The 72,089-nt window shown below is 31.5% G+C and overlaps 3 protein-coding genes across 5 annotated transcripts in view; 1 reads left to right on the forward strand and 2 right to left on the reverse strand.

The window, feature by feature from the left end:
• Nucleotides 1–14,149: 14,149 nt before the first annotated feature.
• On the reverse strand, nucleotides 14,150–17,298 carry LOC148308460 (uncharacterized). The gene is made up of 2 exons (XM_088261671.1): nucleotides 16,684–17,298; nucleotides 14,150–14,467 (listed from the first exon to the last, which is right to left on the reverse strand). The coding sequence occupies exons 1-2, from the start codon at nucleotides 16,960–16,962 to the stop codon at nucleotides 14,432–14,434; spliced, it is 315 nt and encodes a 104-aa protein (XP_088117797.1). The 5' UTR covers nucleotides 16,963–17,298; the 3' UTR covers nucleotides 14,150–14,431.
• A 15,265-nt stretch (nucleotides 17,299–32,563) lies between these two features.
• LOC148308461 (aly/REF export factor 2-like) lies at nucleotides 32,564–42,915 on the forward strand. The gene is made up of 4 exons (XM_088261673.1): nucleotides 32,564–32,858; nucleotides 35,651–35,864; nucleotides 37,604–37,828; nucleotides 39,499–42,915. The coding sequence occupies exons 1-4, from the start codon at nucleotides 32,634–32,636 to the stop codon at nucleotides 39,648–39,650; spliced, it is 816 nt and encodes a 271-aa protein (XP_088117799.1). The 5' UTR covers nucleotides 32,564–32,633; the 3' UTR covers nucleotides 39,651–42,915.
• Nucleotides 42,916–46,372: 3,457 nt separating this feature from the next.
• LOC148308462 (5-hydroxytryptamine receptor-like) overlaps nucleotides 46,373–72,089 on the reverse strand; it is a 196,449-nt gene continuing 170,732 nt past the window's right edge. For all 3 annotated transcript variants that reach the window (XM_088261675.1, XM_088261674.1, XM_088261676.1), the window contains exons 4-5: nucleotides 55,951–56,060; nucleotides 46,373–47,595 (exon numbers count right to left, since the gene is read on the reverse strand). In XM_088261675.1, coding sequence (XP_088117801.1) covers nucleotides 46,497–47,595; nucleotides 55,951–56,060 — 1,209 coding nt within the window. In that variant the 3' untranslated portion in view covers nucleotides 46,373–46,496. The remainder of the gene's footprint in view (nucleotides 47,596–55,950; nucleotides 56,061–72,089) is intronic.

Below are 72,089 nucleotides of genomic sequence, written 5' to 3' on the forward strand. Positions count from 1 at the left end.
TGTTTACTATGCAGAGCATTTAAAATAGACGCTTTGCGGGTTATTCCTATTAAAAAATCTACATGTGGCAATGCTTTCCTCATTCGCCCCTGGCTAGGAATCCGAATAGTGCCTTTGTGGACAGAATATTGACAAATGGGGAGGATACGGAAACCAATTACATATATCATATTGTAATGCTGTACATCTAGCTGTATGTATGTACGCAGAGATGCATTACCCATTGCGAGTTCAAACGGTCAAGGGGAAACAATTATTATTACAAATTCGAATGTACACACTACGTATTCATATGTACAGGGCAGTTATTTTCTTTAATAAAACGGGGAAAAGTGATTATGTATTGATTAAAGCAGATTATCCGGATGTTATTGTAAATTCAGCGATGCTGCGAAGATAATAACATAAAATAATTATTTAAAAAAAAAATTATATAAGCATTGTTGACTTTGTGTTATAGTAATATACCATTCTCCTTATTATTCATCGTTCACTTTGCGTAATACCGCTTGAAAACATTACTATATGTCTAACGGTTTCGGTATAACCATTCCATACTCTGGTGAAATGTAGTCTACATTTGATCTGATGATGCAATGATTTTTCCGAAACCGTCATGAAGTTGTTTTTTAGTGGTATTACATAAAGTGAACGATGAATGAGAAGATGAGTGTTTCAATATAATTTTACTTTTAGAATGTAAAATTATATTGCAAATTCCAGCACATTCATAATTTTTATTATTATTTTAAGAGCCGATCCAAGATAATTGAAATATATAATATCAAGAGTTTATTTATTTTCTAAATATAATGCTTTAAAAGTGTGTAATATAAATACATTTAAGATTTTGAAGAGAATAATCATGCTGTATGTGATTTACTCATTGCATACCAATAATAGATAATTATACAGTGGGCGGTGATTTAGATACAATTCTTATGGGAGAAGAAAACAAATAACATATTTAGAAATACTACCTCTGATTTACGACCGTTTTAAAATTAATTTATAGAAATATAACCACACTCACTACAAGCTCGGGAAATGAGTAGTATAACTCTCAATAATCCATGTGTTTTCACAATATTTTATGTATATTATGAATTTAAAAATAAAAACTGGTCAAAAAAATAAGATAAATAAAATTGAAAATTATATTTTAAGGCGTGTCCAAGTATGTTAATGTAAGAATTTTAAATGTTTTGTGAAGATTTCTGCTGCTAAAAATCTTATTAATTTCAATCACAATAGATGTCACTAATGAAGTAACATGCAGTTCATCTTTTCAATTGAAGCATAAATACAACTTTCTGAAATTTGAATAATATGGTTGTCGAATAAATGCAGATTGATAAATTTTATCCAGTGTATAAAGTATTCACTTAAACAAGCTAATGAATGACAGTTCGTAAGCCGTGTAAATGACCAGACTTTCATATTAACTGGTCAAATTAAATTTTAATCTACCTACGTTAAGAAATCAATGAAAAAACTTGATAATCCAGATTTAATTTAATTCACAGCTCTAAACAACAACTTACTGATAGTACTTACTGAATATGTTTTAATAAACATAATACAGTGAGTTAGATTTCAAATATTTTCATAATTTTTACTTACAAAACTCTTTATCTGTAAATATCAATAATTTTCTAAATAAAAAAGCAAGCTTTGAAAAGAAGTCAATCAATTTCGTATGGTGGTAGAAATTTAATTTATCGTACATTAAAAAAAAAAGTATTATAAATATGTTATTCGTAAATAAAAGTATTATGTATGCGAATACTACATCGCGGATCCTCGTAAGATGAATATTTTAAAACACTATAGGAGGTTTGTTTCTAATCTTAACCATCACATGTGTGTGTTTATAGAATAAATTATAAGGGTATAAAGCCTGGCGCAGGAATTTACATGAAAACGTCTCTAGACATGACCCGATGTCACACGTAGGTTTTCTAGCGACATGACCTTTAACATAGCAAGGAACTTATATCTTCCGCTATCTTAAGGATTGCACATTAAAGTGAAAATGTATTCTACATACAATATATAATGTATCAATGTTACATCTAACAGAGGTGAATTGTTTGCTATAAACTTGGACGAATAACAACAGATTAACTACAGAGCTTTTCAAGTCTAGCTGTGCCAGTAACAGGATCGATAAATTACCTTTAAAATTGGTTTCAAATTTAAGTATAACGTTTGTTTGTTTTTAACGCTGATTTTTGTGTATTCTGCACCACGTTACTTCCATGATAGAAACATATAAAATATGTTATTATTAAACATGACCATTACGAAAAAATCCAAATAGAAATCAAACACAAAAATTTAATTGATTCTTGAAAGAGAATATTCTGACTTCAACTGAATTTTATTGAATCGTATATTGAATCGCATCGCTAAATAAAAAAAATATTGATATTTAAAGAGGTCGATTATATAGGTAAAGAAATATTGAAAAATAAAATGGATACGAATAGTCCAACAAGATATTTTAATAAAATAAATTTTGAAAGAGATTATTCAGACTGTAAAATGTCTTCGATGTAGAAATTAAGCGCTTCATAAAAGATATTGGGATATAAAATTGCCTATTTCATAGGTAAAGATCTACCGGAAAAACAGATTCTCTAATATGATAATTAAACAAAAATCTTAACAAAAATTATTTACAAATAAATAATTGATTTTTTAAAGAATACATTCTAATTTAAAAATTAAATTCATTTGAAATTCAGTGCTGAACAAAAAAATAAAGAATAGTTGCAGATATACTAACAATATTTAAATAAATGTTTGATGATTTTTTTTTATTATATATTAAATAAAGGTAAGAGTTTTGTCATCAATAATTTAATTAATTTGCAAGACATTTCTATTTTACAATGTTGAATTAAGATAATAAGTCTTTAATAAAGTGACTAAGCTCTTATGCTGGGAAAGGGACTAACACTTATTATTTATGTTTGTAGATGATATAATTTATTTTTATTAGTATAATTTTTTTTCGATTAACGTGTATGTATTATATTATTACATTAAATGATATATATTTTTTATATTACATATATTTTTATATTACATTTGGCAATTAAATGTCTTAAATTTTTTTATATCTGTAGGAAGATTATTGAAGTACTTGTTTCCCAAATATTTAAATAATCCAACACGTATAAAAAAAATAAAGATAATATTCCGGATTGCTAACTAAAATTGATATGACGATCAAGTCCAGCTCTAAATAAAAGATATTGCAATGTAAAGTGGAAGGTTTTTAAGAACAAATCTATTAAAACATCCAATAGATGCTAGCAAGATACTAAGCATAGTTTAACAAGATTTTTTTTAAAATACGAACTAATACATATATGTTTAAAAAATAAGATTTTTGAAAGAGAATATTCCGGATTACAACTAAAATTGATATGACGTTCAAGTTCAGCTCTAAATAAAAAATACTGCAATGTAAAGTGATTAATGTCCATTACATTTAAATCTTGAAAAAATATACTACTACTACTACTACTACCATCACGCCGTTTCACCGCAGGGGTAGGCAGAGAGGATGGAACGCCACACTCTTCTGTCCTGACATACACTCCTCGCCTACTTCACATCCATACATCTAGTCATACATGCCCTCCGATTACGCAGACTTTTGACACCGCCAGATTTCATTTTTTTTTTTCAAAAAATATATAAAAAAAGACTATTATACCATTAATTATATAAAACATTAAACCATGAGTGTAAGTCCCAGTACAAGAGCTTAGTCTGTTTTTTTGAGAGGCACAGTGAGTCTAAAAGTTTAGAAAATGTATTATATTGTACTTAAAAATATAACTAAATAAAACAAATAAAAAAACTGGGCGATTTCATGGGTAAAGATCTCTCTTAGCACATAATAGATGCAGATGGCCCAACAAAGAGGCACTAGACAAATTGCTTTGCATTCTACCCTGGATCGTCCGCATCAGTCGGCCTCCGCCGTCCGCCATGTTTACTCGATATGCGCATGCGCCGCCAGATTTATAATCGCAAGGGATATTTATGGGCCCGATTACTAGCCAGGGCAGGGGTCGCCAACCTCTTGGACCAAGAGCCCAACGTGTGTTTGGATTGAATCAGGAGCGTCGAGGCGCTGTTTAGAGCTGTCCAAGATCCCGTTAGTTACCTAAGACAGCGTCGGCATAGATTGTTACACATTCCTATATACAGGACCAACCTGCCGCCCTTCGCCCTTCAAGGAATCCCTGAAGGACGCAGACTCCCAGGCAGACCTCCAAAAAGGTGGAAAGACAGCTGGGAGTCGACATCCCAAGAGCTACAAGTGGAGGCACAAATAGATCCTTAGGATCTAGAAAAAGAAGAAAAAGGACCAATCTGCCGATGGTTATGCCTGTAGGAAGAGTTACTGCTATGCTGAACAATATCACGCTGGATATTGATCTCTTCTATGTGACTGAAGGGGTATTCCGAAGCGGTATCCTCTACATATTTAACAAGAGTATTCTTGCTTATTTTAGATATTTTGTTAATTTTAACTTGTATACAAATCTGAATTATCTCCAATTAGGGAGTTATTTTTAATATTATTTTTGACATCTCAACATAGATGAAGAAAAATATAACTGACCATTACACTAGAGAGGCGGACAAAAATTATTATTTTGAATTTGACAAAGAATGAGCTACACAAATGGGTTAAAGAGCCATATGTGGCTCGCGAGTCACACGTTGCCCAACCCTGGGCTAGGGAATGGCAATACCAGGGTATTATGACGGAGTGCCCGTAATGCGTAGTCGTCACTCATTCCCGGCCCTTTATTTATTGTCGTGATTTATTTTCGGGATCAAACGATGTGAACGCAGAATGGCAATTTTTGCACGCGTAAATAATGACGTGCAATCTTGGTCCGCGTCAAATGCAGGCGAATAAATTATCTGCCGGCTAGTGAAATGGAAATTTTGTAACGCGGTTTGCCTTGGATGAGAAATTCTAGTTGCCTTACATGACCTTTTTGTGAGGCATAGACTATTATAAACCGTAAAAATATCGGATTTTACATTTTTATAGAAATCATTAAAGCCTCGAATGAAACGAATAAACTCGATGAATCGCAACTTAATTTTCTTTAAATCCAGGTTACATTTTTGTCGCCTGCTTTCAAAATTCGCCAGATCCATGTAAGACGATTTTACAGAAAATGCAAAATTCTCCGAGCAACATTTATGTTTAAAAGATATGTCTATCTTTAGATAAAATATTATGAAATATAGAATTTTCCCATTTATTTTAGATTTTTTTAAAAGTATTTAATAAAAAAACACGAGACACAAACCGATAATGACGTCATCTTAATTTTTGACCTAACCCCGCTCTCTGATTGGCCGATATGGGTCAGAGGGCAAGTTCCATGAATATGGCGGAATTTGAAATACATCGTTGATTTTAAGTATTTTTAGCAGGGTTTTCAAGTTTGTAAAAATTTTAAACAATAAAACCCACAATTGGCATTCCGCTAGAGTATTTATTTTAAAATCTTTTAAAATTGGATCTGGCAGATTTTTAGAGTAGGTGACACATTAGTTGATTTTTTTGCTTAAAACACAGTTTTTCTATTGAAAAAATTAGTCGTTATTAGAAATAAATATGTTTATGGATTTGAAAGGAAAAGGCTTGGCGTGATCAAGTTTTCGATTGGTCGAATGTGGAAGAGGCGAATATTGTTTGTGAGGACAATTTCTCTGCCTATCCCTGCGGAGGATTGGCGTGATGGTTAATTAGTTGATTAGTTAGTTTGTTCGGCGGGTATGTACGAGAAGATGCATGCATGTGGAAGGGGCGAAGATTGTTTGCAAAGACAGTGGCGTGGCGTTCTATCTTCTCTGCCTACCCCTGCGGCGAAACGGCTTGATAGTTAGTTTGTTCGGAATACTTGGCATTATCGATTATTTCAAATACCGTAGAACGGGGCTACTTGAACTTTGAGTGTTACTTGAGCCCAGTACAAAAAAAAATGTAGATCGTGGTATCGATCGAAGTGTGATAATAAGTGTCACCTGTCAGGGAAACAATGAATCATGTCGATACGTTCATTATTGTAGACCAAGTACAGATATTTTTTTTATACTGGGCTCAAGTAACACATCAAAGTTCAAGTAACCCCGTTCTACGGTACATACTTTAAAGTGGTCATGACAGGAGTCGGAATAATTAGCGGGTATGTATGAATGTGCAAGAGGCGAAGATTGTGTGCAGAGGGATAGTGGTGTGGCGTTCTATTCTCTGTGCTTCTCTGTTTTTTATTATTATTTATTTTTAAATAATTAGTATATTATAAGTATATCAGAAGAATGTGCACGAAGAAGCCGAGAGCGGAAACAGCGCATGACAGCACGGGATGAACTAAAGGCAACAAGCATCTCGCCAGAAGTCTGATAATGGACGCGTGTCGCGAGGTGCATGCAAGTGTAAAAAGCGAGAGCGTCAGTAAATCTCTTGTGTGTACAATTACCAATTACCGATTACAAGCCTTAGTCTACACCCGACAGCCCTAGAACCCAGAACGACATGCCACATCTCCATTCGTTCGTCAACTAGACGTTTTCGTTTCACCATGTTGTAAAAAGTAACTAATTATTCGAATCAGTATTTCGAATCCGGGCGCTAAACTACATAACACTTTTATTTACAACATTTTGAGTGTGTCCAAATACTTGTTCACAAAATCTGGATTATCTCCAATTACAGAAGTTATTTTCATATTAATTTCATATTTATTTCCTGTCTCTAGTGAAGTTCTAGTGATTCAAGAACAAGGTTTCTAAATTGGTTCATATATATAGAACTTCCGAGAATTTGAGTAGTGTGGTTGTCAATAATGGGTAGAATTGGTGAATGTTACACGTGTGTAAAGTGATCACTTAAACCAGCCTATGACGGTCGTCAGCCCCGTAAATGCCCAGACTTCCATATTCTTCTTCATCTTTGATGAGATGTCAAAAAATAACACTTTCATTTGCTTCAGATTTGCATTTTTTCCTTATTTCACCATAAGAAAATCTATCCAACATCGTTTTGTAGCACATTTGTCTGAATTCAGCAACTATTTTAGTATCAGAGTAGAGTACGGAAATTGAGATTTTTTAATGTTTAAATTTAAAATATAGCCAGCAAATATATTTCAAATAATAAATATCGAAAACAAGTTAAATCGTACATGCTAAGACTCCTGTACATGGAGCAAGTCAAAAACAAGATTTTCATGGTGCTTCGACATCTAATCCTATTACAGTCCAATAAACTATCGACGACTCACCAATTTATGAATAATCATTACAACTTTATTTATTACGTGATAATTAAACTACCTACATATATTTTGAGAAAATGTTATTCGGAGTGCATATAATCGTTACAAACATGGTATAAATTAAAACAAACACGTATTAGAAATCCATATAAATAAAAATGTAAATGTTCGTTCGTTCAAAATCTTATATCTCCTAAAGTTATTCACCGATTGTTTGGAAACTTTTACACAACGTTGCATTCGCATAAGCATGTGATGTTGTATACACCGTCGATAGGTAAAACACACCTATTTTGAAGAACACGTTTTTAGACCGCAATGGCAGCGCCATCTCTTGAATGTAACATCAACACACGAATTGCTTAAATTTGTTTACTGTCGCTAAGCATTTTCAATGTTTACTTTTGCATTGTTGTAAAATACATTTTTAACATTTTCATTGCTTTACAAACGTTGTGAAACATATTAGGAATATGTGATTTCTATTTATTTCTTTTCCATTTCACCATTTTGAGCCACTGCAATACGTTGGCGGGTACAGCTAGTCCGTAGTATAAAATGAAAGAATAACTGAAAGCCTAATTTTATTTAGCATACAAATTGTTTGTTTTTGTATTTGTTTTTTAGAAAATGTAAAAGAAAAATATTTTCGTATCTTTTTTCAACTCCTTACCTTACAATAACTATTTTCTTTTCAAAACCATATAATTATTTCTAAGAAAAATCTTTTTTTTTCAGTGCAAGAACAGTGTTACACATATGCTACATACATACACACACTGTTTAAAATTTCATCACAGAAAATAATACCTCATAATAGTTAAAATCACGTTTTCGATATATCTGAGAAACGCAGTAAAATCCACTTACTGGTAAACGTTTTGTTGTCTTTAACGACAGATAAAACGGAGAACAATCAGTTCTCGGAGATTATTAAAGCTTCACGTGGGAAATGCGTTCAAAGGTGTAACAAAATCCCGAGAGTTATAGACCACTCAGTACACATGTATGTCGAAACACACCTATGAGGTATTATCTGATCGTAAATTGTACAAAGGCAAGGTGATCGGTCCTGCGGTCCATATCTGTATTTTTAATATGTATAAATTGATTATGGAATTATGGAATCATGGAATCCATAGAGCACTACAAATTCCATTAAATAAGAGTCAATTGAACGGAGAAATTGAAATAATTAATTAAATTGGATGCAACAGCGGTTGTAAACCAAGTTTGATAGAGGCAATATTGGTGCGTAAAAATAAGAATAATTTAACTAAAACTTTTCTCTAAGCCCATACGTGTTATGAAAATGTAAAAATCTAGTGGAAAAGAACCATTTACATAAATAAAACATCTCATAAAATCACCATAAAAATACCTGATAGTATAAAACCAGCAATTTACGCAAAAAATAATTTATAAGACAGCTCCTACCCCCTCTTCAATCTTCAACGTCCCAAGGACTCAACATTAGCAAGTGTTTTTGTTTAGAAAATTCGCTCATGAATTACATAAAATTATAGTAACTTTGAACATAAATAGTTTATCTACTCACGATATAGGCTAAAAACTTAAAAAGTTGAAGCCTAAATAGGGTCACGATAAGCGGTGCTGAATAGTAGCTAGATTTCAGAGTCACTTGGACGTTAGGTAAAAAAAAAACGCAACTTTAAAATTTAGACCTAGCTTCACATACGGTGTTTGAAAATGATGCGGAATGCATCGAAAAATGTGTCACAATAGATTTAAAGAAATACTGGTATTTACTAAGTATAACTTAAATTAAAAATGATGTTATAAAATATAAACCCATAATTAACAATATGACAATGACTAAAGCCTTCTCCCTATTGTCTTTGTTCCCACTGATAAGAAATAATAATAAAAAAATTATGATAAATAAAAATAAGAAACAGCTACTACCCCTTCTTCAACCTTCAACGTCCCAAGGACCCAGGTCTAAAATTTAGAATTAGCTTCACATACGGTGTTTGAAAATGATGCGGAATGCATCGAAACACGTGTCACAGTAGATTTTAAGAAATAGTGGTATTTACTAGGTAAAACATTTATTAAAAATGGATAGATTTTACCACAAAGTGACTGCCGAATCAATTGATGAAATTAAAAATTTAAGTTTACTTGCCGACTGTTGACTTTTGAACCTTAAGGGGTAAGTCCTTACGTAACATAAGTACTTTTTACAATATTCCATAATATCTCTGTCTCTGAAGACACGTCTCTTTTGAATTCATTCCCGAGTCTTTACTGGTGGGTGTTTTAATAATGCAAATGACAGTCTTTTGTGCGGTAAGGGTCAAAACACGCACTAGGGTCGTATTACAAGACGGGCATTGCCAGAATACGAAATCGTATCGATAGGAACCTCGAGTCGGCATTTTTCGGAATTTGCAAATCATACCATGGAAACTAACCACTCATTTGACTCTCATGCACTTAAATTATTACACTCTGTTACAAATAAAGGTCAAGTCATGAATAATTTAGAAAAATTAGAAATATATAAACATTTAAATTCAGATAAAACGTTAATTAATAATATAGTGATTCAAAATACGTCACCATTATTATCAATGTTTCCTTTTACAAAAAATCTTGTTCCTTAACCCCCCCCTTCCCTATATTTATTTACCTATATACACCCCTAAATATATTTTTTGTTTGTTAGTTTTAATTTTTACCAGAAGATGAAAACATCTGTAAGTTTTCGAAACTAGTATTTATAAATAAAACTCATTAAAGTGGTATATTCAAGTGTTTAATTAAAAAAAAACAATTTGGAAACAATACTTATCACTGGTTATCAACTTTAAATTCAATCTTTGCGTACTCAACGAAGGGTTTTTAATAAGTTCCAGGAAAAATCGAGAAAATAATTAATTATATTTATTTATTTATTCAAACTTCATGTACAGAGAAGAAAATAAGTACATTGGCGGTGTTATTGCTAAAAAGCAATATCTTCCAACCAACCAAAAACAGACCAGTGATATTCGTCAAAACGTTTGATACCATATATAGGTGTTTGCAAACATACGATAAATCACAATATTATATTCTTTAAACCTAGTATACATTTGACGTAATTGTTTTTTTGCTTAAAAAACCGTTTTTGTATTAAAAAATAAGTTTTCCTTCGTAATAAATATACGGTTTTGAAAAAAAAAAGTTATTGAAAGGTAAGTTATTAAAAAAATACACAAAAAATATTTTTCTTAATATATTCTAAAAAAAACAAAATCCAGGATATATTCTAAGAGAAAAAAAGTGGGGTCTCGGGCAGCCAGCCGCTTACTGAATTCTTCATTTGCGAGTAGCATAGAAATATCAAATAGCGCTTAAGCGTTTTTAAAATTAATTAATCCTCAACAGCTACATCGAAAAAATGGTCCATCTGGTTCATTTAATTTCAAAAAATATTTTCTTAGAAAAAGTACTTTCTACAGAACAATTGATGATTTCTTTGTTATGCTAGTTCTTGGCACCATATATGTTTGAGCTCTATAAGTTTTTAAATTAGCAGTTTTTTAGTTATCGACATTTGAAAAGTGTGGTTGTTATTCATGGGTAGAATTGTAAATGTAACACGTGTGTAAAATAATCTTTTGACTATCCCATAACACATCATAAGCCCTGTAATAATATCCAGTATTCCATATTTTTCTTAATCTAAGTTAATATATCAATAAATAACTCCTTAGTGGACAAACCCAGATTTCTTTTGACATCTCGACATACCATAGATGAAGACGAATATGGAGACTGGGAATTTACATGACTTACGACTGTCTTCGTCATCTATGTTGAGATGTTAAAAAATAATGTTAAAAATAACTACAAATTGGAGATAATCCCGATTCATGAACAAGTATTTAGACACACTCAAAATATTGTAACTTTCACAAGCTTAAAAGAGAACTAATATCGGGTATGCAATTCCAAGCGCCTCTTTATCGACCATATTGTACCTCCATTCCTATCCCTTGTATAAATGTTGACGTGAATTTCTTTCATTTTGTAGTTTGACCCAAAGCAACAAGGATGACAATGACGCAAACATTATCACAAACAAATCGTCTGGTCTTTTCATATGTTTATCGTTCCATTCAAAAGATGTCGCACAAGGCAGTAATTTAAATATGAAATGTGAAACGTCCTGTCTATATGGATGCGGCCATTGCCATCGGTTGAATGGTATTGTGGATATATGTATATACATATTATAATATCGTAGGGATTTATTAATTATTTTCAATAGGGTACTGCACATTTATGGTTTTCTGAACATTTAAATTCTCGACTAAACCGCATAACAAAAGGAGCATCTACGTACGTATCTTCGCGACCCGTCAACAGGGTCATGCCAAAATAGCCCGCTCACAAAATAGCGCTCGTCATAATAGCTCCGTTACAATAGCTTTACAGAAATGTAAGAAATTTATTTAAAAAATCAATTGTACATATATAAAAAGTGTAAGTACGTAGATGGATTTCTACGAAGTCATCGAAAAAATTACAGACAAATCAAAATACTTTATTTGACGTTTTCAACGTTATAACATTATTTACAAAGTGCATAAATCTCTCAAAAAAATATGTACACTTACGAAAAAAAAATTCAAAATTGATGATATAATTGCATTTATTTCGATGTTTTAGAATTTAGTACATGAACCCTTATGATGACAAGGTTCTTGTCGAAACCGGTTGGATAAAGTGTACCAATAAAAAGTGGTTAAAATATAGTTGTTTTATTTTATAAAGTTTATAAAATGTGCCACAAAGCATATGCGAAAAATATTTGAGAAATGCATTTATTTTGTTTTTATTATTGTTTAATGTAGTAAAAAGTTAAACATATAATAAATTTCACTGATGTACCCATATAAAAATATAAGCATTATACATATAATATATGTACAATGTTTGAAATATTATTTTATATGCATAATAATATATTTTTATACAGGATCATTCATACTGTGATTGTAATGTATGTTTTTTCTATTAGATTTAAGATTTGTTCAGACATTTCTTGGTGGAACTAAATTTTAAATAATAAAACATCCTGTATAAAGTTTTTTTCCGTGTGTATTTTATTTGACTAGTGACCGAATTTCGTCGTTAACCACAAAGAGGATAAAAAATAATACAGTTGTTGTTTTATTATGTTTATATTCGTTTATTCTTATACACAAGCACCATCTACCCTGTTATGTCAAAGGACTGTATAAGGTTCAAAGTTAAATCGTTATTATTTTAACCATATTATTTTTATTATTTTAACCATATATTAACCATTATTTTGCTTTTGGTTGATTAGAACGTTGTTCCGCTAAGTGTTGTGCCGCGGCACACTTTTATTGTCCAAGTGACTCTGATATCTAGCAACGGCTTATGCAACACCGCTTATCATGACCCTACTCAGGCTTCAACTTTTTGAGTTTCATAGCCTATGCCTACTGGCTTTTTGAGAGTCAATTTACTCTTTATGTTTAAAGTTACTATAATTTCATGTAATTCATGAGTGAAAATTCTAGGAAAAAACACACACTAGTTTTGTGAAAATAACACAATCTCTCCAAATTTTGATTACCTGTGCTCAGTTACGTAGGCTCACATTTCGCATTAAAAATAATATATTGAATATGTTACCATAATTGGTAAATATGCACCTCTAAAATTTCTTAATTTGGTAGGTGTACCTCGAATAGAAAAAGTTTGCGGAACACTGGATTAGAAGATATTGCTTCTTTTCAATAAAACCGCCAACGTAAAAGTATTCTGGGCAAAAAGTTCAATAAAAAAAATAGTAAAAAAAAAAATCAGTATCCAATTTACATAACGATTGGGCTATTCTTATGTTTAATGTTTTGACAGTGTTGCATATACGGCTTTAGTTTTTTAAAAATAAAAATGCAGACTGCAAGATAGATGCAAAACCCTCTAGACTTTTATCACGCTGTAAATTATCAAATGAACTTGATTTAAATAAATAAATAATAAAGATTTTATGAATAAACATGGATAACATGCTATGAGTACTCCATTTCATTACCCAGCGAAAGAAAATAATATAAATTTGAATAAGTTTTTATTCGAAAATTAGCCATTTCGCACATTCAACATTATTCGTTAGAGGTGTTATTCAATATTCAGGCTCTGTGAGATATTTATTACATTTACAATATATTATATTTATATTATAAAATAAAATTTCAGAATATTCATGGATCTATGAAGTACGTTCAAAGCAGCGGAGATTTAAAAGGATTTTTTATTAACCTTAAGAGTACATCTAAACACAATCACAAAGCCGCACTTTTTTTTATTTATTTGGTACATCCATATATTGTTTGATCTATAGCGCTTGTTAGAAACACTTTGATTAATGAGATCCAATTCGGCAGGAATATCTGTCAAAATGGAGAAACACTTAACCCCCTTAAGCCGAAATAATTGTTGATGCATGATTTTATTATCAGTCTGTATCACTTATGGTGTTTTGATATTGAAAATACTTATTTTCTTACCAAAATAAATTACGAAAATGGTAATGTAATAATTTTTATTACATAACAATTTTTAATAGGAAAATTTCTAGATTTTACAAGATTTTATGAATACATCGTATTAAAGGCATTTTGATTTCTTGACAAAGTAAATCCTTCGAAACCAGAAAACTATCACGTAATACGTGAACGTTTGACGAAACTTTTTAATAATTAATTTATTATTAGATTAAAACCAATATTTTTAGCTTTTCCACTTTTTTATTTGACCAGCGACCGGGTTTCGTCGTTACCGACATCATCAGACTGGTGAGAGGCTTTACAAATTTGTATGTTATATATAAAAGAAGGCAGGAGTTGATAACCATGATTTGATATAATTTTATGAGAAATTAATTTAATTTTAGTGAATTTAAGTATTGTATGATATTTTAAATATTTTTTTATAAAGGTTTTTTGTATTGAAAGCACGATTTTATATAAAGTTAAAATAGATTTGTATTTTTTGTAAATGAATTTAAATTATGTAACGAGGTATCAGGAAATGCTGGTTGACGGCTCCTTCCACTAAGCTGTGGTTGTCCGGGGGGAGTCCGAAGTTCTCTGAAATGTAAATTTCCCGGCAGTCATTTCTTATCGACAAGACATTAAGGCATCTATTGTTTCTTTTCTAATGGGTAAAGTAAGGGAGAATGAATGTGTGTTACTTGATCATTTAATATGTCTTTATTATGACAATTTTTTAATCTATTTATTTCCAAAATTTCGAGCCTATCTAATTTTTTACCTTTACTACATTTGTGTAAGATTTTTACATTAAAATTTTTATCGAAATCATGATTTGACTCTATCAAGTGGTTTGCAAAAGTGGAGTTTTCTTTTTTATTTCTCCAACTTTGGACATGTTCGTTTATTCTTATTTTAAACGATCGTCCTGTTTGCCCCACGTATTCAGCACTGCATGATCCACAACTTAATAAATATGAGCCTGAATTTGTTTCTTTTTCCCTTTTATCTTTATTATTAATTAGTATCTTCCCCAGATTTGAATTATTATAAAAGGCTATGGAACATTCATCTTTGTTCGCTAGTTTTCCGATTCTGTTGCTACTATCCCCTATAAAAGATAATTTAGCCCATTTTTTAACTACTTTTGAAGTCTCTGTAATGAGAGCTTTATTTAATTGAGATGTTGCAAGTCTCTTTTGTTTTTTTCTAATTAATTGATCAATTAAACCACATTCATAACCGTTATTGGAGGCTATCGTCTTTATGATATTAAGTTCAGAGTTGTAATTATCATTATTTAATGGGACATACAACAGCCTATGAATTAAACTATGAAATACAGCGAGTTTATGGGAAATATGATGCTTAGATTTGTTATGAATGATGTTATCGCTGTATGTGGGTTTTCTGTAAATCGCAAATTCTAATTTATTGTTTTCGATGCTAATTTTTAAATCAAGGAAATTTATTACTTTACCGCCCAGTTCCATAGTGAATTGAATTGATTTATTAATTTTATTTATTTCTGTTAGGAAAATGTCTAATTGTCTTTGGCTTCCTGACCATACAATTAGTATATCATCGACGTAGCGGCGATAAAATTTAACGTTTTTGAAAGATTTTAATTTTGTAATGGATTTTTCCATATGATCCATGAATATTTCAGCAAGGATCGGTGAAATGGGGCTTCCCATAGCTAAACCTGATTTTTGTACATAATATTTATTATCGAATTGAAAGTAGTTTTGATCTATACAGGTTTTAATTAAGTTACTAATATCTTTTTTCATTATTGGATTTGTTCCTTTTACATCCATAATATCATTAATTACTACTTTAAGTTCATCTGTTGGAACATTAGTGAATAAACTAACAACATCAAAAGACACGAGGGTAAGATTTTCTGAAATTGCTACGTTTTTAAGGTTATCTATTAATTCTAATGAATTTTGGATTCCATAACTAGGTTTAAATTTCAAAATATTTTTGATGACGTGGTTTCCAAATTTGGCTAATTTATAAGCAGGTGCTGAAGTATATGACACTACAGGTCTTACCGGCATATCTTTTTTGTGAACTTTCGGTTGTCCATAAAGGCGTGGACATTGAGGGTTCATGGCCGTGAGTCTACGGGCATGAAAATCGTCTTTTATGAGCGTTATACAAGTTTTTAAGATAAATTTAACATCAGAGTTAAATTTTGGGGTTGGATCTTTACTACAAGGTATAGAATTGCTGGAATTTATAATTAATTGTACTTTTTGTAAGTAATCTTGTTTATTTAAGATTACTGTTGAATTGCCTTTATCAGCTTTGGAAATAATAAGGTTATGTTCAGAAATTTTGGATTTTAACGACTTTATTGTATAAGAATCTAACGTATTAAAATTAGTTTTTTCTTTTTCGTGGTATTTTTTAATAATTTTTGAACATTCATATTTTACCGCCATGTTTTTCGATATTGCTATGTCCGCATCAATAGCTAAGTTTTCAAAGTCTTTTGTTTTTAAAGGTACATTTGGACAGTATTTTAACCCCTTTTCTAAGAGTTCAATCTCTTGATTGTTAAATTTCACTTTAGTCGTATTAATAACTTTATCATAAAAAGTTTTTTGCGGTATTGGGCATGAGTTTAATGTTTTTGTTTTTTGTTGTTGGGACCAAATTAAAAGTTTTTTACTCTGTTTTTTGTACGTTGCGTGGATTTTATTTTTAACTATATCCTGTGTATCTCGATGTAAAATATCAAATTCGATTTTATGTAACTGGTTGGTAAGTAACGTGTGAATGTGAAATAAGTATGTACTCACGTTATCTCGTATCGCGTACCATTTCTTCATTTCCATAGTGACCCACGTTTTGCAGGCCACTATGATGGCTCTCCTCGCTGCTGCAGAGTCCGCCTTTGTCCGGATGCTGACGTATCTCGGCACCAGGTTCCTCTTCTTACACTCCTTGTTGAACCACAAATGTTGGGTTGCCATTTGCCGTTTACAACATAACTTTATGTAAAGCTTTGTCAGTTGCACTACGCTAGCACTTTTTAATAGATTTATATTATCCACTGACACTTCGTGATGGAATTGCATTTTTAATTTATTATTAGATTAAAACCAATATTTTTAGCTTTTCCACTTTTTTATTTGACCAGCGACCGGGTTTCGTCGTTACCGACATCATCAGACTGGTGAGAGGCTTTACAAATTTGTATGTTATATATAAAAGAAGGCAGGAGTTGATAACCATGATTTGATATAATTTTATGAGAAATTAATTTAATTTTAGTGAATTTAAGTATTGTATGATATTTTAAATATTTTTTTATAAAGGTTTTTTGTATTGAAAGCACGATTTTATATAAAGTTAAAATAGATTTGTATTTTTTGTAAATGAATTTAAATTATGTAACGAGGTATCAGGAAATGCTGGTTGACGGCTCCTTCCACTAAGCTGTGGTTGTCCGGGGGGAGTCCGAAGTTCTCTGAAATGTAAATTTCCCGGCAGTCATTTCTTATCGACAAGACATTAAGGCATCTATTGTTTCTTTTCTAATGGGTAAAGTAAGGGAGAATGAATGTGTGTTACTTGATCATTTAATATGTCTTTATTATGACAATTTTTTAATCTATTTATTTCCAAAATTTCGAGCCTATCTAATTTTTTACCTTTACTACATTTGTGTAAGATTTTTACATTAAAATTTTTATCGATTCAATTGCAATTCTATACCTTGTAGTAAAGATCCAACCCCAAAATTTAACTCTGATGTTAAATTTATCTTAAAAACTTGTATAACGCTCATAAAAGACGATTTTCATGCCCGTAGACTCACGGCCATGAACCCTCAATGTCCACGCCTTTATGGACAACCGAAAGTTCACAAAAAAGATATGCCGGTAAGACCTGTAGTGTCATATACTTCAGCACCTGCTTATAAATTAGCCAAATTTGGAAACCACGTCATCAAAAATATTTTGAAATTTAAACCTAGTTATGGAATCCAAAATTCATTAGAATTAATAGATAACCTTAAAAACGTAGCAATTTCAGAAAATCTTACCCTCGTGTCTTTTGATGTTGTTAGTTTATTCACTAATGTTCCAACAGATGAACTTAAAGTAGTAATTAATGATATTATGGATGTAAAAGGAACAAATCCAATAATGAAAAAAGATATTAGTAACTTAATTAAAACCTGTATAGATCAAAACTACTTTCAATTCGATAATAAATATTATGTACAAAAATCAGGTTTAGCTATGGGAAGCCCCATTTCACCGATCCTTGCTGAAATATTCATGGATCATATGGAAAAATCCATTACAAAATTAAAATCTTTCAAAAACGTTAAATTTTATCGCCGCTACGTCGATGATATACTAATTGTATGGTCAGGAAGCCAAAGACAATTAGACATTTTCCTAACAGAAATAAATAAAATTAATAAATCAATTCAATTCACTATGGAACTGGGCGGTAAAGTAATAAATTTCCTTGATTTAAAAATTAGCATCGAAAACAATAAATTAGAATTTGCGATTTACAGAAAACCCACATACAGCGATAACATCATTCATAACAAATCTAAGCATCATATTTCCCATAAACTCGCTGTATTTCATAGTTTAATTCATAGGCTGTTGTATGTCCCATTAAATAATGATAATTACAACTCTGAACTTAATATCATAAAGACGATAGCCTCCAATAACGGTTATGAATGTGGTTTAATTGATCAATTAATTAGAAAAAAACAAAAGAGACTTGCAACATCTCAATTAAATAAAGCTCTCATTACAGAGACTTCAAAAGTAGTTAAAAAATGGGCTAAATTATCTTTTATAGGGGATAGTAGCAACAGAATCGGAAAACTAGCGAACAAAGATGAATGTTCCATAGCCTTTTATAATAATTCAAATCTGGGGAAGATACTAATTAATAATAAAGATAAAAGGGAAAAAGAAACAAATTCAGGCTCATATTTATTAAGTTGTGGATCATGCAGTGCTGAATACGTGGGGCAAACAGGACGATCGTTTAAAATAAGAATAAACGAACATGTCCAAAGTTGGAGAAATAAAAAAGAAAACTCCACTTTTGCAAACCACTTGATAGAGTCAAATCATGATTTCGATAAAAATTTTAATGTAAAAATCTTACACAAATGTAGTAAAGGTAAAAAATTAGATAGGCTCGAAATTTTGGAAATAAATAGATTAAAAAATTGTCATAATAAAGACATATTAAATGATCAAGTAACACACATTCATTCTCCCTTACTTTACCCATTAGAAAAGAAACAATAGATGCCTTAATGTCTTGTCGATAAGAAATGACTGCCGGGAAATTTACATTTCAGAGAACTTCGGACTCCCCCCGGACAACCACAGCTTAGTGGAAGGAGCCGTCAACCAGCATTTCCTGATACCTCGTTACATAATTTAAATTCATTTACAAAAAATACAAATCTATTTTAACTTTATATAAAATCGTGCTTTCAATACAAAAAACCTTTATAAAAAAATATTTAAAATATCATACAATACTTAAATTCACTAAAATTAAATTAATTTCTCATAAAATTATATCAAATCATGGTTATCAACTCCTGCCTTCTTTTATATATAACATACAAATTTGTAAAGCCTCTCACCAGTCTGATGATGTCGGTAACGACGAAACCCGGTCGCTGGTCAAATAAAAAAGTGGAAAAGCTAAAAATATTGGTTTTAATCTAATAATAAATTAAAAATGCAATTCCATCACGAAGTGTCAGTGGATAATATAAATCTATTTTTAATAATTCTTCCTTAACAATAACAAAGCGACACTGTTCATGTATTAGATTTGGTTTATTAATTTTTTTTATATGAGATAAAGCAGTTAGGGGTTAAAATTTTTTAACCGAAGTAAGACAAAGGCGGTACAAAATTTTATTCTTAAAAAAAATTCAAGGATTTTATTTTTTTTTATTATTCATATTTATGAGAATTGATAACATTTTGATGAGTCGTATATCTGTTCAAAAATCTTGGTTTTCGCCATTAAGAAGTTATTTTACATTTTTATTTGACATCTTAACATGGGTGAAGAAGAATATAGAAATCTGGGTATTTACAGCGCTTATGGCCTGTCATAGATTGGTTAAGTGATCACTTTACACAAGTGTAACATTCACCATTCTATCCATGATTGACAACCACACTACTCAAATTTTCGGAACTCCTAGGTATATTAATCAATCTCATGACACAGAACATCGGTAGTGTAAAGGCAAAGGGATATATGGTATCTGTCTCAGACCAAATTTTACAGAAGAGCAAAAACAAACTGGTGAAATTAAATAACTCGTTTGTTTTTTGTATTTTTATATGTACATATCTTAATAAAACTAAATAAATATTGCTATTACAGCTATATCCTTTTGCCAGATTATGGAATACACTATTTTAGACATTTTTTAAACAAACTTAGAAAATAAAAAATTTGACAGATATACCCCTTTGCCATTACACTACCGACATATGAGTTCATACAGCCATCTGCGTTGTATTGAAAAAGCTTTTAATAAGCAGAGACCCTTCTATTTGTATGCAAGATCGGCAGTATAACAAATTTTTGTTTAACTTCTTTGTGTCCTTATTTACTTAAAATTAATTATTTTTTTAGTTTTCCATTTTTTTTCTTCATATTTATATATAACTTAGGTATCCATGGGTTAACAATTGTATCTCTATCATTGAATCATACGTAGATAGGTACATTAATGAAAATGAAACATATAATTTGATTGAAGACATTGAATTGTTATATCATAAATCAAGGTTAAGGACGTGACATCCCATTGACGTAATAATATTATAGAATAATATATCAAAACAGAAGGTAGTTCAAATACTTATCTAACTACATTATAACGTTTTTATTATTGATGATGTCTAAATATTATACAATCGTTACAACTGTTTTTTTTGTTGTTATTTGTTAAATACCCTTTTTTAAATCGTGATATCAATCATTCTGACTTAAAGTATCTTTAAAAAAATGATAGCATTGTATTTCCATTTCAGTATTTATTTATATGAAATTACATAACATGTTGGTAGGTACTTTATCCATGTTAGTTTTTTTTTGCATAAAGCCAACCTAAGTAGCTCTTTTTATTAGAGTTCAGTTTTGTACTGACATTTCTTGGTGGAACTGCATTTTTATAATAAAATAACAACTACTTTATACAATACATACATAGTTTTTTTCAGAAATACTTTTTACGAAAATATGAATTGTTTTTTTTTTCTAGTGCATGTTCTATTGATATCAAATTATTCATATTTTAAAACAATAACTATGTTTTGTATATTAAAAGCATTGTTTACTCTGTGGTATAATAATATAACACCCTCCTTATTATTCATAGTTCACTTTGTGTAATACCACTTTTAGGTGATGATCAACAACTATGTTCATATTTTTTTTTCATTTTTATTTTATTTGACCAGAGACCGGGTTTCGTCATCACCGACAACATCAGACTGGTGGGAGGCTAGACAAAATTCCATGTCGTATACACGGCAAGGTAGGGGTTAAACATTATGATATTACATAATTTTCCAGACAAAATGCTTAATTTTTTTAAATTTAAGTTTTACTTAATAAATACCGTAGAACGGGGCTATTTGAACTTTGATGTGTTACTTGAGCCCAGTACAAAAAAGATATTTAAATCTGTATTTGGTCTACAATAATGAACGTATCTTGACAATAAGTGTCACATGTCAGGGAAACGATGAATCATGTCAATACGTTCATTATTGTAGACCAAATACAGATCTAAATAATTTTTTTTTTGTACTGAGCTCAAGTAACACATCAAAGTTCAAGTAGCCCCGTTCTACGGTACCACTTTTTCTTAAAATATATCGTGTTTCGATGTATTTAGTATCATTTTCAAACACCGTATGAATTAAATTTGAATGAATTTAAGTAGTGTATTGTAATAATGATTATGTTTAAGTTACGGCAAGGGTTTTATGTAGGATTTTATATAAATTTTAATACAGAAATGGATTTTTGTAGGTATATTTGAATAATATATGGGTGAATCTGAAACCATTGATTGACAACTCCTTCTACTGCACATTTATATGGGGAAGTCTCATGTGTTCTCTGAAATATAAACTTTCTGGAAGTTCGGCAGTTCGATGTAACTTTATGCCAGTTTAGCTTCCGCTTAAAGGGTTTTATTTGCTATAAATTGATTACAGTTTACTCTTTACTCTGTTCGCAGCAATTTATCTCCTTTCTATATCGTTATCAAAATATGCTTTCAATACATCGCTTAATTTTTAATATGACACTATATTCAAACTACGTTATGTTTTAAAGAAAAAAAGTTTTTTACGTACACAAAAATAACAGCAAATCAGGCAAGAGTCTTCGAGATAGAATAAGAAATGCAAGGATCAGGGAAATATGCGAGATCGAAGATGTCGTTAGGTGGGGAAGGCAACAAAGGAGACAATGGTATGCGCATGTGAGGAGAATGGAACCAACCAGAATCCCCCACATCGCACTGTACGACCAGAAGACGACTCTCGGGCAGACCACCAAAAAGATGGGTCGATAGCTGGGAATCGACATCGCAGGAGGCTAATCCCTCTTAAAAACAGGCCATGAGGCCTACAACAAGATGAAAATCTTCCTCCTTGAAATCTGTACTTTCTCAGCATTTCTTCTCCATGTTATAATGGATAAATTTAAACGTTGTGTTTCACTCTCTCTTACTGCTCGCCGATAGTGTTTGAAGGAGACGTGTATTTACTAGTTATTATTACTTGGTATTTTATTTGTTTAATTATGATTTTATGTTATAAGACTATTTGTTACAAGACTTTTTGTTTCTCTATTAGTGTATTCATAAGTGTATTTTTAATTTTTATATTAGATACTGTATATATGTATTTTATGTATTATCTTAATGGCTTCAGCCGTTCAATAAATTAATAAATAAATAAAAATAAGAAGATAAAAATAACATACAATATCAATATAAACGTATTTCTGCAATCCCAACCTCTGGAGTTTATTACTTATTATTTTTCAATAGAAATAAATCCTTTGAAAGGTTTCCTCATATAATATAATACTTAGGACGTTTTATACACTTATTTATAGGTTCCTTTGAGTTTGACCTCGAGGTCGAAGGTTCAAGTCAAATCAACCATAGAACTTAACAATAAAAAGTTTGTTTTATTATTTCGAAAAATAATATAACAATAAACGGAATCCGTAAGATCCAAGCTGTGTGAAGGCGGTAAAACGGTGGTGGAGGGTTTTACGGTGAGCTATAAAATGCCTTGCCTCTTGCAAAAACAGGGCTGCTATTATTGTTATATTTTGTCCGGTTGAAGTTTATTTTCATTAAGGGTATACTCTCAAATATTCAAGATCAGAGCACGACCAGCTGACCCACACGTGATATCCGCGTATTAAAAATGTAAATATTAAAAATAGGCAACTCCTTACCTTTCAATAATTATTTTCTTTTCAAAACCATATATTTATTTCGAATTATTTTTTTCAATACGAAAACGGTATTTTAAGCATAAAATTCAGTCACAGTTAAACCTCGATATAACGGACTAACTGTGGGGGGGGGGGATGTTCGTTAAAGTCGAAAGACCGGGATATAAAGATATTTTTGAAGAGAAGATTGAAAAAAAATATATATGAATACGACGCGCTTGCTTTCAGTAATTCCGCTTTGAAAACGGAATCAAGTCTGTTTACACTTTTGATGTTTTTTCTTATAATCGAAAATGCGTATAATGTAGTTGAACTTCGTTATCAGACGAATAGTCAATAATTAGACCGGATATTTTGTCCGTTATATCCGAAGTTCGTTAAATAGAGGTCCGTTATATCGATGTTTTTCTGTACGTCAAATGTTATCACATGTTTATCATACGTTGGACCTTAAATAACTGCGTATTTAAGAAAATAAAATTGTTTGTTTAAGTAAATGTTTCTTTGTGATTTAATAGTGATTGTATAAACGCACAGTTAAAATGTTATTAAAATTTAATCGAAAACAAACATCGCAATTTGATTAAAATAGAAGCCGGAATAATTTAAGGGTTGTAAAAAGATTTAGATTTTACGAGTTTAAGAATTCGTGTTACACAGACCTTTTATGGCGCAAGTGTAATATATAAATGCTTTAGTATGTAAATAAATGAGATAATAGTATGAAGTGTGTACGGTTAATGATCAATTTGATGTTTGACGTTCCGATGAGGAGATCATTATTCGAATCCCGGCGCCAAACTAACGGCATAATATATACTTCAGAGTCCGCCTCCGTAGCGTAATGATCAGCACGCTCGGCTACCATTCTGTAGGGCCCGGGTTCGATTCCCAGAGTGAGGGGGGTGAAAATAAAAATTAATGATTTTACACTAAAATATTTATTTAATATTACTCTGGACTGGTCCCTGAAGCACAGAAGTGATCACCTTGCCTTTGTGTAAGTAACGCTCAAGATAACATTGCGTCAATACGATGCAGTGCCCTATGCACCGTTGGTTACGGATAAGGGTTAGAAGAAGATAGCTACTCGATAATGTAGTGATCTGGATGTAATATATGGTGTTTATATGTAGAAATTGTTCCTGATATTTCTACATTTATGAAGGTATCTAATCACTACCAAGGAATGTTAATACATTCTCGTACATCGCTCACTCCTTTCAAGAACGTCATAAAAAAAAAATCGTCAATTTTCAGTTGTGCATGTTTTCGGAATGCCCAGAAAATGTACTATATCCCAGCAAAAGCGGCATATTTTAAACTTAACATTTACCCGCTACAGGGCAGAAAGTGTTGTTTTTGCATTTTGAAGAAAAGGTATTATTTAAGTATTTTTTTAAAATATAATAAATATTTTTCAAATGGAGAAAAAACCTTCAAGTTTTACCTAAAAAGATCTGTTGCACAGTAAAAAGTTCGATAAGTGGCTTGATATTTATTTTTTATACATTGTATTATTGTGTTAAACTTTAAAAACGTTCTACTAAAAAATCAAGTTTTTTGATTTATGACGTTCTTGAAAGGAGTGAGCGATATGTATTATTATGATAGATGTAATACGATGACAAAAAAAGAAAAATGCTTAATATTTCGCGTAGTTACCAATTTAAAAAAACAGAATATAACGAAAATTAATGATCTTTATAATTTTTTTTGCAGCCCTGTTCAAAAAATCGAAAGTGTTTAAATCACGTTTTAACCTTTTGTTCTGAAATACATAAATATAATATAATAAACATTTAATATTTCCAACAATACATTGCACTTACGGCTGGTTTGGATGAAGATGAATAATAAACAGTAAACGAAACCGAAAGCTTTGCTTTTATTTATTTATTTATTTTTATTTTAAAAAAAAAGAAATACATATTTGTGTTTTTATTATTTACACAAATATTTCAATTTCATACTATTTCTGTGAACCAAAGCGGCTCATTATTAGAAATAGGTATCAAATTGTGGTAGAATGGGTTTGAACCTAGAAACTCTGACTTAAGAGTCCGCAACACTAACCAAGAGACCACAATCCAACACTTTTTATAGTATTTAATATACATATGTATTTTCCTCGTACTATGTACGTCCGCCTCCGTGGTATAATGTTAGCTTGTTTAGCTACCGTTCCCAAGTTCGATTCCCAGCAGGGGGGTGAAAATAAATATTAGTGATTCTATACTCTAATAAGTATTTATTTAATATTACCATCGACTGATATCTGAAGCGCAGGAGTGGTCACCTTACCTTCGTGTAAGTAACGATCAAGATAAAATTGCACCAATACGATGCAGTGTTTCATGCACCATTGGGTTGCAGAAGAAGAAAAATTAAACATTAAATTACAAAAAAATCTGCCTCCATAGTGTAATGATCAGCACGCTCGACTACCGTACTGGAGGTCCCGGGTTCGATTCCCAGGGGGGGGGGGGTCAAATAAATATAAGTGATATTTCACTCCAACGTTTATTCAATATTACCCTGGACTGGTACCTGAAGCGGACGGATAATAACCTTTCCTTCATGTGTTAACGATCAAGATAGCACACTGCGTTTATATGATACAGTGCCCTATGCACCATCGGGTGCGGATAAGCGTTTGAAGAAGAAAAAGGAGAAGAATTTCGTCTTTCAAGTAATATAATTTATTTTTCAATGTTTCAGAGGTTATGGTAGGTATTCAAGTTCATTTTATGTACTTCTCAACATTTTAACAATAATCAGGATACTCTACAGGGGTCAACTTTATTATCTTCCGGATCGCATTTGTGAAAAAAAAATTAAACTCGATATGTGTGGGAATTAAAAATATAAAACCTTATCATGAATACTATAAACAGCAAGTACAATATATTTTAATGCCAAGAAAATTAAATCAAATCCAAGAGTTTACAAAAGGATATACCTACTTTTTATTATTACTTCATTTAAAAATAAAATTTCGAAAATGCAATGTAAACAGATGATTCGTTAAGGTGGAGACTGACCGGAGCATTTTGTTGTAACGTAATGTCGTAACATCGCTCGCGGCGAGCATCAGCGAGTATCCGAAACTATGGATGAGCGCTCGGCTCGAATGCTCGCATCGTAACGTGTTACGTTACGACGAAATGGCTCCGGTCAGTCTCCAATATTAAGATGAATAATTGTTTGTGTAAGCAGAACATAGTGCGACCTAAATAATTTTAATTTGCTGAAGACACCCAAACCCAAAGATCAACACAATACTTTTTAGTGAATTTTTGACTAGCCTACTACTACTACTACTACTACCATCACGCCGTTTCCCCGCAGGGAAGGGCAGAAAGGATGGAACGCCACACTCTTCTGTCCTGATATACATTCCTCGCCTCCTTCACATCCATACATCTAGTCATACATGCCCTCCGATTACGCAGACTTTTGACACCGCCAGATTTTAGGTTCTGATTGATCTGATCGTGTCAAGTCTTTTTCGGTCGTCCTCGTTCTGTTTTCCCTCTCACATTCGCCACATATATTTTCTTAGTCATTCTCTCGTTATCCATTCGCTCCACATGTCCATACCACCGAAGGAACTCTTCCTAACCAATAAATCCATGAAAAAAATGTTGGAAATATCCACGTGGGTTGATAGCATTAATCATTTTTCACGTTACATATACATAAAAAAATTGTAAAACAAATCCAAGTGGTCTGGATGTGTTCAACTTTGAACTGAAATAAAAAATAATTTCGCTGAAACCATTCAAGATAGTTGTATGTGTTCATTCTATAATTTTTTAAATTTAAGTGAAACCATCCAACCAATGAAATACCAAAATGTGACCTTATTCACAAAATAATATTTTTTTTTGAATATGACACACAGTAAACAATGGTTATTTATGTTAATATTAAAACAAATCAAACTTCTACCATTTCACAATGATGTATTTTTTTTTTAATTCAGAAAAATTCAAATGCAATTATCTCAGCTTGTCAATCTGTGGATTGGATGGTTTCTGCAAAACATGGTCCAATTGATAACGAAAAACACTAATATCCTAATTGGGCTATTTATAAAAAAATATTAGTTTACTCATTATGTCATTCTAGATAAACAAAAAATCGGTATATTGTAAAATCCATATGATAATTGAATGGATAATATTGAATTAAAATCTATTTCACTTAAAATAAAACATCTTACGCAAACGCATGCAATTATTATATGTATTTGTGTAATAAATGTCTTACCTTAAAATATGAATTCCGTTTATCTTCAATGTAAACACAACACAATGACACAATACACAATATTTATATTATTGTAAATAACAATTAATTTGTAACAAAAAATAGTTTTTTTAATCAGCTATAACGATGACACTTCAATAATAATCATTTTGAAAATAAAATACTTTTTCTATCGACAGTTTGAGGCGGTGAAACATTAATATGGAGAAACACGCACGAATTTTGGGAGGAAACGAACGAAAACAATTAGATTTTTTAGCTCATGAGTGAGATGTTTGACGTGAAGTCGCCTGAAGAAAACTGAATGTACATATTGTGGTTATAATTAATTTCATGCCATGTCTGGAACGGATTCTTTTCATAATGATAACATGCATTTGACGGAGCGCGCATTCAGTTAGTTCGGAAACTTGGCGGAACGATACCGCCAAACACTAAACTGTGATGACCACTGACGCACAATGCAAACTTGAATATCAATAATATAAAACTAAACTATTATTGCTGTATGCTATTTCGTCTGTCAACAGTGTTGTGTCATATAAAAAAAATATATGATGAAATATCATTGCAACAATACCACATTAAGTAGATAATTCATTTAACATTATTGTGGGCCATATAAAACTTGTTTTTAGGTTAATAGATTAATTGAAGAATTATTTCATTCAACCGACATATCTGTCACCATTACATCAAATTAACTTACTTGTAATCAAACATAAAATTAAATCTCAATCTCAATCACATGCACAGATTATTGCGAACGATTTATAAGCTACCAATTGCAAATTGGAATTGAAATTGCGTTTTGTGGCGGGTGGTCCCGTGGTTAGTGTCGTGGACTCTTAAGTCAGAGTTTCTCGGTTCGAACCCACTCTACCACAATTTGATACCTATTTCTAATAATGAGCCGCTTAGGCTCACAGAAATAGTATGAAATTGAAATATTTGTGTTAATAATAAAAAACACAAATATTTCTCTTTAAAAAAAAAACTTAAAATAAGTCAACTGTCAAAGTTCAAAATCCTAGAGGATTCAAGCGAATTCGCCAAGAAAATATATCATAAATATATCGTAGTCATACAGGAGAAAGTGACCAAGTGCATTTTTTACTAAAACGTGATCATCGACCATTTGATATCTTACTAGCTTAATATTGCACTGAAAAAAATCCCAAAGGATTTTAAACTTGGAAGTATAAACTTGGAAGTACTTATTATAAATGACTAACAGCATTGATGTTTATTTTCTTGCCAAGTAAAAGTGACTTAAATAGCCCTCCTGAACATATTACGTTTTGTTAGTTGGCCACTTTCTCCTGTACGACTACGATATGAACGTTTAAAATATATATTTTTAATAGCTGTTCTGAAAAAATTCCTATTGGAGATATTCTTCTTCTTCCAACTCTTATCCTATCCCAAATACTGCATGGGGCACTGCATCATACTGAAGCAGTGTTACCTTGATCGTTACTTACATGAAGCCAAGATGGTCCAGTGAAATATTAAATAAATATTATACACTATGGAGGCGGACAAAATATTTATTCCGTTTATTGAAGATATTAATTAATTAAATTAAAAACCCTTATCCGCACCAAATGGTGCATAGGGCACTGCTTCATATAAACGCAGTGTTATCTTGATCGTATACACATGAAGGAAAGGTGATCAGCCCTCCGCTTCAGGTACCAGTCCAGGGTAATATTAAATAAATATTACAGTGAAAAAATCACTTTTATTTATTTTACCCCCCCTGGGAATCGAACCCAGGACCTCCAGAACGGTAGCCGAGATGCTGACCATTACACTACGGAGGCGAATTGAAGATATTACATGTCCTATACTACAGATATGATTTATACAAATATTTCACTAAATTTCAGAAGCAGCTTTACGAAACCTTTTATTTATTTCTCGTTTGCACACTTTGAGAAGTGCTATCTAGTTGAATCTTCATAGAAAATACATCGTCTCATAACGACGGCGGATAGAAGAAAGTGTATAAAACAGAGGAATCGATGGCGAAATTCTAAAGACTTCGTGAAATGGACAAGTATTCATCTGACTATAATAACTCGTCGATTTCTTGCACGTCAATTTGGCACGTGGTTTATCATTATCATTAACTTGATCATCTCAATGAAATTTTGTAACGCATTTTTAATTGAAACTGTAACACAATTTTTCATCAAAACGTACAATAAAGGTATATATAAATTAATGTAGTCTTATCATTAGATAATTAAAGATACATTTTATATAAAATGAATGCGTTTAATGTTTAGACAGGAAACACGCTTACAATGCAAGTGGGTATGTATAATAAATGAGTAAAAATATAATAAAAGTAAGTCTTATCGAGTACCTCCTACTCACAAATCGCTCACTCCTTTCAAGAACGTCATAAATAAAAAAAATCGCCAATTTTCAATTGTGCATGATTTCGGAATGCCCAGAAAATGTACTATATCCCAGAAAAAGAGGCATATTTTTAACTTAATATTTTATTAATACACTAAATATTTTGAAAATGGAGAAAAAAACCTTCAGGTTTTACTGAAAAGATCTGTTTCACAGTAAAAAGTTCAGTAAGTGGCTTGATATTTATTTTCAATACATTGTATTATATTTTTTATCTGTAAAAACGTTCTCCTGAAAAATCAAGTATTTTGATTTATGACGTTCTTGAAAGGAGTGAGCGAAATGTCTAATTCATTAAGCGATCGGCCGCAAAAGGGGCTAGACGTGTCTCCGCGCCCATTATTTTTTTAGAATATACATACATTACAGTTTGATTATTTTTGAAAAAAATATCTCTTTTTTTAACTCCTTACCTTTCCATAACTTTTTTTTTCAAAACCCTATATTTATTTCAATAAAAAAAAATCAATACAAAAACGCTGTTTTAAAAAAAAAATAATAAAGCTAAATGTTACCTGGTTTTATAAAAAAATAAGTTGCGATTTATCGTATATTGGGCCTTAGTACTTTATTTTAATTAATTTCGAAAATACAGGTATACCTTGCCATTTTGGTCCAAGCCTTGCTAACCATTGATTTTTTAAGTAAATAATTTTTCGTATTAATCGAATAAATAAATACGGTGTGGATAAAATTGCTTGGTTCTTCGTTCATAGCGCTGGTCATCAAATATATAGTATCCACACCCAATGGTGCGTATGAATGTGCTGATACAGTGTTATCTTGATCGGTAATTGTAGGTGATCAGTCAATCGCTTCAGATACCAGTCTAGGGTAGTATTATTATTATCAAATACTATTTCTTCATAACGTTTCGAGTGTATGCAAATAGATGTGCAGAAGAATATAAAAGTCTAGGTATTTACAGGGCTTATGACTTGTCATAGGCTGGTTAATTGATTCTTTACACAAGTGTAACATTCACCATTCTGCCCTTGATTTTCAACCACACTACTCTTATTCCCGATGTTTCAATTAACACCTCGTGGAAATGGATTTAAAATTAAATAGATACGTATGAATGCGATAAAAGAATGAAGACAGTAAAGAAAGAAGTGTCAAAAGTGTACGTAACCGAAGGACATGTATGACTAGATGTTTAAGTGTGATAGAAGATAGCAATGATCTTATTACATACAAGTGTGGTATTTCATGTTCTCTACCTATCCTTGAAGAAAAATAGCGTGATGGGTGGTGGTATTAGTAGCAAACATCTCAATGCACTAATTATTATAAACTTCAACAAAACGTCTTGAATTAATTTCCTAAAACTTATACAACTATTTCTAGAGAAAAAGTAGAAAGGGATGATCGAATTAAAAAACAAACTTCTTTAAATAAGTCATTACTCAATTGAGTAACGACTTACTTATACGAATCCATTCGATCATTCCAGGATAATCATGCCAATCAGTGCACAAATTTGGTAACGTATTACATTTCTTTAAACTCAAATATATTTGTCAGTTTGCCATCAATAACTCAATCTGGAAATCAATTTAAACCGAGAAAAGTAATGAATATCATTCATTACTTTTATCGGTAATCCCCATCGAGTAACCAAAATAGCAACGGTTACCCATTTATGACATGTCGCTCACTCCTTTCAAGAACGTCATAAATCAAAAGTAGACAATTTTCAGTTGCATATTTTCGGAATGCCCAGAAAATGTACTATATCCCAGCAAAAGCAGCATAATTTTAACTTAATATTTACCCGCTATAGGACAGAAAGTGTTTTTTTTTTTGCATTTTGAAGAAAAGGTATCTATTGTTTAATTATTTTTATAAATAAACTAAATATTTTTCAAATGGAGAAAAAACCTTCATCTTTTACTTAAAAATATCTGTTGCACGGTAAAAAGTTCAGTAAGTTGCTTGATATTTATTTTTAATATTTTGTATTATATTTTTAAACTTAAAAAAACATTTTTCTGAAAAATCAAGTATTTGATTTATGACGTTCTTGAAAAGAGTGAGCGATGTCTAGGATAAAGTGTTTACAAAAAGTAGTTTCTTTACTATCTTGATGACTTCTTCGATGTTTTGTAGCATTATAGCATTATTATTAATATTTTATAAATACGAGTATACCATATTGTGTATAACTTATTGACAGAAATATCATTTGTTAAAAAAATACTTATTTTACAAAACAACGGAAAACATGTATTTTAAAACAGTTCAATTCGAATAATTGCTATACAAGTTTTATTTAAATGTGGGAAACCACATTTGCTTTGTGTTACAAATGTAACATGAATCCTTTTGGAGATTTTTTTAACAACTTACCCCGGATCACGATACTGGAACTGTTACATTTAAGAACATCCGTGGTTTTAGTCCACCGGAAATGAGCAACTATGGACGCCATCTAGTATCACGGCGTTCTTGTTTGTTCCGCCATTGCCGACTGCTGTGGCTTGTGTGTCATTCGTTTTCTGTCCTTCGGCTTGCTGAGTTTAATCTAATGAAAATGGTGGATAAAATCGACATGAGTTTGGACGACATCATCAAGTCGTCGAAATCACTTCGTGTGAGTGGCGGGAGGCGTCCACAGAGCGGTAGAAGAGACGGCGGACCGCCTCGCCGAGGTGGCGCGGGAGCAAGAAATCGCCAAAGCGCCGGAGCCGGAGGTGGCGTTCAAAGAAGCCGAAATCGCGGTGGAATTGCGAAACCGCAAAAGTACACCAGGGTAACTACTTGATTCATGTTTTCTTTCATAAGGACTTAAATCGACGTCAGTTCGCTCCGACGAACGTGTACGTTCCTGACGCCTTGCGTGGGATGGCGTAAGCCGTGACTCAACGAGGAAGGATAATATTTTGTTTTTGCGAGTGTTCAGAGAACTACCCTTTCATTTTCGACGTTGTAATGCGACAACTAATGCTGATGTCCTTATTTCAAACGTTCCTAACCAGTCATTTGTAAAATGGCGTATTCTGAGGCTTTGCGACTTTATTATCACTTCTGTCGATAATCGTCAACATGCCGCTCGAACGCCGATATATTCCAACGTGCATTAGTTTGTTGTCGTAGTTATTAGCCACCTCGTTACTTGATTCGCCACCAGAGATAGTTTCCATTTGCAACCTGGATCCTATATTTCCCTTTGTATCTACATTGTATTCATGCGGACGTCGGATGTAATATTGTAATTTGCCAGTATAAATCATATATTCGATCCGCACTTCCTTAGGAGTGCTTAAAATGTACCGGAACCTCGATATAAATGAAGAAATTATGAAATATTGAATAAATCCCACCGTTCCAAAAGGCATTTGCTTGCTTTTATACAAATTAATAGAACTATCAAACATCGAGAAGAATAAAATTTGTTTGATATTACAATGCTATAGATGGCATAACGATGAAAATGTTTTAAGATGACAATGCAAACTGAAGAAAATTAGATTTTTTCAAGAAAAAATATACAATCGATACATGAAGAAAATAAGCATCCGGCATGGTTAATTCCATCTCAATTTTTTATCGTTGACCAGATATATCCAGATATATACATCAACATGGATTCTATTCTGGGATGAATATATAACTGAACAGAAAGGATTGAATATTGGCATTGAATACATGGCAATGTATTTCATAAATCCTGATTCACAAAATCCTTGGAAGAGTTTAAACTGGATTTTTTCATGGCTTCCTTCAATTTACTGGACTATCGACAAATGAATATATATGGCACCAGATAGCAGGACAATGAAAAGTGAATAATAGTGAAAAAACTGTAAAGAAAATAGTTAATACATCAACGGACAATGTAAAGAATGTTCATCTGAAAATTCAATAAAATATTTGCAGTGTTACCCTTTATTTTTGTAAAAAAAGTGATTTTTGTTAACGTATCTTTTTGTTCATAAATTTGTACTCATTCATTCATTTATTTTTCAAAGATATAATGCCACATGTATACATTAAAACATTAAGTAGAGATTTTTATAGTTTCTGTTAAAAATCAGTACTTTTGATATTGGATACAAATTTTTCAATTCAATATTTTCAGTTTCAATATTGTTGCTATGCAGAGATGACACTTCATTCAAAACTATAGATGAAAATAAGAATTAAATTCATGAGAGTAGAATGGGGGGATTTTCAATATTTAATGGGGATTTCAATGCGAGTATGTTTTTAAAGATTTTTTCAAACCCTCACTCCAATAATGCATAGGGCACTTCATCATATAAACGCAGTGTTATCTTGATCGTTAGCACATGAAGGAAAGGTGATTAGCCCTCCGCTTCAGGTACCAGTCCAGGGTAATATGAAATAAATATTAGAGTGAAAAAATCACTTATATTTATTTGACCCCCCTGGGAATCGAACCCGGGACCTCCAGAACGGTAGCCGAGTGTGCTGACCATTACACAATGGAGGTGGAGCAAAAGATCAAAAGAGTAAATTTTTTTTATTTCTCACATTGTTATTATGAGTTGAGTTTACTTCATGCCATCTTTTTCCACACTCAAACACGAGAAAACATACATTTAAACTTTTTAAGTTTATATTTCCATTCACGAAATGTATTAGGTTCTGTTTAGTTTTGTAATGAAACCTACTCGGCTTATATTTGGGAAATAGGAGCTCTTGTAAATCTAATTAGAAATTTCAATCTCAATCTTTGATATGGCAGCGGTTTAAAATAACTTGTTTCCATAGTTAAACACTTTTTTCAATTCAGTTAAATTTTGTACACGCCGGATTTTTCAGTGTTTAATATTTCTATTATATTAGAGTTTTATTTACTTCGCAGAGTTAAAAAAAGACTAAATTCTTAGAGAAATTAAAAATTGTATACGGAAGATATAGAACTTACTTTGTTATTTTTGAAAAGGGGTTTAAAAAAGAAAATAATGTTCTAAATACATTTTATTAAATTTTATGCTTAGAACTTCAACATTGATGTACACACAGAGAAAGTTTTTAAAATTTTTGCAGTCAAATTTTATTTTTAAATGAAAAAAGTTTGAATCTTAACGCATTGTTTGCGGGGAATGTTTTTTTTTACATACTGTTGGTAGAGAGCATGAGATGCTTACAAACATTCTATTAGCTAACTTTTGGTAGAGCGCGAAAGATGCCAAAAAACATTGTACAGATCGGAATTGGGTTTGCGTTTACTTGCGATTAGTATATTGAGGGTCAGGCGGCAGGCTGTCTGAGTATAATTAGGGTCAGGTTGATGAAAAAACCGCCCGTAAACAATGTGTATACAAGATGCCGATTAAAAGGCGTTTATAAAAAGCTCGGGGTGTATTTTCATTGGAGTTTCAAAAAAGTGTAGCCATACAATGATTTTTTTTTATTATTATTCAAAATATCTTAGCATATTTAGTCACGTAGATGCCAAGGAATCCCATCCCGAATCCATCCAGCACAGGGTCTCTGAATCTCGTCAAGGCGCTGGTTGGAGGGCGTTCAGAGGAAGGCGCTGGGCTATGTCCTCTATGACAAGACACGTTTCAGGGCGATGTGAACTCGACGTGGAAGCACGACATGTTCTCGCAGTACGGGGCCAAGCCCCCGGCGGCGCGGGCCTCCGGGGCCACGGGACCCACCAAGCTGCTGGTCTCCAACCTGGACTTTGGAGTCTCGGAGTCCGATGTGCAGGAGCTGTTTGCCGAGTTTGGGATGCTCAAGAGCGCCTCCGTGCACTATGACAGATCCGGCAGGTCCCTAGGTCAGTATCTACTCCATTTACCTCATCAAAATTTGATTCATTTCATTTTTAATTAATGTTTTACTTAGTAAATACCACTATTTCTTAAAATCTACTGTGACCGTATGAAAATTAAAATCACCTTGTTTGAAAATGATGCGGAATGCATCGAAACACGTGTCACAGTAGATTAAAAAAAATAGGGTATTTACTAGGTAAAACATTGATTCAAAATGGATAGATTTTACCACAAAGTGACTGCCGAATTAATTAATGAAATAATTGATTCATTTCATTATCATTCTTCCCTGTATCAGTCTTCATCACCATCTGATTCATTATCATTCTCTCCCGTTTCATTCTTCTCCCTGTTATTTTTATGTGTCATGTTAAACCTAAGAACCGTAGAACATTAAAATGTCAGGATTCCATCTTCTTCTTTCATGTCATGTCAGGTTCTCCTGACATCGACTATCACTTGAGAGTAATTGTCCTTGTCTTGGGCAGCTCTAAACAGCGCCGCGACGGTCCTGATCTCCCGTCCAATCTCGTATATTTCGAAGCCAGGAGATCTGTCTTCTGTCCACACTTGGTCGACCCTCTATTTTGCCTTTTATGATTAGGTGCAATAGCTCGTACTTTTCTCCTCTCAGCACATGCCCCAGATAGGGATACTTTCTGGACCTTGATGCCAGTCAGCAACTGTCTGCTCTTGCACTTTGAGAGAAAATTTTCCGATTATAATATTTACTATTATTCATTTTACTAGTGGTGCTCAGAGCCCCAAAAAACCCTGTCTGCAGTCTCAGTAAGTAACACAAGGAGTGGGTGGATTACTTTTGGTAAAACTTGCTTTTCTGTGTTTCTACTTTCACCATTTGTTGGCAAAGTGCTTACGTGCAAAGATGTTTATCACAATTGTAATTTTTTTTATCACCACGACATAGTGATTGGCAGTCTTAATAGAATATTTCAATTCAAATTATTTTTTAAATTAATTATTTTTTTGAAAATAGAAGCCGAGTATTTGATTATTTCATTTTACTGGTTCTATAAAATTATTTTTCTCACAAAAATCCCCATGTACAAACTGTACAAATGCGATAGTTTTAGTGTTATTTATTAAATTGTTGTCAAATTATTTGCATAATTTTGTCAATTTTATTATGAAAATCGATAAGGCAGTAGTATACCAATACAAAATTTGTATTGATTTTTTTTCATTGATCAATAGTATCTCATAAATATATTCTTCAACATCTACCAATAGTTCTCACTGATGTGAACAGTATTATTTGCATTGAGCATTAAACACCTTTGTATACAGACATCGCGAAAAATCAATAAGAATATTGTAGTACAAATATTAAGTACCTTTTAATGTCTGTTTGTATTTTTAATGTGTCAATGTCATTTTCATATGGAAATTTAAATTGGCATTTCAAGTCACCAACAAGACACAAGGTGGCTTGGTGGGTCTCTGCAAAATATGTTTTTTTTTTTAAATTTCAATGTATGCAATTTATGTAAAAAAAAGTTATTATGTTATCATTATCTTTCTATAGGTGGAGACTGACCGGAGTCATTTCGTCGTAACGTAACACGTTACGATGCGAGCATTCGTATAGTCAATACAGCGTTCCAAGTGCTCCATCCGAAGTCGAATTTAGCACTTGGAACGCTGTGAACGACTTTACGGTGTTATGTTATGCCGTGTTTTTTGCAATTTATCTATAGTAATTTATTTTTCTCATTTCCAGGGACTGCCGATGTTGTGTTTGAGCGGCGCGCGGACGCTGTAAAAGCAATGAAGCAGTACAACGGCGTGCCGCTCGACGGGCGCGCCATGAACATCCAGCTGGCCACTTCGGACATCGGGGCCATCAGCGGCAGCGGCAGGCTCGGGGGCGGCGGGGGCGGGGGCGCCGGCAGGCAGCAGGACAGGACCCCGCGTCCACTGAGGCAGGGGAAGCCCCAGGGGAGAAGTAAGGACTATTGTACTTAATTTAATAACACTAGCTTTCTTAGTAGACTGAATAGTAGTAATAAGTGGACTGAATGCAGTCGAAATGCCATCTCTCAGAAGAATGTGCGACAAAACGATGTATGATAGATGTGCGAATAGTGAAATAAGGAAGGAATGCAAAGCTGAGATAAGCATTATCGATAAAATTAAGAAAGTTGTGTTGAGATGGTTTGGACATGTAGAACGAATGAGTGAGGAAAGAACGGTAAAACAAATTTATGAGGCGAATGTAAGTGGAAAAAAGAGCAGAGGAAGACCGAGAAAAACACGGCACGATCATGTATGCCAAACACTTGAAAGTGGTCAGGTTAGGAGTCGTAACAATCGGCGGGTATGTATGAGGAGATGCATGAACGTGGAAGAGGCGAAGAATGTTTGCAAAGACAGAGTGGTGTGGCATTCTATTCTCTCTGCCTACCCCTGTGGGGAAGCGGCGTGATGGTTAGTTAGTTAGATAGCTTTCTTTGCCACACCAATCTGCATTGCGTTCTACATTCGTGCGTCTCCTGTCGTTTCTGCTTTCCGGTATTTTAGTTCAGTCCCGATAATCCAAATTAATTGAGACCGGACCCTGTTTGGATTAGCTGGTTGTTCGGATTAGCTGATTGTTCGGATTAGCTGATTGTTCAGATTAGCATTTTTTATAAAAATGATAAATATTTATGTTTTTATTATTTAATTTTGAAATAGGTATCAAATTGTGATGGAGTGGGTTCGAACCAAGAAACTTTGACTCAAGAGTCCGTGACACTAACCACGGGACCACAACCCAACAAACAACCGTAATAATGCGGTTGGAAGCAAAATAACAAGTCTCTTGTGCTATAATAGTGGTGTATAGTATGTAGATATACGTTTTCGGAACAGACTACTCTTCTTTATCAATGTAATAATACACCAATATGGTTCACGATTAACAGTTATTACTGTACAGTATATAAGCAACTTGCTACTTTTTAATTTATTATTAGATTAAAACCAATATTTTTAGCTTTTCCACTTTTTTATTTGACCAGCGACCGGGTTTCGTCGTTACCGACATCATCAGACTGGGAAAAGCTAAAAATATTGGTTTTAATCTAATAATAAATTAAAAATGCAATTCCATCACGAAGTGTCAGTGGATAATATAAATCTATTAAAAAATTGCTACTTTTTGCGTTGAGCATCTATAGTAACCCCTTTAAGTATTAATTCCTTAAGAAATGCGTATCTCAGTCACATAAAAAAATCATTTCGGGGCATGTTCGTATTAACTGAACATTCAGATTATACGTGTTTGGATTATCGGGACTCTACTGTACTTAACTCTATTCCTCAAGAGACTTTTATACAAGAGCATATTAGCAGTGTCTAAGTTACACAAGCTAGTACAAGTATGCAACTCCTAGTACCCTAGCCGTAATTTGGCCTTGAAAACTTAATATGAAAAGAAATATAAACCGTGAAAAAGTAACAAATACGATAACAAGACGCAGACAATGTGTAGTTATTAATTATGACCTCACTGAAAATTGAACCCGGGACCTTCACACGTAATAGCCTTACACTTACCACTACTCCACAAGTTCTGTCAAATTTGTAATATAATTCAATTTTGCATTTCATTTTGTTTTTATGTATTTGCAGTAAATCGTTTCGGCGGTGGCGGCAGTGGCCGAGGGGGCGGCGGGCGGGGCGCCGGGCGAGGGGGCCGAGGAGGCCGCCAGCCACGGGGGCCCCCTCCTACGGCGGAGCAACTGGACGCGGAGCTGGACGCCTACACCAAGGAGATCAAGTGATCACCCTCCGCCCGCCGACTGCCGTCAGTCATCCAACTACCGGCACAATGTGTCAGGACAATGTATTGATAGTGAGTGTGCAGACTGTGTAATGAAATCACTCCGAATATTGACGAATTTTATCGCATTAATCAGCCTTTAGGTAATTATTTTGACTCATCAAAGTCCTGAACTCCTTCGAGCAGTTTTATGTTCGTATGTTTTTTTACAACAGTCAAATTATCATAATCTCACTATTTTGAAAAATATACAGACTCACTGTAGCAAGAAATAGTTTTGCTATTTTTGATCTATTCCACAGCCATTATAACTTTTTACATTTAAGTAGATATACAAATAAAGTAAATAATAATGTTTTGAATATAAGATAAGACATGGTAAATTTATATAAATCATTGTAATTTAAAGAAAAAAATAATGTTTTTTAATAAATATGCTTGATGTAATTTTCTTTTATTTAAATCTGACTGATAATTTAACAAATCTCTTTCAACTTTTTTGGTGTTATTTTTGTTGTAGCCATTTTGATTGTTTAGCTCATATGCTTACCCTCGATTTATACCAGAGTTGGCCACTGCTTTTGCGACAATGCAAATCTTACTTGTATTAACCTAGAATGAGCAATAGATATTTAAAATATCGACAGATTTATCGATACATGCATATAAATAATACTGCACGTCAGCTTTTGAATACATTTTTAAGTGTATTTTATTCGAAATTTTTCTTATGAAAATTTGACTGTTAATTGATAATCAAAGTGTAATATTGTCATTGAAGATCTGCAAGCTCTAATGTCACATAGAACAAATCTGATTTTTGGTTTTGTTGTTACTTTCATTTTAAATGTTAAAAAAGGTTAACGCATTACTGTAAAATTAGAATGACAGTCGAGTTTGGTGATCTGCAATGATAGTCATTTTTAGTGAAGCCGTAATTGAAAAATGTATATCTTTTTAAAAAAAAATCTTTATTCAATACTCCTTGTATTCTTATACGTGTATTCCTTAATTTTAGAGTGATTTCTTACTATGATGCGGTTTAGTTTGGTGATTATTTGCGAATGAACATTTTCTTCAGTCACTCAGTACCAACAGCTAGTGTGTATTGTAATATTTGCCTTTAATCAGACTAGCAAAGCTTAGCTTTAATCTCCTATTTCATAAAAAAAAAAGACCAAACTTTGGGGTGTATGTAGGGTAAACCAATTAGTAACTGGCCATTCTGTCAACCCGGTTACTTTGCAATCCAAACAGACCGTAAAATGTCACATTATTGTTATCTGGAAACATTGAATCTTCTTCTTCTTCTAACCCTTATCCGCACCCCAATGGTGCATAGGGCACTGCATCGTATAGAAGCAGTGTTATCTTGATCGTTAAATACACAAAGGAAAGGTGATCAGCCTTCCGCTTCAGGTACCAGTCCAGGGTCATATTAAATAAATATTAGACTCTAAATAAAAATCACTAATATTTATTTTGACCCTCTTGGGAATCGAACACGGGACCTCCAGCATGGTAGCCTAGCGCGCTAACCAGTACACTATGGAAACTTTGAATAATTGTTAAAAATAAAAAAAATAAGTTTTTATTACGTAGTACACTATTAGGATTCGAATGACCTCAAAATCTAAACAAATTTGTCCAGTATATATTTTTTTAATTCTCAATTATTTCAATTTATTAATTCAGTTAATATTTGTACAGTATAATATAATCACACAAAATTAGCGAGTGTCGGGTTGTGGTCCCGTGTTTAGTGACCGTAATTTGATACCTATTTCTAATAATGAGCCGCTTAGGTTCAGAGAAATAGTATAAAATTGCAATATTTGTCAAAATAATAAAAACACAAATTATTCTCTTATAAAAATTTAAAATTTTTTTTAATGAAAATGAAAAATATTTTTTAAGCCAGAATAAATATTAGTTGGAAAAGTACAGAAACTGGCCGCAATAATTGATTACTTGAAAATGAAAGGACAATAAGTGGTCACACGATAAATGCGTACTAGTTACTATTTGGCTTACACCATGTCAAGAGTTTCTCATTAGTTGAAGGTACACGATTGGACGATATTGTGTACTGAAACCTTTTATAAAATAGGTTAGTAACATTATAGGTTATAATAAATATCAATGGCAATTTTAAAACTCATGCTTATGAGTTTTATTGTTCTTTGTTTAGTATATTAAGTTGAGATCTTGGTGAGGAAAGGTGGTTTTTGATTTTTGACTAAATCAGTTCATTTTAATTTTTGTTATAACTACAAAGAACCACTTTTATCACTAGTCACTTCTGTTGCGTCCCATTCAGGACAATTCATAGCCAAAACCCATTTTATTATTGTACAAGAGCTATTGAAGCAACAACAGCAGAGTAAATTTGTTTAATTCTTCATCTCTTTTCGCCCTCCACACCGCATGGTGCATTGATATCTTGATTGTAAATCTCTTGAAGCAGATCAATTTTGTGCTTCAGATCTCATTTCGGGATTACATCAGATATATATTTATACAAAAAGTTTTTACCGTATGAACGTTTATGTTTTCCAAAAAAATTATATAAAAAGTGTTTACCGTATGAACGTTTATGTTTTTAAAAAAATAGCTGCTATATAAAATAAACATGTAAAATTTGTGATTTTCTTCCTAGTTAGGAATGAATATGTTAAAAAATAAGTTACATTTATTAACTTTTCGAAACACTAAATTTATCAAGAAAATAGAAAAAATTCTTCCACTTAACATTTTGTTTAATGAATCGAATTTACAGTTCAATTGTGAACTAGCCAGTTAAAAACCTGCTGTTGTTGTTTCTATATTCTATTGAATTGTCTTATTTTTTTTATAAAAAAGTTATAAATACGTATTTTAGTAATATTCGAATAACATGATTTAATAAATATAAAATATTGAAATTGGATTAGAAAAAACAGCATATCTTCAGAAATATCTATGTTCCTCTTATAAATAAGAAAATTCACTGTCTCGTTTGTCTCTAAAAATCAATAATGAATTAAAATAAAATAAAAATCCACATTTATCTTTTTAAGGATTTTTTTTTCATAAAAACTATGCTCGAAGTATGTTATACTTACTTCAAATTAATTACTATGGATGAGTGCGGCGTATGCACAGGTTTACTTCCGAGGACAGATGGATGAATTTTTTTGTTTAATTTTTTTGTGGGATCATTGTCCGCTCAATATTTATGTGTCATTTTGTTACAAATGGTTTTGACTAATAAATAATTTTGTATATAATGAACGCTGTTTTTTATTATTATTTTTTTATAGTTAACACACTATGGACGGGGAAGGTATTTCTACCCGTTCGGTTGATTGATGCTTGAGGACGGGAAGGGTATTTTTACCTTCTGCGCCGGCCTCATTTTAAAGTCGGAAAAGAAGGAATTACGTAGGTGGGTAGATATTGATCCCCTTCCCTCATTGAGGGACTGTGAGCATTGCTTAAAATGAAAGGGTAATTGTTAAAATACCCAAGATATAAGGAAGATGATAAAATTTGTGTATTTTGGTTCTGTAGGTGTCAGATCATCGCCAAAAGCACCAAGGAGGACTTTATCAACCTTCTCTTGAGACTTGAGGGCATTTGATTAACATTGTTCTGAATCATTAAATTGAAAAAAATCTAAACTAACTAACTAACTAACCATCACGCCACTTCCCCGCAGGGGTAGGCAGAGAGAATCGAACGCCACACCACTCTGTCTTTGCAAACATTCTTTGCCTCTTCTACATTCATGCATCTCCTCATACATACCCGACGATTATTACGACTCCTGACCGGCGTAATCTAACTATAACTATATAAAAATCTAATAAATATAATATAAAAATCTAACTATAACTTTTTTAAGATAAAAATATTATCTTAATATAAAAATCTAACTATAACTTTTTTAAGATTTGTAAATAAGACAAATACTACGAAATGTGTTTTCTTATTTCAACACTATTTTTGTGGACTCTGCCTGAATGGGTTTTTTCCAATATTTATAACCTAAAGATGAAATTCACTATTGAAAAACAACAATAATAAAAATCATTTAAATTGAATCGTCACATTCATAGATTTGACTGCTATAGACGTCGAATTTGTGTTGATTATTTAGGAAATGAGCGCAACTGCCATCAGGCAAGCTAGATTCTATACAGAAAAAAAAACTGTTAGGTACCCTTTCTTTTAACCCTTATCCGCACTCAATGGCGCATAGGGCACTGCATCGTAGCGACACAGTGTTATCTTGATCGTCAATTGCATGAAAGCAAGGTGATGAGCCCTGCGCTTCTGTACCAGTCCAGGGTGATATTAAATACACCAGAGTTCAATACTCTGTTAGGTACAACCAGAGTGCATGCAATCAATTGCATCTCATGCAATTATATGCACCAGAGTTCAATACTCTGTTAGGTACAACCAGAGTGCATGCAATCAAATGCTTGGTAAAGATTTCTTACTAAGCATATAAATGCATGAGATGCAATTATATGGTTGGTAAGAAATCTTTAAAGAAAGCAATTTTTGTCCGCCTCCGTAGTGTAATGGTCAGCACGCTCGGCTACCGTTCTGGAGGTCCCGTTTTCGATTCCTGGGGGGGGATCAAATTATATAGGTGATTTTTTTACTCAAATATTTATTCAATATTACCCTGGATATAACTTTAACTCCGCAATAATATTATTACAGCGGAGTTATAGTTATATTTTGATTTCCTGAAGTGGAGGACTGACCACATTTTCTTCATGTGTAACGATCAAGATAACACTGCGTTTAAATGATGCAGTGCCCTATGCACCATTGGGGTGCGGGTAAAGGTTTGATTGATTGATTGAAAGATTTCTCTATTTATAAAAAACATCTCTGTATGTGAATTATCAAAAGCTTAACATGCAGATATTTCAAACAATAAAAAGGTCTCTCAGGTGTCCATATGGAAGATTTCCGCTAACATGTTAAATATGTATGATATTCTTACCTTTATCCATTAAATATGAAATATATCAAATTTGATATTGGTATAACTTATCGAAGGCATACTAGCAGAATGCATTAAGTCATACAACCATGTTCCGAGATAACGGAGTATAAAACAGAAAAGTTTATTCCAGGCATTCTTACACATTATGCTTTTACTTAAATGAAATTATCTCTTATCAATAGTAAAGAATGTACTTCTGGGTTTTCACATTCATCATAATACCCAAAAGTACATTCTTTACATATAATTTGGAGAATAGTTTACTCTAGGCATTCTTACAAAACTACTCTTTTATTGAAATGAAATACCAATTCTAATCACCAAGCCCCAGCATCTAAAAATTGACAAATAAAAAAATAGTTTTAATATTTTAAATGCGTTTATTTTATTTCATTATTTACAAGCATTTGTTCCATCAAAATTACATATTGCCATATTATTATTTGTTTTTTTTTTCATAACATTTAATAAATGCTTCAAACAGCAATGAGTATGTTTATATATTTTTATAAATATTTGGGAAAGCTGAAAATATAACACTTAATGATTAGATATTACTTTTAAAGGTTACTTTGACTTAAATTCCAACGTAAACTATGCATTTTAGTGTTTAGCGTACGACAGTGGCTATTCTTTTATAAATAATTTCATATGAATTACATATTACTTAATTGTATTCTTGACTGAAAATTTATCATTGCAAGTATGACGAGGGATGTGATATGTCCCGTATATTTCAAAACACCATTGCACATTAAGATTTTAACAGTAATTTTAATATATTGTATTCAAAAGAAAAATAAGTGTAGGTATTTCTTAAGCATTTTACAAAAATGAATATTGTAAGTATTTTGAAATAAAAAGCAAGAAGCAAAATCGAAGACCTGGTATTCTGGGCTCTCGAATCCGAGTCTTCAATTTTATTAACTCATAATATATGGTTGAAATTAATGCGATAAGGGAATACTAGCATAGTGAAAAAATCTTATAGAATTTTATAACATTGAACATCTAATAAAGTTAAATATTTTAAACTTAATATTGAGCAAAAGTACTGAATGTTTATACAGAAAATATTATAGAATATCTTACAAATATTTATTTAATCATTTATTAGTATTTCTCATAAATAATTATATTTTATAGTAACTTACTTATGAGGTAAGAATTTGTCTTAATATTTAATATTGAATTAAATTATAAATTACTTATCAATTTCTTAATTACATTTAAGCGATTCTTATTTACATACATACATCTTTTCATTATAATCTATTACATACCATGAAGATTATATATTTACACTAAGTAATGAACATTTCTACTGTATTTTTAACAAGAGATTACAACTAGGAATTCGTTGTCATAGAATATCTATTGTGATTAATTACAATTTTATTAATTAGTGATATTATATTCATTATATTTACAAAAGTAACATGGAATATTAGTTATATAGTAAGATCATGTAGTTATTGTTGTAACTATTCAATTATAAAAAATTATACCTACTTCATATTAGTAATTTATAGATATGTTTTTACTAAACGCCAAAATTTACTGCCAATTGACATGACAAACTTGACGTGAAATAAATAATTCAAAATAAATATTTTGTATGTACAAATCGTTTTATAACATTGTGATATTTCTATTAACTTATTATAAACGTAAATATTAAATATCATGAAAAATAATTAGTAAATTTATAGGAATTTTCTTATTATTCTATCATAAAATTTGCATATTATATCCTAATGGAAAATGGAAAATGTTCTTTGTTTATCACCATTTAACCACGAATATTTTATTACATCAGTTTTCATAGGGATTAATATTTTAATATTTCTTCGGCCTTCTCCTTCGATGCCTACCAAATAATATCCTCGCAAAAGCTTGCCGAAAATCGGGACTGAAAATTGTATAAATAACAGGATTGAGCGTCGAATTGAAATATCCAAGCCACAGGAAGAAGCTGGCCATGTAATCGTTTATAACGCATTCTTGGCAGATGGGCATCACGAGGGCCATGATGAAGAAAGGGAGCCAGCACACCACGAAGGCTCCCGTGATGATCGCCAGCGTCTTGGCGGCTTTCCTCTCTCTCTTGGCTTCTAGACTCTCTTTTTTCTCGCGTGCCGTATGGACGGTGGTATGTTCGGCTGGCACGGTGCGTTCTACTATGGCAGACGTCACGCTGCCTTGAGTTTTGTTCAAAATTTCTATCCTGCTTATGTCGCTCATGTGACTCTGGTGGCTGTTAGAGCCGTTGTTGGTGGTGGTTGCCGTAGATGACTTCTCCGGGGAAACATTTGTGGATCCGACTACTTGAACGTTTTGCGAATTGCTCGACAAATTTGTTGTGGCTACATTTTCTGAAATAGTGAACGCTGTTGTTTTCTGTTCGTGCCTCGCTTGGGCATCGTGGAGATCGTCGACCGTATCCACAGTCGTAGTGGACTGCCCTTCCGTTAGAAGCAAAGATGCCGCGAGGGTTTCGGCTGTTTTCGCTGATCTATTTTTCTTCCCGTATTTCTTAAGATTGAGGAACTTCTTCTTGACTGTCGAATGATTATCGCAGTTTTCTGGAGCGTCTACATCGAGTTTGACCGCGGCTTTCTTGGCATTATGTCCTTTGTGCTCGCGGTTCCGCCTGATTCGTTTCCTGGCCGTTTGGAAGATTTTCCAGTACAAGACAAGGATGACGAGAAGAGGGACATAGAAGGTTGAGCAAGTTGCGAATATTTGATAGGAGACATCTTGGCTGACCAGGCAGCGCTGCTGAAGGGTGATGCGGTCCATGTAGTCTGGATCTTTCCATCCAAACTGGGGGGCCAGGGAGACTATGAGAGCTACACTCCACACTAACACGATCATGGTGAATATCCTGCGTTCGTTTCTAGTGTGGATATAGTCTACATTGGTAACAGCCCAGTACCTGCAATGAGAAAGAAAATTTGAAGGCATATTCTAATGATGGTTGTGATTGTTTGTTTTACATGTATTTTAATTTATTTTTTATTTGTATGAGTAATATATATATTTTTTAAAAAATAATCTCAAATGTGCAACATAATGGAGAGACAAATATAATATTTCAGTATTATTATTTTTAAATAAAGAAAGGGAATTGTTAAATAAAATCAAATACAGCAATTTTTCCAATATTATTGAATTAATGAATCTACAAAAATACAGTTCAAAATACAAAAGTACAAATCATAAAACTAGAATAATGGGTGTAGAGGTGAGTAAGATCCACTATTGGTTTACTATATTAAGTGAGGAAACGGATCGTTCGATAAGACCAGATCAATTGAACGATGAATCTTTCGTCGGACAGATCGCGCCAACGAGAGGGAACTTTTATCCCGAATCTTATCGACGTCAGTCGAAAAAATGTCACTGGAAATTTTTATATACAATTTTCGTTAGGTTGACAATGGCCAACACCTGAAAAAGACTTTAAATATTTATTTTTTAAATCGGTAAACCTTTCTTTTAGAAAAAATCGTAGCGATATTTTGTTTGGATCTTAGTCCCACGAGTTAAAAATTAATGAGTTAATATGAGTTATTAGTGATTCAATGAATTAACGATAAATTAATCAGTGAATTAGTAAGCCAGTGTTCGGTAAGGAGATTGAATAAAATAGGGATCCGGTTACTTAATCACAGTATGTGAACCGATTACAAAGATAAGTTAATAATATCAATGATTCAATGAATCAACAAGAAATTAATTAGTAAGCCAGTGTTCGGTACAGAGATTCACGCAAATATGGATTCGGTTACATAATCACTTTGCTAACCGATTATTAAGATCGGGTTGTTCACAAACGACCCACGTCCAGTGTATGGTAGAGTGCAGGTAGTTTAATATGCAAAGTAACCATTGGACTAATAATTTGTCATGACGTTTGTTTGAAATCCGAGTCTGCAAGTTTAGAGTTTCAGAATTACTGCGACGGTAAACAGTCACTAGCAAGAGTTTATCGCAGTACCCACTCGTACAATTAATATTGCACGTGTTGACATTGTGTTTTCCTACATCCGAAGCAAACACTCAGTTGGAACTGATCGTGAATTTTAAGCATATTGATACAAAGTTCTACTTGTCTGAAGGTGGGTTCAAATTGCAACGGATAGTTTGAGTTATATAACCGTTAATTCAAATATAACATGAAGATAAAGACACGTTTGATTTTCATTAATTGATTCGGCACTCAATTAATGAAAATAATATACCTTGTTATGGTTGGAACTGGTCGTAAATTTTAGGCATATTGATATAAATATCTACTTTTAGGGTTCAAAATGCAACGGATAGTTTAAGTTATATTATAAAAAATAATTCAATTAGTATTTGAAATACGGTGTTTGAAAATGACGGGGAATGCATCGAACCAAGTAATTTTATTTTTTGTTATTATTTGTTATTGTTCGCTTCCGTGGTTACCGTGTTTAACTACCATGCTGGAGGACCCGGGTTCGATTCCCAAGGGGAGGGTGAAAATAAATATTAGTGATTTTGCATTGTTTTTTTTTGGTCATTTTCAAAATCAATTTGACGAAACAATGTTTGTGCTTACGTTATTACAATCTTTATTTATGTAATTCGTGAAAATGATAAAATATGGTATTGTAATGAATATTTAAATGATATTTGAATAAATTTTTAAACGTAAAAAGCTAGATATGAAGTGAGATCCGGTACCTTTTTTGTTTAAAAAAATCCCTGGTCATTACCATCTAAGCATTACACCACGCTTTCAGACAATACCACTATCCGATAGTTTAAATTAGAAAACAAAAAGGATTTATATAATTCATCCATTTTGGACATGGTTGGTTTTAAAACATAGTGGCGCAAGTTTGGTTCTCTATGAAATAAGTTGGAATAGTATGTAGAAACGGGCCAATAAAACGGAACTGATAAGGAAGCGCCACCTCGTTTGAGTTGCCGGTACTAAATTGCTGATTTATGCCCGTTCTCGGGCCAAAATAAACATAACAATGATAAACCGACGATTTACGATCGCTTTGTGCAGCGGGAAAATCACGCGACCGGAAAATACCTCCGACATTGTCATCCCTACGTGAACCGGGCGATTGCGGGTAATATTTTATAGGGAGCTTCAGCGTCGAAACGACTTTTCAACAGGGGGTGCATATGTTATACGAGATGTAATAAATAAGTCAATATATCGCTCACTCCTTTCAAGAACGTCATAAATAAAAAAAAACTAGATTTTTCAGGAGAACGTTTTTAAAGTTTAAAAATATAACACAATATATTAAAAATAAATATCAAGCCACTTATTGATCTTTTTACTGTGGAACAGATATTTTTAGGTAAAGCCCGAAGGTTTTTTCTCCATTTGAAAAATATTTAGTTTATTTAAAAAAAATAATTAAACAATACCTTTTCTTCAAAATGCAAAATCAACATTTTCTGCCCTGTAGCGGGTAAATATTGAGTTAAAAATATGCCTCTTTTGCTAGTACATTTTCTGGGCATTCCGAAAACATGCACAACTGAAAATTGTCGATTTTTGATTTATGACGTTCTTGAAAGGAGTGAGCGATATGTATTTTTCATATGTAACGTATTAATTAGATAATTTATAAAGCTGCATTTTCTCGAAATATCACATGAAAGGGTCTTCACAATTAAGATGTATTTTAACATAAGTAAATAATTATTTTTCATATCAATATGTATGATATAATAAAAATGATAAAATATGCAGACAACAAGCCTATAAAACATAGGCTTTGGATGTTTATTCATTTCGAAAAAAATCAAGTTAATATTTTTTTCATTGCATAAAAAGCGTACCATTACTATTGAAAAGATAAAGCACATTTTTCTGACCGACAATAAAAGTAAAAACAAAAACAAAAAACAATTAAATTGACTTTCATTCCTATTTTCCTTCGGAGTTGAGGTGCTTTTCAGCAGAATAATTTCTACGAAAATTTGAATTGAATGTGAACAAAGTCCGGTGGTTTTAATCTGCAATAAAAATGGTTTATACCGTAAAAGAGAGAAAACAAAACATTGATTTTTTTCTGTCGATGTTGGTAAAAAGTAACTCAATTTAAGCTGTTATTACATTTGTCTCTTTTCAAAGAAACGTGGACTGTCAAATTTATACGTAGACTGAAGTCATAAAACGAAATGTACTATACAACAATTTGAGTGTGTTCAAATACTTGTTCACAAATCTGGATTATCTCTAATTACAAGAGTTATTTTTCATATAATTTTTTTGACATCTCAACATACATGAAGAATAATATGGACGTCTGGGTATTTACAAGGCTTACGACAATGTTTTAAAATTCATTCATATAAATAGAGCTTCCAAGAATTTGAGTAGTGTGGTTGTCAATCGTGGGTAGAATTGGTGAATGTTACACTGTGTAAAATGATCACTTAAAACAGCCTATGACGGCCGTAAGCCCCGTAAATGCCCAATATATATTTTCTTCTTTATCTATGTTTAGGTGCCAAAAAATAATATGAATAATGTGCTTTGATTAGAAGTAACATGTTCGGGTCCCCTTCAAAGTATTCACATCCCCGGTGCGTTGGGGATGTGAATGCTTTTATGGGACGTCACGACGCACACACTTATCCCAACGCTGTTTCCACTTTTGGACACAGTCCTGGAATGCATCTTTTGTGAAGACTTTCAGCTGTTTCGTTTCGTTAGCCTTAATTTCGGGAATCGTCTCAAATCTTCATAATTCCGAAGGTCTTTTGATTTTGGGAAACAAGAAGAAGTCAGAAGGAGCGAGATCAGGTGATTAGGGTGGCTGGAGAAGAACAGTGGTCGTTAATGGTCACGTGTGTAAAGTGATCACTTAACCAGCCATAGCCGGTCGTAAGCTCAGACTTTCATATTCTTCTTCATCTATTTTGAGATGGCAAAAATGAAAAATACTAAAACTGGAGCTGCATTCTTCTTCTTTTTGTGCCACTTCTAACGAAGATCGGTGATCATCATGGCTATTTTCACTTTAGATGCTGCAGCTCGGAACAGAGATTTGGTGCTTCTGCCAAACCATTATCGTAGGTTTTTCAGCCATGATGTCCTTCGGCGTCCTTGAGTTCTTCGCCCCTCATGATTTCCTTGTATGATTAGGTGGAGAAGGCGATATTTTTCATTTCTCATGACGTGTCCGAAGTACATCAGCTTTCTCTGCTTGACGGTTGGTTGGTTGGAGCTGCATTATACAGTTATATTTAGAAGTCCTCTTTAAAACGTTACATTTCCATTTTAATTGATTTTAAGTAATCAGGAATTCTAGCTTGTAAAATTGTTACGTTTTGATGCGATGATTTCATACTGATTTAACATAGGATTGGTCTCGTTTTGACAACTTCATAACATTATTTTATTTTTTGACATCTCATCAAAGATGAAGAAGAATATGGAAGTCTGGACATTTACGGGGCTGACGACCGTCATTAATTGGAGATAATACAGATTTGTGAAAGTATTTGGACACACTCAAAATATTGTTCACAACTTTAATTAAGATTTCGATAGAATACAGTAAAAATAACAGATTTGTTTTTAAAAGATTTTTTTGTGCAATATTGGGCATGTAACTTTTTGGTGAGGACCTCCACATACTCGTATAGTAAAATTCGGTTCCACCAAGAAATATCAGTAAAGAAATATGTTATCGTTTTTTGTTGTTATTTAAACGGATTATATTACAGTAAATTGCCAGTTACTGTACAATCAACTATAACAAGGTGTTGTAACAGAAATACTTATAAAACAAAAGTATTTTATTTTATTGAAATAAATTTTGATTAGGATTGAAAAAGCTATATTTAGAGCTGTTCTGCCTTATTCAAGATTACATAAATTCAAACATGAAAATAAATTATCCAGAGTACCTAAGATTAAATATTTATTTGTGTTTGTATTTCCATTTTTCTTCTCCGATTTCCCTGGAACATTCACGTTTTGTATGATATACTTCTTTACTTTGTAATTTTACCAAAGCCAAAGGGATTATATTCTCAAGGGATTAATGCTTGATAAATTAGAAAACATAAAAAAACGCAATATTTTCTTACTCGTGTATTATAATATCGTAGGGATTTGGAGGGAATTATTTTCAATGGTGGAGTACTGCACATTTATGGTTTTTCTGAACATTTAATTCAACGGCTTAGCGGCATAACAAAGGGGCATCCTACGTACGTATCTTCGTGACCCGTCAACAGGGTCATGCCAAAATAGCCCGCTCACAAAATAGCTCCGTCAAAATTTTATAAATCTGTACAAAATTTGTAAAAGCGTAGGTACATAATGGGTTTCCTACATTTATAAAAGTTTTCAAGAATATTCATTTATTTACAAATGCACAATTCTCATTCAAAAACACAGTTTACATGAAAAACTTTAGATTTTAAAATTTGAATGAGATTATTGTTATTAAGAAATTTGTATGTGAGTTGCTGCTATGTCTAAATAGGCTTATCCGTTTCAAGTAATGTATATGTTCATATACAGACACACATGTGAAAATCGTTTATTGAAATAAAGAATATTAAAAATGTATATTTTTTACTACCTTACACCTATGTTACTCTGACTTCAAGTACGGTATATACACACACACACACACACACATATATATATATATATATATATATATATATATATATATATATATATATATATATATATATATATATATATATATATATATATATATATATATATATATATATATATATATATATATATATATATATATATATATATATATATATATATATATATATATATATATATATATATATATATATATATATATATATATATATATATATATATATATATATATACATAAATCAAATAAGTATTTGGGTCAGTTTTGATTACACCTGATACCTCGGCGAGATGTGATAATTAGGACATAAAAAAAACAATAGTAAATCCATTAATCTTTTTCTTTCATTACGATATATCCCGCTGTGTCAAGCTGAGTGTGTGAGAGAAAAGTAATCATATTATATCCGGCCGGATAATTAATCAAACCGGGAACGAAAAACACAAATTCCTCCCAAAGATATACCATTCACTTCCGTTTCGAATTTATATCTCTCTCCGGGACGTTTGGGATAATAGAATCCAGGGAAAATATACGTATTGGATTGTATCGGGATAAGCGGAATGACGAGATTTATGCATATCTCTCGGTGTACACTAAAAAATGAAACCGTCAGTGGCGAATTTACAGCCAGTTACACTAAGCAAGTGCTTTATGCAAAATATATAGAGGGAAGGCGGGAGGACTATCGCTTTATGCTCTTTCGATTTCTTATGTAAATATTAGCTGTATCCGGCCACGCGTTATTGTGGCTCAGTCTGGTTAAATAGAAAAGAAAGAAAAGAGATGACACACATGTTACTATGTTTAATTTTCTAGTGTTCGTGGGTTTAAGCAATATATCATACAAATCCCCAAATATATACTTTATGAAAACAAATATAGAACCACAAGATCTAAAACACAGAAATACATAAAAAAATCAAACATGTTTACCCACAACGAAGGTTTGATAGTCCCAATAATTAACAATAAATATTTGGAATACTGCAATATATCGTTCCAAACATTTTTAATTTTGGAACGATATATTGGTTGAAGGTTAGAGGTCAAAATAAAATATAGAACAAAGGCGAAATAAGGAATGGGTAAATGATCAAGAGTTAATTCTATGAAAATCGTAACATAGTTTATATTATTAATTTTTTCTTTCTTTTTTGTGTGTATTAGATTAAAATGGATAAAAACAAAAAAAAATGTACGTAAAAAGAACTCCACTGACAAGAAACACAAGGTAGCTTGATGGGTCTTTGAAAAAAAAATATTTTCAATTTGTTTGTAATTGTTCTTTAAATAAATGTATACAATTTGTGTACATAAATAATAAAAACATGAACAACGCTTGTTATTTTTTTGAAATATTATGCGATAAAGCTGTAAAATCGTCTATACCTACTTGGAAGAATACTATCCCCCACTAATTAAAAAGCTCTTTTATGCTAACATAAGGTAATCAAAACTCTACCACTCGTGTGAGTTTACTTTTTGTTGATTGGAATATACTGATTCACAGTAAGAATCCAATGCACAGAAAGTTTGAAAAAAAAAATTAAACAATGAAAAAATTAAGCCCTTTACCGTTACCGAGTGCTGAGAATCGATACTTCGACTTTGGTAAACTAACCAAAAGCAAGTCCGTCGATATAACGACGATGATGCCAGTGTATTTACACGGTCGAGCTAGAAGGTTTTGTAGCATCGTGCGTCGATTCGTGATTTCATAAGAAATCACGAATCGGAACATATGTTTCGATTCGTCAATAATATTCTCAAATAAACCAATTTGTCAAAAAAAAACCTTTTAAGAAAAAAATAAAAACAGATTCACGTTTTCGTTGTTTTTGTTAAAACCTATTGTTTTCGCCCCAATAACTTGTACTCAATTTGAAATGGATCATTTTTCCAAAAAAAAAACTACATAAAAAAATAATCTCGGCACTAAAACAGTTGATTACAGCTTTAAAAGAGGGTAAAAAGCTTTCAAACTAGAGATGTGACTAATGGTTGACTGTTACTTTTTCAATTACCCGATTGGAATGGCATTCGTAACTTTTCTGAGTTTATTTTATCAGCTTATGTATTTGATGTCAAATTGTCAAAGGTTCTTGGAAAAATGCACACATTAATATAATAAAACATTACACAATATAAATGAATTACGCAATACGTGAACAAATTTGTGAAGTGATTGGAATTATTAGCTTTAATTAATCAAATTTAAGGCTGTACTCCCAAATATACAAAGTCAGTACGCGTCAGACTGCGCTAGAAGCCACACGTGTTGTCCACGCACATTTTTTTACAATACGTATTGGAATTTGGTGAATAAATATGTTTTAATAATTTGATTGACTCCTTCCCTTTAAATAACTATTTTCTATTCAAAACCGTTTATTTATTTTGGAGAAACTTATTTTTCAATACAACGTTAACTACATTAAATGTTACCACGGTTTAAAGAAATTTAAGTTACGGGCTATTAATTATTCCGCCATAAAAACCGAATCAAGTATTCAACATACTTTTTATGATTCGGTTCTATAATTCGATCGCCATGTCTAGTAAAAAGCTTTCAAACGATAAGAAGAGAATATAACTCTGTATAAAGTAAATTTCGGAACAGCATTGTTAAGCGAATGTATAGTTACCTGTCAGTCGCAATGGCTACAAGGTGAAGAATAGAAGCTGTACAGCAAAGGACGTCACTCGAAGTCCACATGTCACACAGCTCAGCTCCCAGAATCCACCCTTTGCTTATCTGCAAAGGATAATGTGAAAATCATAATTAGAAAAATGTACATCCGTAACGATATTATGAGTACCATATATTCAAGTCTTTGTACACAGATACTAGATATTACTCCACAAAAGGGTTGTTATCAATAATTAAATCTAGTATTAGTATACAAAGGTTTGAGCTCATTCAAAATTAATCTCTTTAAAAACATAAAATGGGATTTGTAAAACTGAAATTACTATAAAACATTTAAAAAAATGCATCTTTAAAACTGTACGTTACACCCTAAATACAACAAAACTAGTAAAAAATTATATAATTTATTTCACTCCATTCTGTATTATATTATTTGTTGGGGTGGTACGAGAAAATGTGTTATTATTTAATAGTTTTATTGTTTCCCAAAAAATCAATAGTAAAAATAACATCGAGACAAACTCCCCACAGTGGATATATTCAACAAATTATTATTTATGACAGACAATCAGCTATGCGCGAAAACAATTCTTACATATGTATCATTTGGCCATGGCGTATTTGATTGCATGTAAACTGTCAAAGTTCGATGTGATGATGTCAAAATAGTGTCAATGCTCGATGTGATGATGTCATGATGGTATCAATGATCGATGTGATGATATTTTAATAGTATCAATGTACGATGTGATGATGTCATGATGGTTTCAATGCTCGATTTAATGATGTCATGATGGTGTCAATACTTAATGTGATGGTGTCAATTTTCAATGTGATGACGTTAATGTTTGATGCGATGGTGCCGTAGTGGTTTCAATGTTTAATCTTGTAATAAAATAAAATTTTAATGTTTTCATCGAATATCAAATTTTATTATTTTAATAACTGTAAAAGGTGCATAGCTTAAATTTATTTTGTATTATATTTCAAAAAATATCTTAACAGGTAATAAATTGATTCACAAGTACCCAAAAAATATTATGTATTGTATTTCCAGTATCATTATTTTCAAATACATATTTATGATTATGAATTCAGAACGTTTCGAATAATATATCATGAAATATTAAACCGAATATAATTTAAGGTACTTTGTCGTTTTTAACCGAAAAACTATAAATTATGTATGCGAATTGTATTGAAATAATGAAAAAAATAATATAGCAGCAAAAATTAGATATTCTCTTTTGTTATCTGTTTTCTGGTTGATTTATTATCTCAAAAAATACAGAGTAATAAAATACAGACTAATTTAACAAGCATGTGGTAGAATTGAAAGAAATTAAACAATTATAAAAGAATTTAGCTGAAACGGCGAGTAAGATATATGACTGCAAGCTCTGCCTTCCTGAAAATAATTTCAGTTTCCCAGAAGAATAATTCCACTGCCCTATTTGCGGTAAAGCCTTTGTTTTTCTTATATATCCTTTCCGTCACTTCTCACTCAAGAGGTGTTTCCTTCTCATAAATCCATCTCGCCAAAAGCGGCCCTTCATATTATAATAAATATTTTCCGAAGGGTTTAAATTGAAGGCATTATTTATTTTGTCATTTCTATTGCAATCTACGTAATCCTTTCTCCCCTATTTCGTAACTTACTTCCAACGAAATTGAATAACAAAATTTGCAATCAATCTGGGCAGAGTTGAAACCTAATAAGTTAATCTAAATAAATACATATTGAAGTATTTTTATTGTAAATCCACATCGGTTTAGCTTTGCGAGGCTATGTTATTTGTAATCAATCTGGATACAAGTGGTGAGTTAGTGCTAGAGTTTAGACCAACTCGTATTTGGTTTCAGGTCTAATACTAAACAAAACTAAAATATCGACTTTGGAAATTGTTATAAACCTAATAATACAATTACAAAGGCAATTTTGTTATATTCATATTTATAACGAACATTTTTTTTCCTGTCACAGATAAAAACACTTGTCGCAGGTGGTATTCAAATGCAACTTTGTGCACACAAATTCTAAGCAATCAGTGAGTGACTTTAGAAGATTTTCAATTTAAGTTTTACTTGGTAAATACCAAGGTGGGTTTTTCCCAAGAAAAACTTGGATAGATATTACTTCAAAGTGACTACCGAATCAATTCATTATATTATAGTTTTTTGTTATTATTTAGAAAATTTGCGAGTAGAATACACGAAAATAAATCATTTTGATTTGTTTTATGTGGAATATTACAAAATAAATTCAAATAAACTATTCAAGATTGTTCAACGATTTGGAACAAAGCATGTGTTTATAATATAAATCTGTACGTTGTGTATACCATACTACGAATCACAATGCATAAATTTAGACTTGCAAAAGCCGAGAGGTCAAGCAGTTTCACTATATAGTTTGTTAGTTTGTAGTCTCGAATCGGTACAAAATTCTTTATATTTTATTTCTGCTACTATGCCGTCGTATCTGTACCGATGCCTAAGAGACACAATACATTTTATACCGGAGCAAAACTGCTTTCGAATGAAAAAGGTTCTCGTATTGTAATATTGTAGAGCTCGGCAAAAGAATCGCAAGAAAATCCTTACTTTTTAATATGAATTTCTTGGGTTTCATCCGAGATTGTATGAGTTACCGCACACTTATTATTTACAGGGGCGCATCGCCGTTACTTTGCGCAGTTTTAATAAGAAAAAAACCTATTTTACGGCTGTGTGTATACGCTTACTATATGGTGACAAGTTAAAAACCGCCCAGGAATTTATGCGGGAATGTCATGAACACAATTAATGTCTTCAACGCGACTTTTTTGAGAACTATTTTTAGTATAACTACAAAAGCAATTTATTTGATATTCAGAAAGGTTCAAAAATATGTTGATATGAATTATTTTATAGTTTTGTGGTAATTATACATACTTCTGGATGGATTTTAGATATCTACACGACATTTTACACACACACACATACACACATACACACGCACACACATACACGTATTTATATATATGTATAAATATATATATATATATATATATATATATATATATATATATATATATATATATATATATATATATATATATATGTATATATATATACATATATATATGTATATTTATATACATATCTATATTTATATATATATATATATATATATATATATATATATAAATATATATATATATATATATATATATATATATATATATATATATAAAATACTTATTAACCAACTTATTAACTTATTATTAAAAAACTTATTAACCAACGCGCTTTTTCCCACAGGCGTAGGCAGAGAGAATAAAACACTACAAGAATCTGTATTTGCAAACAATCTTCGTTTGTATTTCATTTCAATCTGTATTTGCAAACATTTTGAGTGTGTCCAAATACTTGTTCTTAAATCTGGATTTCTCTACTTAGGAATTTTTCATATTTTGACATTAAATTGAGATGTCAAAACGTCATACTAACTCCTAAGTAGAGAAACTCAGATTTGTAAACAAGTATTTGGACACACTGAAGATGTTGGAATATTATTTCATTTATATTTAATTTATTTTGCAAGCGAGCTAATGTTCATCAACATCTCTCCAAATTCATTATTGTTATTTTATTTTATTTTTCTTTTTTTCTTTCACTTTCTTATTTTTTTATTATTTTTAATTTCATTGTATAAAAAAATGTTGTAAAACACATATGGCTGACTAAGTATTGCACCCACCACTTAGTCAAGCTGGAATAAAGAGTTATTATTATTATTTTTATATCGATCGAATTGGAATATTAAACAAGCATGATTCTAGTCTAGGTGTATAAAAATATATTATAATTTTGCCACGGACACTCAGTTCGTGACTTGTAGCAGATGTGGCTAATAATTATTCGCGAAGTTTCAGCGTTATAAAATTTACAAGACCCGCAGAGATTTTATAACTGTCTCAAATACAAAGATATTTTATTTTAATTTTTATGATTATATGACAATAACAGATACATATTTGTCAGTATTGAGAAATAGTGTTTGCATATTTTTTTTATGTAGCTAACATTTAAAACATTTAAAACATAATTTATAATTAAAAACAGATTTTTTGATAGTAAAATATATTAATGATATAAAACATATTAAAATAAAGTTAGTAGGTACATTGATAAATAAAATGTTGAATTAAAGTTAAAAAAGCACATACGTTCTTTTAGCTACATATTTTTATGAAAAGTTATAAATTTTTTGAAAAACAAAAGAATTATTGGTTCTGGTGATAATTTGCTAGCTAGATATTTAATTTAAACAGTAGAAAATGATGGTAAAAAACAGTTTAAAATAAGTAAGTATCAGGTATGAATAACCAAAGAATCCCCTTTTCTTTTAAAATGGATAATCATTAAATTTACGCCGAGGCGTTCAGATGCAAATACATTTTTAATGAAAAATGGTGCCGTGTGTCATTAGCATTTCTTGTCCAAGAATGTTTTCCAAGTGATAAAATGTTAACTGTTGATTCAATCGGAAATATTTGAGTAAAAAGTCCATGTTTTTATTTTGGTCCTCATAGGAATGAAACTTGGAGCTTCTAGCATGGATAGTAAATGTAATAACCACTACGCTATTGAGGTGGCCGAAAAAACTGTATATTTTTCTCGGAAGCCTGCTAAAAAAACTTATCGAATTTGTGAGCATTCCAATAGTTTATTATATTTATAAATAAAATATTTTCAATCCAATAAATAATAAGTATAACACCTGTCATATACACAATTTAATATACATTTTTCCAGACATAATAATTAAAAAAAAGATCATTGCATTTTTAAAACAATAGATATTCTCCGTCCAGTCTAGGGGCGGTTTGGTTACATTGCCACAGAAATATATAAAATTTATCTCTTTTTTACGCGATCAAAATGATTTGTGTAGTTTCGCCACAGAAAAAAATCCCGTCGACAATTTACACACCCATAAATTAAGCGACAACTCGGCGAAATAAATACAGACTTATGATTGTTTGTTAAACCATTGTTGACATTCATATACTAAAAGTGACAAGAGATAAATATCTCTCTTAACGTACTTTTTTCGTAAATTGAGAAAAAAAATAATATCACTTGCCTCTCCGTTTTTATATTTCACTGATTTTTCAAAAAAATATTTTAATTTTTATTAAAATATTTTAACTATAAATTTTAGTATATTTTTTTACTGTTCCTAAATAAAACTAAAATTAAAAGCAAAATAAAATTAGCTAACTATTATTATTACATAACTCATCTGAGCATAACCATAGGATGTAATTATTTTTGTATTTTTTGTTGTTGACATCTCATCAAAGATGAAGGAGAATATTGGATTCTGGCCAGCTGTCAAGAAGCACCCTACCCACCATGAGTAATGTTTAGTATTGTGTGAGTAACTGTCACGTGCAAAACGTGGGGTTACCATCTGGGTAAAAAAAAACTGTTTAAAAAGTTTTTATTATTAAGGTAAAAAAGGAATTTCTTACATTCATATGACTTCTTATAGATTTTAAGAAAACGAGGTAATTATTTAGTGATCATAGAATGTAAAAAATATTTAAAAAGTATTTATTAATATAGATAATCAAGCTAACTTTCCCATCAGTTGTAGGTACATCGGGGGCTATATGATTCAAAACCCAAGTAAGCAAATAACCAATACCGCTACGTACCCAAAACAGATGTTGTTTGTAGCAAAGTTTTGTGAAACCGATTTGGTCTACCAAAAACCGAAGAACGACGAGAGGCTAAGCCGCGGTTATGGACCATTCATCCCTAACACTTTTGTAATATAATGTATATGGATGTACGTACATTCTACATAGTTTGTATTTAAGACCCTAGTGTTATAGCCCAGTCGTTCTGTATTATAATTTTCCAGTAATTCTGCAATCTCTCAGATGAATTGGGAAGTATGTTTTCTAGGGATGGAAAGATAAAAAAGATAATGACATGAGCGTGAATGCTGAGAGCAGAATAAATGGTGCCCTGAAATCAGTTATCGAAATGGTGGTTTTTGAAAGATATCAATGTAGATCTGGTTTAAAATATTGATAAATGGGTAAATTTTGGAACAGGTAGATGATTTCGTATATTTGGGCAGTATGATTTCGATGGATGGAAACGATGTTAAAGATATAAAAAGGAGAGTGAATACTGGAAACAGAGTGAATGGTGCACTGAAATAAGTTATAGCAAATAAAAACCAATCAAGCTTAAAGGACACAGTACACAACGGAGTCCTGTTTCAACCGTAATGTATGGTAATAAAGCATGGAGTTGGCAAAAGTAGGATGAAAGTAGACTAAAAAGAGGAATGATGCCCTCTCTTTCTTTGATGGTCTGCCCGGCAGTCGTCTACCTTGAGGTTGGCAGTGCAGTGCGATGGGGGTCTGGATGGTTTCAGTTTCCTCACATGCGCATACCATTATCTTCTTAGTTGTCTTCCACACCTTACGACGTCTTGGATCACTCATATTTCTCTTATCCTCGTGTTCCTTATTCCATCTCGTTGACTCTCGCCAGATATGCTCCTTAGGGTCTTCATTACAGACACTCTTAGCGCGTTTTCTCGTGACCGCGGTGTCCTCTCTCATTCGATCCCATATCGCTCACTCCTTTCAACAACGTCATTTATCAAAAATCGTCAATTTTCAGTTGTGCATGTTTGTGCATGTCGGAATGCCCAGAATGTACTATTTCCCAGCAAAAGAGGCATATTTTTAATATTTACCCGCTAAAGGACAGAAAGTGTTGTTTTTGCATTTTGAAGAAAAGGTATTGTATAATTATTTTTTTAAATATACTAAATATTTTTCAAATAGAGAAAAACCATCAGGTTTTACCTAAAAAGATCTGCTGCGCAGTATTTATTTTAAATACATTTTATTATATTTTCGAAATTTAAAAATGATCGCCTGAAAAATCAAGTTTTTGTGATTTATGACGTTGTTGAAAGGAGTAGGCGATATGTCATGATGGAATTTATAAAATATTTACATATATATTTAATATATGTTAATATTTTTAATAATGCAATTTATTTCTTAAAATTTAGTCTCAAATATTGGTTCGACAAATTGCTAAAAAGGGAAATTTTGCGTAAGCTTTCAATGTATTTGATTAATACAATTTCGTACGTAGCGACTGGGGTACGGTCGTTACAAAGGATCTATGTATACTTGTATAAGTAAGTTGTTTGTTTATAAATTAATTAAAATAAGTAAGGTTCTGGAACTTGATCGAAGAGGTCTAGTAAATGACGCGTATTTTGGAGAAACATATTTAGAATGGTTAATTTTGGGAAAGGCTGGTTTTTTTAATTTGTGAGAAAATTAGGCTTAAACGTAAGGGAGATCAAATATTTAAACGTTAAGGGTATTAACAACAACGGTCTAAGGATTAAAATATTAATCATGACATTTTTTGATCTTGTAGGATTAACGTTTGTTAATAATTTATTATTAACAAACGTAATAATAAATTATTAACAAGTAACGCCTCCGTAGTGTAATGGTCAGCACGCTCGGCTACCGTTCTGGAGGTCCCGGGTTCGATTCCTAAGGGAGGTAAAATAAATATAAGTGATTTTTTCACTGTAATATTTATTCAATATTACCATGGACTGGTACCTGAAGCGGAGGGCTGATCACCTTTCCTTCATGTGTAAACGATCAAGATAACACTGCGTTTATATGACACAGTGCCATATGCACCATTGGGGTGCGGATAAGGGTTTAAAAAAAAAAATTTAAATTGTTTTCGGCATTACTGCCTTTACAAAATGTATAAGAATAATACATAGAAAATAATAATATATTGAAATATAATTAAAAAAAGAAAAACAATGAAAAAAGAAAAGATAAGTATAAGTTATAAAAAATGCAAAACTTGGTGAAAATAAAGGTTTAAAAAAATTTGTACAAATTAGGGAAGCTAATAATCACCATAAAGTTCATAGCAAGAGATCCAAAAATTGCGCTTTAAATTTTGACTTAATGATATTTATTGAAGTACTAAAAATATCTTATGAACGCATCTAGAATAATCGGACATTGCTAATTTTAATTTTATAATAATTTTTACTGTACATAAAACTTATCTGGACTCTAGATTTCATGGGAATTGTGAGAGTACTATACAAAAAAGCTACTTAAAAAATTTATCGCAATTTTGTCACTCGATTGGATCACACCGAAAAAAATAGAAGAAAGGAAATCTTTCTCTGTTAAATCCTATCCTCACCTTATGGTGCATAGGGCACCGCATCATATAGAAGCGGTGTTATCATGGCCATTAAATACAAAAGAGAAATTTTATCAGCCCTGCGTTTCAGGTACCAGTCTAGGGTAATATCAAATGAATATTTGAGTGTAAAATCACTTACATTTATTTTGACCCTCCTGAAAATCAAACTTGGGACCTCCAGTACGATAGTCAAGCATGCTGATCTTTAATGCGATATCTATCTATATCAATTAACTTAGTTGAAGATTCATTTCAAGTAGATAGATAATATTACTGCAAAGTTAAGCCAAATCATTTAATGTAATTTCATTTAAATTGACATCTAAACGTAGGCAAATAAGAATTTGTAAGTCTGGTACTTACAAGGCTTACGACTAATTTAATTAATCTTATGTACGTATTTAATATTGGTTAAGACTTTGAGTGATTATTTAGCCCTAGCCACAATGATTTTGAGTTACAATATATACCACGATATAAACTCGATAAAATGGAAAAATCGAAATACAACATTTTGAGTGTGTCCCAATACTTGTTCAAAAAATCTAGGTTATCTCCAATTACAGGAGTTATTTTCATATTATTTTTTGACATCTCATTAAAGATGAAGAAGAATATGGAACTCTGGGTATTTTCATCTCACCAATAGATATTTCTAGTGAAGTTCTAGTGATACAAGAATAATGTTCCAAAATTGGTTCATATATATAGAATTTGAATAGTGTGGTTGTCAATAAAGGGTTGAATTGGTGAATGTTACACGTGTGTAAAGTGATCACTTAAACCCGCCTATGAAGGTCGTCAGCCCCGTAAATACCCAGACTTCCATATTCTTCTTCATCTTTGATGAGATGTCAAAAAATAATATAAAAATCGATATATTTATCGAGAGTCGATATATGTAATAAGAGCGTCATTTTTGCGATGAAAATTCAGAGTTATTGAGTTTATATCGCGGTTTACATGAGTTTACAGCAGGGCGACACAACTGTGATAAGGGTCCTAGTGTGCAAAATGTTTATACGTATTTTTTTATTATTTTAGTATCTAAATGTATAAAAAAGCTTTATATTATTTTTAAGCGCCGTCGTCGTGCGTCAGTACTGAACTTAAATAAAAATCCTTTCTCATAAAATAACCCTTTCGTTTACCAACGTTGTTGACCGATGTATCCAAGGAACACTTATTTTAAAACTTCAAGTTTGATGTTTCAAAATTGAATTTATTTTCGATGAACCCTTACCGACATCGGGAGAGGAGAGCTTAAAAGCTTTCGCCATTTTGTTGCGTCACTTGCCCGAGGGTGTAAGAAACTGTTTTTACTAAAGTATATATATTTAGAACGGACGAAGTTTGAAGAAGCCACCGCAGCAGTCCGGTTACATGTGTAATATGTACGGACACGTTAAACTACTAATAAACTGCGAGCTTCTGAAAGTTTATGCTAAATTAACTTTAAGAACTTGTGCCTAAACTGAATTTATAATAATTATGTTTTGAGTATGATCAAATCTGTTAACACAAATATCGGATTCTACCCAGGGTTGACAATAAATTTAATGAAGGGAAAATAATCTTCGCGTATAAATTAGTCCAGGGTAATCAATATAACATTTTTGGTGTCTACAAATCCTTGTTCACAAATTTTGGTATCTCTTCTTCGAAGTTTTTTTTTTACATTTTTGCATCGCAAAAAAGATGAAGAAGGAAACGGAAATCTAGGTATTTATACTTACTACCTGTCAAAGGCAGCTTTAAGTGATACTTTATACATGTGTTACATTCACCCTTCTACTAATGATTCACAACTCAAAATTTTGGAACTCAAACATGGATCATTTGTATAATTCTCACGTTGCTTCGTGTGTAAGCTAACGGCAGTGTAAAGATACTGTCCACCTCCGTAGTGTAATGGTCAGAACGCTCGGCTACCATTCTGTAGGTCCCAGGTTCGATTCCCAGGGGAGGGGTCAAATAAATATAAGTGATTTTTTTCACTCCTATATTTTTTCAATAGTATCCTGGACTGGTATCTGAAGCGGAGGGCTGATCGCCTTTCCTTCATGTGTTTACGATCAAGATGACACTGCGTTTATATGATGCAGTGCCCTATGCACCATTGGGGTGCGGATAAGGGTTAGGTAAGGTTATAGATAATGCCGTTTACTTGATTAAGCTTTTATTTTAGCAGAGATATTTTTATTTTATTTAATCTATATTAATAAAAATGTCAATTTTCGTTTCTTCAAAATATTAAATCTTATAAAGTTATGTACCGGTGGCTTTAAAATTTTTTTCAAATCAAAACTCCCATACGAAAGGAATCCAATAACACTGTATATATGGTATATATCTTTAAAAAAAATTCAATATGGTTGTCCAATATTAAGCAGAATGGAGAACGCCAGCCAAATGCCAGTTTGTAAGCTTCGTATAAAAACGATAACCGCTTCATGCCAAGTTAAGATACATATCATACGTAAATCACATATCATATGTAAATAATATGATAGGTGATATCACACACCGACATAAATCTCAAATTTTCACATTTTGTGGTAAAAATCAAAAAAAAAATTTCTAATGATGTTTTGGCACTTAACTGGTACAATATATGTATTTCCACATTTTTATTTTATTATTTGTGTCTGTTTATTGTCAAAAGCTCTTGAAACAAAGCAGCTTAAGGCGAATTAAGGTAAGCCGGGTTGAAACTAATAGACATATTTGAAAGTTGTCTGAAACTAATGATTGGCGTTTAACGGATAATTGACGTTTTGACTTAATTTGACACTTCTATTATTTATGTGTTACAAACTAAATACTTCAAGATATGACGATCCTTGCATATTGATAAAGGAATAAATTAAAATGTCAACTAAATCCATTATTTTTAACGCGTCGTAGTTGTTTTTATTGTTACATATAATAAAGTATCTAAATTCAAAATAATTTAGTCTACATATGTTTTTTTTTAAATATTACAGTGAAAAAATCACTTATATTTATTTTATCCCCCTTGGGAACCGAACCCGGGACCTCCAGAACGGTAGCCGAGCGTGCTGACCATTACACTACGGAGGCGGACAAAATTATATTATAAAAATCCTAATTATAAAAAAAGTGGTTAAAACAAAGTTGTTTGATTTTATAAAGTTTATAAAATGTGCCACAAAGTATCTGCAAAAAACATTCAAGAAATATTTTTTTTCATTTGTAATCAACCAAATTCATTCCGCTTTTTGGTAATTCGATTTACGTTCCCTCATCTCACAATTAAGTAATTTGTAACATACCCATCACACGGGGGTGAAATTGGCAATATGTATAATACATATGTAGATATATACTGGCATCTATTACTACCTTCGTGTATCGAATTAATAATGAAGCAAATCACTACACAGAGTAAATATTACTACATAATATGCATATTGTATGCCTAATATCATACCGTCCATAATTACACCATGGCAATCAACGAAAATTAATATTTTCGTTAATTGATTCGGTAATAATCACTTAATAATATCCATCTATTTTTAATTTCAGTTTTACTTGGTAAATACTACTGAAAAAGTGGTATTAGCCAAGTAAAACTTTAAAAAAAAAATTAGTCTTTTTATTTGCAATTTTAGATGGACATAAATAAATTCATTGTTGATGATTACATAAACTTTAATACTTCTTTTGTAATCAATATTATTTCTGGTACACTTAAAATTTATTCTCTTAACTCATTTGGGGGCGAATATCTTAAAGGTTCTTTGTTGATAATTACTTACGAAAATTAATTAAGACCTTACGAAATCTTAAAAAAAAAAACTTAATTTTCCATACAGAATAGTAAATATTTATTTACCTTTATTTTTGAACCTGAATTAATTCTTATTTATGTTAAAATAACTGGATAAATTATAAGCTGCATAAAAATATAAAATAATGTTTCCAGGCGTTTACTAGTATGTAAATTAATCCGAATAGGATCATGCAACTATTCAAATAAAAGGTTCTTTGCTATATAAAAGCATCCCTAATTTCTAGCCATAGATAGCTATTGTGAACTCGCACATACTACTCGTTTGTTCCATATTTGATTAATTTATCTAGAAGATTAAAATTTTTGGCTTGTGTGGTTGTCAATCATGGGTAGAATGTTGCATCCGTGTCAAGTGATCACTTTACCAGTCTATGAGCTCTGTGAATACCCAGACGTCCATATTATTCTTTATCTATGTTGAGATGTCTAAAAATAAAAAAAAAATAGAAAAAAAAATGCATGAAATAATTAAAATAAAAATAACTCCCAAGTGCAGAAACTCCGATGTTTGAATAAGTATTTGGACACACTCAAAATGTTATGAGATATATTTTTTTAAAGAATACTTGGTATTTTAACCGAAGCATTATTATAATATGATACTGAAACGTAAAATTGAGCTCGTTCCGTTACCTTTGTTGCTTAGTGTGTTCCGATATACAAGTAGGTACTTACTTCGTTTTTCACGCATTTTACGGCGAATTTATGTTGCGGGTTTGAATCGAATATGAAATATAATATCGCATTGTATATTTCGTACCCACTAGGAGAGAATCGTGTGAGTAGAAAAACACGTTTATTGATAGCCCGTAAGTGCTGAATTTCGGGAAAAGGGTATGTAAGGCACATTTGGATACAAGGCTAAATATTTTTCTATCAATTTATTAGGTAAAAATAAAATTTAAACTGCAGTATGGTGTAATAACACCCAATTCTTCTTGTGCAATTTTCTATTAGAGTGTAAACATCATTATGGGAGCAGTATCAGTCTCAGTAAATTTTTGCAGCCATGAGTTACGGAATTTTTCTGTAGCCATTTTTCATGTTTGATATTTTACGATTTTTATTTACCTTCAACATCCATCTTGCCAGTTTGTATTTTCACCTGTTGATGTTGATACCTGTTGTTCTCAAAATTAGTAATTTTTACATAAAAAAAATTAAAAGGTAGTTTTGAAGAAGGGTATTTTATTTATTTATTTAAATATATATTTATGTTTTCACTTTGTATGAGAAAATGTATGAATATGAAGATATAACATAAGACCATATACATTTATACAAGATTTAAGCTTTTTATTGACGATTCTTTGTGGAATTGCATTTTATATAATAAAATACAACTATATAGTTATTTACAAATATATTTTATTTGACTATTGACCGGGTTTTGTCGTTACCGACACCATAAGACGTTCTCGACAGCACCAGTGTGTTGATGTCGGTAACGACGAAACCTGGTCACTGGTCATATAATATATGTATATGTGGAAAAAACTTTATATTTGTTATTTTATTAAACTTATTCAAACAATAAAATATCACAGAAATCTACGCCAAAATATTGTGATGCCCGGAAATACCCTGTTTTTACAATATTATTATCAATGGAAAGCGACCGAATTTACCACCCGTTTAAAGTGTAAGAAACGTTATATTTTGTATTGACTTTTATGAAAAATAAATATACGGTATGTATATCACACCTTACATTTTTTATGAGCAGAATCATCTCGGGAATATAATATTATCTGAACGTTAGCGCTCAAAAATATTATTACAAGAATATTGGAGAATTTTGCCGGGTTTTTGACATGGAGGTGGATGGAGTCAATCAATTTCTTTTCATATACTTCTCTAGGAAATAATGTACTGAATTGAACCTCAGAGAAATCGGTCTTTGATCAAAATCAAACTTCGGATGTCCCAATCGACCTTTCTTAAAATTTTCTGCCGCCGCGCCGGTGTCGTGTATTGAAATCAAATGTAATTTCAGATTCCTAGCAAATTTCTCTGATTGTTAATGGAGACACGAAAAGAGATTTGTGTTTATGAATTTGATATATTTCAATATTTTTTATTTAAATAATATATTTATATATATATATATATATATATATATATATATATATATATATATATATATATATATATATATATATATATATATATATATATATATATATATATATATATATATATATATATATATATATATATATATATATATATATATATATATATATATATATATATATATATATATATATATATATATATATATATATTTATATATATATATATATATATATATATACATATATATATATATATATATATATATATATATATATATATATATATATATATATATATATATTATATATAAGTATATTTAGGCTTATTGTATGCGTAAAACAGTGGAGGTATTATTTTTTTCTTAAATTTCATTTATTCACTTTGTTTTAATATCTATCCATTTTAAATTTATGTTTTAATTGGTAAATACGACTATTTTGAAAAAGTGTTATTTGCTTAGTAGAACTTCAATAAATAAAAGATGGATTTTTTTAGATAATTGAATCATAAATAAGTATCTTCATATACGTATGTACAATGTACACTTATTTAATTTTATATGTATAAGCAAAATAACGGGTTTATCGCTTAGAACTATTATTTTCTAACAAACCAAAACAAACTAATGATGTTGGCTAAGATTTATTCTTAATAAAGCTATTTTAAATAACTGGACAGATAGTTCTTTTACGTATGTAAAGAAAGTAGTATCAGGTAATTGAGAGGAGAGAGGTAGAGATAAAAAGGATGAGAGTAATATGATGGAGAGTTAGGTTTACAATGATGAAAATAATAAATTTTCAGGCGTTTTTTAATGTAGTAGAATATATGGTATATAAAAATAAGATTTAAACGATGTTTGTGAATTCAGAAAAAATCGCTGTAGAATTGAAAAGGCATTAATTCAACATTATATTATATATTCCATCACATGAAGAATACCTCCATTCGATAAAGATATTTTCCCCCATTTTAAGCCCATCCAAAACACACTCCATTTCTTGTCATACAGACAACTTCTGTCAGATGCTATGGAATTATTGATTTTCAATTTCATTTCAATATAAGTCTCACTCACACTTGGCCAATTTACGAACGCGTGACAATTTTACGGTAAAACGTTCCTGAAAATATGAAAATAGGAACGAAAGACGATTTAAGCTTACGAAGAAAGTGTGTAAGTGGCACTTACACACTTTTCAGGGTTGTCAAAGTTATACACAATTCAGATTGTTCGGAAAAAAATCTACTTTATTTAAAATAAATTCTTCTAAATTCTTAAGCAGATAAAAAAAATATATTTAAAAAGGTTTTATTGTAATTAATGTGACGTTTTCTCTCGACCCGAGCGCTTTGAGAGGTCGCAATTATAATTATAATTTTAATTTTTTACTGAAATATTTATTTGTTAACCAAATACATATGTATATAAACATAAATACTTACATTAATTCATTTACAAATTTATATTTCTTTAAAAACATAAGTTACATTTTTTTCAGAGACCCACCAAGCAACCTTATATGGAGTTATCTTGTCGGTGGAGTTCTTTTTACATATAATATTTTTTTAATCTATTTCAACATAATATACAGATAAAAAAATTTAATATCGAAAAAATTTTACAATTTTCAAACTGTTAATTCTTGATCATTTACACGTTCCTTTATTTTGATTTCTACAAAAAAAAGCATAAAAAAAAAACAAATGAAATAGTTTGGAAAGAAAAACACATACCGCTCACTCCTTTCAAGAACGTCATAAATCGAAAATCGTCAATTTTCAGTTGTACATGTTTTCGGAATGCCCAGAAAATGTACTTTATCCCAGCAAAAGAGGCATATTTTTAACTGAATATTTACCTGCTACAGGGCAGAAAGTGTTGTTTTTGCATTTTGAAGAAAAGGTATTGTTTTATCATTTTTTTAAATATACTAACTTTTTTTCAAATG

Source organism: Brachycentrus maculatus, unplaced genomic scaffold (assembly GCF_059751285.1).
Source record: "Brachycentrus maculatus isolate JH-2025_06_01 unplaced genomic scaffold, ASM5975128v1 h1tg000165l, whole genome shotgun sequence".
Classification (NCBI taxonomy): domain Eukaryota; kingdom Metazoa; phylum Arthropoda; class Insecta; order Trichoptera; family Brachycentridae; genus Brachycentrus; species Brachycentrus maculatus.

Coding starts and splice junctions, on each gene's coding strand:
- LOC148308460 (XM_088261671.1), bottom strand. CDS start 16,962: ATGCAATTCCATCACGAAGTGTCAGTGGATAATATAAATCTATTAAAA. Junction 14,468..16,683: donor GGTACGCGATACGAGATAAC/GTGAGTACATAC, acceptor TTTACATTTCAG/AGAACTTCGGACTCCCCCCG.
- LOC148308461 (XM_088261673.1), top strand. CDS start 32,634: ATGAAAATGGTGGATAAAATCGACATGAGTTTGGACGACATCATCAAG. Junction 32,859..35,650: donor AACCGCAAAAGTACACCAGG/GTAACTACTTGA, acceptor GACACGTTTCAG/GGCGATGTGAACTCGACGTG. Junction 35,865..37,603: donor CAGATCCGGCAGGTCCCTAG/GTCAGTATCTAC, acceptor TCTCATTTCCAG/GGACTGCCGATGTTGTGTTT.